At 39.9% G+C, this 69,767-nt stretch overlaps 7 protein-coding genes and 1 pseudogene across 15 annotated transcripts in view; 4 read left to right on the top strand and 4 right to left on the bottom strand.

Moving 5' to 3' along the window:
• Window positions 1–827, bottom strand: part of tekt2 (tektin 2 (testicular)) — a 5,855-nt gene extending 5,028 nt beyond the window's left edge. Inside the window, exon 1 of the mRNA XM_078267740.1 lies at window positions 1–827. This exon is cut by the window's left edge and continues 326 nt beyond it. The gene's annotated coding sequence lies outside the window, so the exon portion shown is untranslated.
• Window positions 828–923: 96 nt separating this feature from the next.
• Window positions 924–7,620, bottom strand: usf2 (upstream transcription factor 2, c-fos interacting). Of its 3 annotated transcripts, none has more exons than XM_078267741.1 (11): window positions 7,159–7,619; window positions 6,418–6,461; window positions 6,019–6,185; window positions 5,003–5,122; window positions 4,466–4,622; window positions 4,076–4,163; window positions 3,773–3,817; window positions 3,275–3,333; window positions 3,090–3,181; window positions 2,414–2,542; window positions 924–1,463 (listed from the first exon to the last, which is right to left on the bottom strand). In XM_078267741.1, the coding sequence occupies exons 1-11, from the start codon at window positions 7,194–7,196 to the stop codon at window positions 1,374–1,376; spliced, it is 1,029 nt and encodes a 342-aa protein (XP_078123867.1). In that variant the 5' UTR covers window positions 7,197–7,619; the 3' UTR covers window positions 924–1,373. The 3 variants fall into 3 exon arrangements, with proteins under 3 accessions (XP_078123867.1, XP_078123870.1, XP_078123869.1); XM_078267744.1 differs by having other exon boundaries at window positions 6,019–6,131; window positions 7,159–7,617; XM_078267743.1 differs by lacking the exon at window positions 3,773–3,817 and having other exon boundaries at window positions 7,159–7,620.
• A 2,962-nt stretch (window positions 7,621–10,582) lies between these two features.
• LOC144528876 (lamin-A-like) lies at window positions 10,583–19,293 on the top strand. Of its 5 annotated transcripts, none has more exons than XM_078267739.1 (14): window positions 10,583–10,714; window positions 11,258–11,417; window positions 11,913–12,262; window positions 14,299–14,455; window positions 14,870–14,995; window positions 15,149–15,319; window positions 15,581–15,706; window positions 16,144–16,364; window positions 16,539–16,812; window positions 17,035–17,142; window positions 17,240–17,359; window positions 17,555–17,608; window positions 18,520–18,714; window positions 18,894–19,293. In XM_078267739.1, exons 3-14 carry the CDS (start codon window positions 11,925–11,927, stop codon window positions 18,927–18,929), a joined length of 1,926 nt encoding a protein of 641 aa, XP_078123865.1. In that variant the 5' UTR covers window positions 10,583–10,714; window positions 11,258–11,417; window positions 11,913–11,924; the 3' UTR covers window positions 18,930–19,293. The 5 variants fall into 5 exon arrangements, with proteins under 5 accessions (XP_078123865.1, XP_078123861.1, XP_078123863.1 ...); XM_078267735.1 differs by having other exon boundaries at window positions 18,517–18,714; XM_078267737.1 differs by lacking the exon at window positions 11,258–11,417 and having other exon boundaries at window positions 18,517–18,714.
• An 807-nt stretch (window positions 19,294–20,100) lies between these two features.
• naxe (NAD(P)HX epimerase) lies at window positions 20,101–26,958 on the top strand. 2 transcript variants are annotated; one of them, XM_078267746.1, is made up of 7 exons: window positions 20,101–20,187; window positions 21,510–21,700; window positions 21,805–21,913; window positions 23,584–23,694; window positions 24,879–24,989; window positions 25,486–25,633; window positions 26,294–26,958. In XM_078267746.1, exons 2-7 carry the CDS (start codon window positions 21,528–21,530, stop codon window positions 26,491–26,493), a joined length of 852 nt encoding a protein of 283 aa, XP_078123872.1. In that variant the 5' UTR covers window positions 20,101–20,187; window positions 21,510–21,527; the 3' UTR covers window positions 26,494–26,958. The 2 variants fall into 2 exon arrangements, with proteins under 2 accessions (XP_078123872.1, XP_078123871.1); XM_078267745.1 differs by having other exon boundaries at window positions 20,111–20,265.
• A 1,007-nt stretch (window positions 26,959–27,965) lies between these two features.
• On the bottom strand, window positions 27,966–34,652 carry scn1bb (sodium channel, voltage-gated, type I, beta b). The gene is made up of 6 exons (XM_078267747.1): window positions 34,069–34,652; window positions 33,816–33,985; window positions 31,932–32,169; window positions 30,252–30,393; window positions 29,101–29,175; window positions 27,966–28,126 (listed from the first exon to the last, which is right to left on the bottom strand). The coding sequence occupies exons 1-5, from the start codon at window positions 34,115–34,117 to the stop codon at window positions 29,106–29,108; spliced, it is 669 nt and encodes a 222-aa protein (XP_078123873.1). The 5' UTR covers window positions 34,118–34,652; the 3' UTR covers window positions 27,966–28,126; window positions 29,101–29,105.
• A 649-nt stretch (window positions 34,653–35,301) lies between these two features.
• Window positions 35,302–40,394, top strand: LOC144528875 (zinc finger and BTB domain-containing protein 22-like; annotated as a pseudogene). The gene is made up of 4 exons (XR_013502942.1): window positions 35,302–35,715; window positions 36,431–36,649; window positions 36,802–37,500; window positions 38,348–40,394. The product of XR_013502942.1 is annotated as a zinc finger and BTB domain-containing protein 22-like (transcript).
• A 2,101-nt stretch (window positions 40,395–42,495) lies between these two features.
• mbpa (myelin basic protein a) lies at window positions 42,496–50,050 on the bottom strand. Its single transcript, XM_078268064.1, has 6 exons — window positions 49,857–50,050; window positions 47,513–47,605; window positions 47,078–47,104; window positions 45,794–45,814; window positions 44,222–44,305; window positions 42,496–43,665 (listed from the first exon to the last, which is right to left on the bottom strand). Exons 1-6 carry the CDS (start codon window positions 49,974–49,976, stop codon window positions 43,615–43,617), a joined length of 396 nt encoding a protein of 131 aa, XP_078124190.1. The 5' UTR covers window positions 49,977–50,050; the 3' UTR covers window positions 42,496–43,614.
• Window positions 50,051–62,047: 11,997 nt separating this feature from the next.
• Window positions 62,048–64,326, top strand: galr1a (galanin receptor 1a). The gene is made up of 3 exons (XM_078267962.1): window positions 62,048–62,701; window positions 63,079–63,144; window positions 63,973–64,326. Exons 1-3 carry the CDS (start codon window positions 62,048–62,050, stop codon window positions 64,324–64,326), a joined length of 1,074 nt encoding a protein of 357 aa, XP_078124088.1.
• Window positions 64,327–69,767: the final 5,441 nt, after the last annotated feature.

The raw sequence follows: 69,767 nt of genomic DNA, 5'->3' as shown, positions 1-69,767 counted from the left end.
GTATAAACACTTTTGTTTTATTGTAGTATCATTATTACTCATGCCAGTGGTTATATTTCCATGCTGTGGTGACTTTCAGTGTAGACAAAAGCTGGTTAGTTACTATCATCGCTTGCTTCCAAACTACTCGGCACATTCCTGACCATGATTGTTTTATGGTCTTCCGTCAGCAGCAAAGATTCCCAAAGTTTTAAAGAATTAGGGAAGATTGCAGAAATAGCCAACTCAAGTGTCCACTAAAATGCAGCTGGACTACTGGACCAAACAGAGGCTGGTCTCTAACCAATCCTCTCATGCCTGAACCTCTATTTCAGTGCATTACACCAGTGACCTATTAGCAGATACAAACCAACCATATTTTAATGCCCGTTAAAAATGATCCCCCTATTCTCATTTATCTGTACATTGCACCTAATGGGGACACGAGAGATCTAAACTCTATATGTAAAGACTTCATTGAGTCTGGGAACCACTTCGCCAGTGCACTATCCCCATTACCTGAGCTATGTTAACACCTCTCCCAACAGGCTTCTATTAAGGCCTTGCACAAAAAAATAAAACCGTCATGCCTGTGCTATCAAGCTGCTTTTACTTTGACTTTCAGAGAAGTATGAGTTGTTTTGTTTTTTACCGACAGTGGATTATGTTTACAAAATGTGTGAGCTCTGCCTGGTGCTTGGAGTGTCAGTGTAAAGAGGCAGACATTGAAAAAGTTACCTCAAATTGTACACAGATAAACTATATACACACACACACACACACACATCATCCACAGACAGTAAAACTATCCTTAGTAACAGTGATGAGCATGATCAAAATATCCGATTTGCCCATTATGCGTTTTTTGCTGGGGAAAGTAAATTCGAGAATCAGCTTTTCTTTCTGTGTACACATTCCTTAAACACTAATAAATTAAAAGTAAATGGGAGCAATCATTCATGTCACGTTTAGTAGTTTCAAACACAGCAAATGTCAACAACAAAAAAAGGAAGAAGTAGGAGGAGAAGTTTGTGGTACGATTAAAAAAGGTGAAGTCATTAAAAGTAAATTTTCTGTGGCAGGTTCATAATTTAAAGTAAAACGAAAGTTTGGTGCAAGCTTGGTGGTGCTGTGCTGAGGTCGTATTCCTTGAAGCATAGGTGAGAGTTCAGTTAGCTACACAGTTAACGGATTTTAGAGCGCTCAGCCTTAAACAGCTGGAGGTGGAGGAGGCCCTTGCAGTCCTTCAGTGTTTTTCTCGAGCCTTGTGTGCGTTTGTGTGGTCCAGTTTCGGATGGAAATTGTCTCTCATTGTTATTCCTTTCATGATATTGTTCAGGTGGGTGGGAGGATGCGACATTGTGTTTGTGATGGTTCATGTGTCCAGTCCACAATCACTGTGGTGTTGCATCTCCATTGACTTCTACGCCGTGCTGCTGTAGCTGTGCTCGAAGCAGTGCATTATCATTCTTCAGTTCCTCAATCTAGAATAAGAAAAGGAAGATGATTAGACACAATGACAAATAAAATCAAAAACAAGGTAGAAGGCTTTGAAGGTACAACGTCAGGGTGTATGTGACTTGTGACAGTGGACACAAGTGGTAATTACAGGATACTGGCACATTGTATTTTCCTATATTACCCAAGATTCTTTGAGTTATACCGTGTTCATGTCATTTGAGATAGACGGTAGCAATGGGTAAGATTCATGTTTATTACCCCAACTGTAATTATAACTTGGATGTTGTCGCTATAAGCTGAAAACTGGTAACTCCTATATGAGTTAGTTGCTATAATGACATCGTTATTGGCATTATACTTTTAAAAGCGAACTAAAGACCTACCCTTTTAATCTGGATTTTAATTGAGCTTTATTTATTTATCTATTTATGTATTTGGTGTATGTTGGTATACCAAGTTGGAGTTTTTATGCATTCCTTATCCTGCCTCTGGTGTTGCCTCACTGTAATATGATGAGATTTATGATAGCGTTTCCTCAGCCCCTGATTTTATTTTTAGTAAATACTGGTATTACAAAGTTACAAAGCCACTTATTGTTTTGTATGGGTTCTGTAAAGCACTTTGTGTTACATTTCATATGTATGAAAAGTGCTATACAAAAAATATTTTTTATTATGCAGCTGGACTGACAGCAAGTAGAAGAGCATCCAAAAAAGAGGCTTTGAATGAGGTATGGCATATTTTACTCACGTTTTACTTTTGTGATAAAATAATTTAAATATTTTTGTGTGACGTATACTAACACACGGAGCTCAAAAGTACAACGTGACAAATTAAAAAAGGGCAACCTTGTGTTCACAGGCCCTGCATCTTATATGTTTTGCTTCTATCGCACAAAATAACAGGTTAGACATGTACATTCAATTTAGGCTGCGTGAAAGCAAGGAAGGACAGGTTGATATTGGAAGTTAACCTGTTGTCGAAGCAGCTCGTTGTCCATCTCCACTCGCTCCACCTCTTTGTAACTGTCCTGCAGTCGCTGGTTACTCTGGCGCAGCTCTCGGATGTAGTCACAAGCTTTGGACAGGATGCCTCCTTTACTCTGAGAAAAACAGCCCATTGAGATGTTAACAGACCAAATGGGTTCAACATGACTCATCACTTGCTTTATTGCTAATTCTTCCTTTTTACTGTTCAGTTTTTCCCCTCCCATTGTCACTCACATAAATCTTTACCCAACTTTACTCCAGTGACCAAACCATTTCAGAGACCTTAAGCCAAACTCTGGGTTCCACGTGGAGCCACATCAGATTAATAAACTGAATAAGCAGCACATACCTAATACAAATACTACTTAAAGCTATAGTGCGTAGTTTCTGTCGCCCCCATGAGGAATTCTAAGAAATGACAACAACACTGTCGGTGCGTCCACATGATGCATGCCGCATACATTCTGTGAACGCGCACCACCCCCACCCCTCAGGCCAAATGTGGACATTTCAGCAGTTTGACCTCAAAACACCTGGTCTTTAGAGCCAGATTTAATCTAATCAAAAAGACAGGTAGCTAACTGTCACTATTTTACTTTTGAAAATATACAGGCGTTGAGAAAACATTGTTTTGAGGGCTGATTTCTGTACTGCACTCACCGCTCCAGTTCTGCTGTCTATGCTACAGTCAGGGATGATTTTTGAAAGTGTTACGATCCAGTTGTTAATCTTGTCTCTTCTTCTTCTTTCCACTGCAAAGAAAGAAAATCAACTTTTTTTTGACTTCAACAATCATCTCTAACAAAGACAAAAATAAGACACGCATAACGCAAGTGACCACATACCTTCATTGTGCTGTGCTCTTCGCCGCTCATCTCTGGGCGCCCGTGGACCGTCCACCTTCCTGTAAAGACAGCAAAAACAAACAATTACATTATATATAAATTGTCCAATTTTCAATATTAACCAATATGTAACACCTGAACTATAATCCAGCTAACAAAACAAAAATCTTTAAATGTCAAATGAATCCGAACAAATTCTTTGGCTTTCGTTATAATTTTTGGCTGGTTGACAAGGAGGGCCCAAACGCACCATTAATTGGTCTTAAGGGTCAAAGGTTTTGTGGGATTCAGCCACTGAATTAGGATGTATAATTTGCTAATAGCCTTATTTGTGCTAATGACACTCAGTCCCAGGATACTGCTAGCCTAAAGCTGCCTGTTAGCTAAACCTGTCAACATATTATTCACAATACAAGGATGCTAATGATTGATTAGTGAGCCACCAAACGTCTGTCTCTACAACACATGATGGGGGCAGTATGTGAAAGTTCATCTCACCAGTCTGAACTGCCATGCTGCAACATCTCGCTTTCACCAAGGTCTCTGGGGATGGCAGGTAAGTAGGACAGAGTGTGGTTTTCAGATGTTGGATGTTTTAATTGATGGATATTGATTTTTGTATCTTCATTTGTACACACAATGACAAAACTAATCATTCCAGAAAAAGAAGGAAGAAGTGAAGAACATCCGATCCACCGTGAAGTTACAGGAAAAAAGGGGATAAGATGTCGGCCAAACACGTGGGGAGAGTTATGGTGATTTGGTAACTTCAGGGATGCAATAGTGTCTTGTTATACTCACGCAGTGTAGGTGTGTGTGCGCGGTGCGATGGTACGAGGAGCTGCCGTCTGTAGCACCTCAGGGGGGCTCATCATCACGTAAAACTGGCCTGGATTTCAAGAGACAAATGACGAAAAATAAAAGTTCTCCTCAAGCGATGACTGAAAAACATTTTTTTTTATTTTTTTTACCGATCAGGAATGTGATCAGAGTCAAAGGACGGCAGGAAAATGGAAATAATGTAAGTCTAATGATGCACATGCAACATGAGTTTTGTAAATCATCATCAGAATCCCATCCTTGATTATCTCTAAAAATGTTATCGATTCGTCTAACAAAATCTGTTGACGCATACGTATTTCGTTCTATCCTGTCCCACACATTTCGAAAGACAAGGTGCTGTTTTCTCACCTCCTGCCTGTGCTATCGTTGGGTCGGCGGTGGCCTGCACGGACACGGCTGTTCCATCGCTGACGGTGGCGGTAGGGAAATAAGCGAAACGTGTCTCTCCTCCCACAGTCTCCCCACCAGGACTGCCCCCGTTACTGAAAGGGTTCTGGATAACAGCCTGGCAAAAGGTGGAGTCGGTAAAACAGTAAATAACTAATATATAATTTATGGTAAGGCTGTGCATGTCTTTGCAAGTGTTCACATCCCACCACCCCAGTAATTATGATAAGGGTAGTGTAGGTAAAACAAATAATTTCATAGTTCTAGTTACAAAGATGGAATAAGAACCAAAGCTGTGGTTCTTGTTATAAAGGGACTCACCAAAAAGTGCTCTACTCTATGTGTTGAAGTTACTACATGTTAACACATTTTTTGCGAAGTTTAACACTGAGCTTTTCTTTGTTGCTTTGTCATTTTAGCAATGGATGTGCACACCATATGAATGCTACAAAAATCACATCTTTACACTTGCTTCAGTCTCACGGTACATTTCCTCACCTGTGCCACAGCCTGAGAAGCTCCGGCAAACGCTGCAGCGGAGACGACGCTGACAGCTCCAGTCCCATCAGCTGTTGCTTCCAATTGATCGTCTGTCACCTGAACTACGCGGTACGTCACCTGAGGACACAGCACAGAGTAAAAGTTTACAAAAAAAAAAAAAGAAGTGATCACAATGGGGGTTCTTTGGAAGTTCTGTAAGTTTTACTCCACAACCTCAAATAAGTTGCTAGGAAATTGCCTGGTGTGAACATTGTCAAGACTAATTTATTTTTTTTTTTCCCCAACCTCCGTGTTTTTCTAACATATTTACCAAGGGACTTGCAATCAACCCTAACAGCACACTGAACTTCAACCCTTAAAGTGCTCATATTATGCTTTTTCCCTTTCCTTTATTTTGTCACATATCTTTTTTGTGTGTAATAGGTGTACAAAGGGAAAAAGCCCAAAGTCCACCCCAAAGGGACTTACCATCTCCAACAGAAACCCCTGTTCACAAACTGCTCCAAACAGCTCTATTGTAGTCCAGCCTTTACTTCTGTGACGAACGTGCGTCACTTTGTAACACGTTATAATGCTCGCCTAGCTGCTAGCGTGGCACGCCCTCATACTCTGCTTCTGACTGGGTAGTAGTCCTTATCAAGCTACTGTGCATGTGCGACTCTCAACAAAGATGGAACAGAAGTGAGATGTCTCACTCTGTAGCTAAAACAGAGAGCTCAAACACAGGGTGAAAAGAGGAGCTGCAGCAATGTGCATTACAACAAATATATGGTGTTTTTTGAAAATTAAACCATGTAAACCTATCCTGGTACAACCTCTAAATACAATTATGAACCTGAAAATGAGCATAATATGAGCACTTTAAAGTAACCGTTAGCTTAACCCCTCTGCCAAACAGCAATTGTCCAATCATAGCGAAGCATCTGTAACTTGGCATGGCAGGGATGTGGAGCTTCAACCTGTTGAAGCGGTGCGAATGCTGCTTGTGCAGAAGAGAGGTTTTCCATGCTCACCTGTCCTCCACTGTTCTCTGTGCGGAACTGGTACTGCACATTGTCCGCGAACGCAGCCTGCGGGACGCCGGTGATGGTCACTGCAGTCTGCTCCTCCGCCCCCACCGTCTCTCCTGCAACACACAGGCCAACATGTTTCAAATCTGTGACTGTGCACCAAGGCAGACCTATTAAAAAAAACAAATGTGAGTGGATGCATTTCTGCAGAGTATGACTGCACTGAAGACATGTACACGTTTTGCTCAAAGTAGGATTTTTTTTACAAGAATACTGGTTCAAGATCAAGTCTTAGACTTGTATATGTCTCAAAGAATCCAAAATCTAAATGTGCATCACATATTTTATTTTTAGAAAATAAGCAGATGATTTGTTTAGAATTAGAAGAAACGAGGCTCCCACCTTCCTGTAACTGCACCACCTCTTCAGTTTCCTGTTTGTCGTGACTACAACCAAAAAGAGAAAAACAGTGAGTTAATTATTTATCATAAATGGATATGTGGCTCAAGCTGTCATAACCAGTTGTGGATGAAGCGCGCCCCCAGGTGGCCACACGAGGACATGATGTTTAGACATAAATAAAGTGATACAGAACTGGCGTTCAGGCGTGACACGAATCATGTTTTCTGCAACTTCCAGAAGGAAAATTACAATTATTTGATAGTTAAAACTGAAGTCTAAGTGCTTTGATTAACTGCACAAGACAAGACACACTTTCCAAATAGCTAGAATACTCTTAACACCGCCCTCCTGCTGTTCGATTTAAGCATTTTAATTCTTCAAGAGTTGCATCAGGGAGGGTAACGTTAACAGCACCGTGCAATTAAGTGTTACCCTGAAAATTAGACACAAGTTGCTGCAGTGCATTCGTCTTTCTTGTCTGATAAATAAAAACAAACAGTCATTGTGGTGTTACAGATTTGCAAAATGACGCACAGTTTCTGCTGAAAATTACTTTATAAATGCAGAAACGCAGCATCCTCGCAAGCTGCACACTGATACAACCCAAACGAAACAATGCACCCATATTAAAAGTATCTGGGCCATACAGGTTATTAACAGAGCATTGCGTTGTAAGGAGAAAAAGCTTTTAGGCCGTGGAGGGAGCCATGGCTGAGCAGGAAGCGGGCAGCAGCCTCTCACCTCGCCGAGCTGTCCAGACTCTGCTCCAGCATATCCATGAAGTTTTTGCGGGTGTAAAACGCTGCTATTCAACGACACTGATTTACGGAGATGGAAGCGCTGATCACGGGGACAAACACACGGGTCATGTGAGAAAGACAGTCCAGGACACGTGAGGCACCGACCGGGCAAGGAGCTAAAATGGAGGCCGCTGCTGAGCAGGAGGGAGTCGTCTGCGTCTGTGCGGAAAACAAAAAACAAAAAAAACACTCCGGGGTGTTTATGCAGCTTCACGGAGGCGGTGGTGCTCCGGTTGTGTGGTTAAGATCGTTAAAGCCTTTTAGATTATCTGATGGATGCACGGCTGGAAGATTATTTCCTTTTTAAATCGTTCGTTGGAAATCTTTTTGTCCTTGGGTTTCCGTTTTGTTGCTCCGCGGCGCACAGCTGCTGTTTATCCGCGCAAAGCTGCGGCGACATGCGGCCAATAAGATACGGAGTGGACTAGTTTGTTCGTTTTAATATGTGATACAATTTGTGTTTTTTTCACTGCAAGTGTTGGCCTGGCTTTGTAATAATTCAGATATAGTAACCCAGCATTCACGCGACTCCTCGAATGCAAATAGTTTTGGTGGTTAAATGGATTGTCGTGTTTATTTCTGCACTAAAACGTGCATACCCAGCGATGATATGCCTTTTGTTCTGGACACAATTATAGATATTTTCCAGGGAATCCTAATAATCTGTACAGTATTATCTAACAGCTGACAATCAGCTCCTCAAAGGCACTACTTTTTTTCAGCCTCTCTTTGCCCAGGTGACCACAGAGATCCAATACGGGTTTTCCCACAAACCACATGACAAAAACTGTCCGTGTATGCCACAAACCAACGCGCAGCGCACATAACGCTTCTCATAATTCACTGTTTTATGTCGTGTTGGGCAGCTGGTACTTATTTTTGTGTTTGTGTTTCAAATTGAGAAGACAGGTTGAGTTGGAGAACAGTTAGAGGGGATCATGTTGTCTTTGTGCAGTCAGTGTCAAACCTTTCCATCATATTCAGCTGAGGCGATCTGTATCTGTCAGCAGACATGATGTCCTCAGCAGAAAAAATATACAGCGAATAATATAACCACGACTGAGATAAATATATATATATATATATATCTCACTTACTTGCATTTATATTTTTGACTGCAATGTTTATTTTTTTTATCTTGTTATCTTTAGTTACCTGTATGTGTGCATGTTTTAAAGAGCAAAATCACAATTATTCTTTCTTATTTGAGTAAAACTTTTTCATTAATTGATTTGATTACAATGTTGCAATGTTACACAGTTCTGTTTATACATTTATGTACTCTAGTAGATCTTTACTTATTGTATATACTTTGGGTTTTTAATTTCACAATTGCGTTGGCAATGTAAACATATAAGCCAATGAAGCTCATTTGAATTGAATTGAGTGAGATTTTCCATGACATGCAGCCACACTGCTGATCTGCAAGGTTAACATCTGCACTCAAATAGCTTGAGTTAATCACTATAAACAAATAGAGAGCAGTAAGCCCGTCGACACTCACTTTAAATTTAAAATAAAACATGTTAACCACATAAATTAGAAACAACACAATAGAGTGTGTTTGGCACCACAAATAACACCAAACAGACATTATTACACATTAAACATGACAGTGGGACGCCTGGGTAGCTCACCTGGTAGTGCATGCGCCCATATATCAACATGGCATCATGACTGCGTAAACATACACGCCTGAAGGTTTACTCCTCGATGCAGCGGTCGCGGCTTCGCCTCCGACCTGCGGCCCTTTGCTGCACGTGAATACTTAAGTAAACAAGTATTGAATTGAAAATGTGTACTTCATTTTGATCACAGAGGTCTTTCTGTTGATCAGTGTAAAAAACAATCCACATTAAAACGCATCAGTGGTGTAAAACAGGAAAACAGTGAATACTTTTTAAAGGCACTGTAAATCTGAGCAGCCACAAGATGAAAATAAATTACTTGAACACAATTCTGTTTCTTTCTGACCTTGTGAAATACTTTGATCATTTCAATTCTGCAAAAATCCTCCAAATGAAACAACATATGAAGGGAAATCTGTCTCATGTCCACACTGAGGCCTTAACCTTCAACACAGCAGCAGGGTCTAAAGTATTCAATAACACATTTTAACTCATTTGTTCAAAGAAATTGCCTCTTAATAATATTTAATGTTAATTACACAGCCAAACATAACATTTTCAAAAGAAAACCAGTAATTGGGGTCTGCCGGATCATCTGATAGAAATGTGTAATAAATACAATGCATTCATTTAAAAGAAATGGCTATTTGACCTCTTAACATCCAGTGTTTATATTTTATTTCCCATAGCTTCAAGGTTGGAAAATAAATATTATTGCACCGTCTGACATTATCACATACAGAAGGCTATATGCTGTATCAGCTTGTTCTAACTTTTCATTGAAGCCGCAGTATATGATGTTTACAGTAAAATAAAATACAAAGTTATAAAATATTCAAACCCAAGACTCTTTTATGGCTGCACCCATAGAAATACAATGAATCCTTATTATTTATTTGGCTGCGCCATGCCATCAAATGGAATTATGTATAGATGTCTTGTGCATCTACATATTTCCCCAAAATGTGTCGTTTGTTTGTAATGATTGGCTCACCATCAGGCCGCTTAGGTTTAAATTGGTTACAAAATCTTTCAAACTGTAAGTTTGCAGAAGAAAACCAGTAATACAGTACTGGGGTCTGCTAGCATGTTTAGGTTTGTTATCTCAAGTCAGTATCTCCTATCCTTCTTCTTGTATCTGTGCTTAAGATCAGCCCTAAAATGTTATGGAGTGCCATGGGGAAACAGTCTTCAGCCGCACCCAGTCATTAAATGGTTTGTTGATTTTCCGGTGAGAGGATTAGCGTCCAAGATCTATGCCAAATTGATGCAAGCCTCCATAGGAGAACTCCCAATAGCAAGGAAATGGGAGCGAGAACTAAGCCCTGAGGGGAACGCAATTAATTGGGAGACAGTTTGGGACAACATTTTCCACTGTTCCAAGAACCCAAATCACCAGCAGATCCACTTCAACATATGCCATAAGACATATTGGACACCTCAGAAGAGATACGTCTCTAAAGTCATTCCTACTCCCTATTGCACATTCTGTCTACCTGAACAAACTGGAACTTTCCTACACATGGTCTGGGAGTGTGAACAGGTGCATGAGTTCTGGAATAAAACAACATCAATAATATCTGATGTGATAGGATGTTGAATTCCTACTGACCCGATTGTTTTGTTACTTAATGACGACTCTAAATTACACTTGCTTGAAAATTTGGCTGAACCGCAACCAAGAAAATGATAGCCCCTCCCACTCGCTTTGTATAAAACAGTGGTTGGCATATTTTCTAGACATAGTTATGCTTGAGCTCTCTACAGCAAGGATTAACAAAGCCAAATCATCGACTATAGACCTATGGAAAGGAGCAGCAGCACAAATATCAGTCCTAATGACCTCTGCATCACAAGAAGCAGAGGAGAGTGAGTAGGCAAGGTGTTATTTTTGTTTTTTTGTTTTTTTTTGCTTATTTGTTTGTTTTGTTTTCCTCAAGACCGCAGAGGGTGGGGGGTCGGTGAGGGTTTTTGTTCTTGTTCAATTGTATTTGTATGTTCTGTATGTTCAAAAATATAAAAATAATAAAAAATTGATCTAAAAAAAAAAAAAATCAGTATCTCCTGAAAACCCCCGTTCTGTATTTAAGGGTTAAAACTATCTTTTGAACCTCTTATATAACTTGTTCATTTGAAATTATTGGAGAAGTTGGAGCACTGTGGCTTGAGTCAAACACTGTAAATTACAACTCAACTCTCAGGCAATAGAGCTGCATGAAATTATCCCTTGTATGTATGTATGGGTGACTCATTCATTCAGTTTGCACACCCAGTACAGTGGGAGAGAGAGAGAGAGAGAGAGAGAGAGAGAGAGAGAGAGAGAGAGAGAGGGGAACAAGCACCTACCAAGTGCCAAACTTGAGGCCAACCTCTCTCCTCCCATCTCATTCTTTCCTACATGGGCACCCACAGATGGATTTGCAGACAGCACAGTAACTGAGTAACTGAACAGACTGAAGAGGGTTGGAGAACTAAGAGAGAAACTCTGATCACAAGATAATACAAAACTAACGGAGAAGTCTAGAATATCGTCGGAGCAGAGTTTTATCTTCTTCTGACCAACTTTAAAAAGGTAAATCTTCCTGACAAAGTTGACATCTTTTGTGCAGAGACTTAACTTTGATCTTTGGGTGGAGTCGACAACCCCTCCCATGTCTTTTGATTAATTATACTCTGTCTTTTGTATGTTTTATGTCACTGCACTCAAAAGAGTTGGAAGCTTCTGGAAACTGCACACTTTACAGTGAATTATGTTTTCTTTTGAATTCTAAACTTGTAGCTATGACTATGTTTTACTCAGATGGAAGTTCACAGATCCACACTTTTCCTTAAATAAGTAAAAATCCACTTTTATGGATGTATTAGGCATGCTTTTCATTGTTTTCTGGATTTATTTTAATAATAGCAGATTGTTGAATGTAGATTTGTAGACTGAACTGCATGGCCAACTTCCTCCATCCTCCTAGTAAAGTTGTGTTTTAATAGTACTAAGTACACTATAATGGCAGTATGCATGAACAAATATAATTTCAGAATAATTGAGTTGATAATCGTGTGTTTTTGAAAGGATAAAAGTGCAATGGCGACACCCAAAAACACTCCCCGAGGTGCCAACACACCACTATCCCCGAACCGTATCACGCGGCTCCAGGAGAAGGATGACCTGTGCAACCTCAACGACCGACTGGCCGTCTACATTGACAAGGTGCGCTCTCTGGAGACTGAGAACGCCGGCCTGCGTCTGCGCATCACTGAGTCAGAGACCGAGGTCAGCCGGGAGCTGACGGGCCTGAAGGCCGCTTATGAGACCGAGCTGGCCGATGCCCGTCAGACTCTGGACTCTGTGGCCAAAGAGCGAGCACGTCTGCAGCTGGAGCTGGCCAAGCTGCGAGAGGACTACAAGGAGCTGAAAGCAAGGTGGGTTGCAACACATCACTCCGGTCCAAAATCTAAATCTGACAGCTATTTCTACAGTGTGTTTTCTATGTATGCATGTGTGTGCTAGTGGAGAAAAAAAATAGTAACAGAAGTTACATTGATAAGCGTTGGGGTGTGGGGGAAGTTTTTATGTGTGTCTCAGCCCATAAGCTTCCTTTAAAGGTGCCCTGCCACACGTATTTCATTACTTTGTGGTAATGTCTGAAGTTCTACCGTGGACTCTGTAACATTTTTTTGTGGAAAAAATGCCTTGGTTACCTTGTTTCAAGCCATTCTAGCGTGGTATAGAAAGCAGGAAGACTCAGCTCGATTTGTGCCAGTTCTGAATCAACGAGCTAAGCTGCTTGACTCTGATTGGCTAACAGCTAGCCAATGAGCGCAACTGGGCGAGCTCATGAATAGTAATGGGCTCAGGCAACACCACATCAGACTGACCAGCTTTTGTAATTGGCCTGATTTCTCCGCTTATTTCTTTTCAGTGGCTAGAGCTGACAGATGAGGTAGCAGTTCATTTTCACATTCACGACATAACACATATGGACCTAACGTATTTTAAAAAATGCAAGTAAAAACGGGTTTGTGTGGCAGGGCACTTTTAAAGCACCCATATGCATCTATGAGATGTAGTTTCTCCACAATTAAAGCAAGACTATGTAACTTTTAAAAGACGAAATAACACAATATTCCTCTTACAAATGAAAAGCTGAGTTCATAAGCAAAACAAAAAATGCACTTTCACTCAATTCAATAGTCAAAAGTCAAAGAGGAATACAATACAATACACTCAGGAGTTTTGCTGTTGCATCCTCACGTGGTCTGGTATGACCAGTATGGTGGCTAATGTTAGCAAACTTTAGAATCAGAAAATCAGAATTACCTAACCTTCTTGGATTGTATTTACAATATAACTGTAGACAACAGGTAACGAGAGCAAACAGAGCAAAAATGATGTTGCTTTTCCAAGATTATAAAGGTTTTTAGTCAAAACTAAACCAAATCAACCTGGAATACCCTTTAAAGTGCTCATATCATGCTTATATCAGAATAGGTTTACGTGGTTTAATTTTCAATTAACACCATATTTTTGTTGTACTGCACATTGCTGCAGCTCCTCTTTTCACTCTGTGTTGAGCTCTCTGTTTTAGCTAAAGCTAAAAAAAGAAAAAAGCCAAAAAGCATAATATGAGCACTTTAATAAAACAAAAAGACTCAACTGAACCAGATATTCAGTTTATCTGATGAGAGGAAACAGCTGCCTCAAGGCTTCTGGAATCCCCATGTTCAGCTAAATCTTTCTCAAATTGTCCATTAAAGCATGAATGAGAGAGTTTGTGATTACAGTGGTAATATCTAAAAACATTTCTGCATGTGATCTACAGCGTCAGAACACAGTTACACATGAGCTTTTAATAGCTGATGCTTCATTGCTGACACTCTGAGCAGCGTTGCCCTGCTGCCGGGGCCACTCCCTGGCTCCAGCATACCCTCCTCATTGCTCACTGCAGTTTGATGTTGGACTTCTACTCCGACTCCTTCCCATGCTGCCACATCCAGAGCTTGATGACTAACTCTTTCCCCAGTTTCTCCTCCTTCACCAAAGTAATCATTATGCACACAATACGTGGCAGCTCCACTCTTGCCTCCTTTTTTTTCCATAAATATTGAGACGACAGTCGATGTGTGTTTGGCAAAGCCAAGCCGTTGCCATGGCAGCGTCTCAGCTAAACACTAACGGCTGTGGTCTGTGGCTACCACATACATGGGATTGGATGTAGATCATTGTGGCCTATGAGTCATATGCACCAAGGTCTTTCCCGTTTCTATCCGGGCTACATCCTTATTCAAAAATAGCTCATATTTTCTTCATTAGACTGTGTAAAGGAAACTGTAGTAATTCAGTTTCCACTTGGTTCTTAACTTACAAAGCAAAATGAATGTCTCCCCTATTCTATGTATTAAATGCTGAAAACACATCCAGCAAGATGAAACATCTGAGGCTCTTTGTGTCTTTGCAGGAACACCAAAAAGGAGTCAGATTTGGCTGGAGCGTTGCAGAGGCTCAAAGACCTGGAGGCTCTGCTGAACTCCAAGGATGCGTCCTTGACCACGGCTCTGGGAGAGAAGCGTAACCTCGAGGTGGAAAACAGGGACCTGAAGGCGCAACTTGCCAAGGTATACCTAAACCCACGCTCAATTTATAGCTCAGTGGAAACACATCTGGGGTCAATCTTTCTGCAGTTATCCTACAAGCTCACCCCCTCTTGGTGAGGGCCAGCTTATCAAAGACACAGTTACAATCCTATTGTTTGCCTTTACCACTTGCTATTTACTTCTAAGTTTTTCCATTGGAGTTTTGAAAGGGACTCATAAGCCCAGAATTTAAAATAAAATATAATATTCAGTATTGGTGTGTGTCAGCCTTTCTGTCATGGCTGCTTAAACAGACATTTTGATTAAAGAACAGTCTCCTGACTCTCCTGCCCTCTAACTTTATTTACTGCATATTTATGCACTCTGCTGCCTGTTTATGTGAATGTTTGTGCTCTGTTTTTGTACTAATAATCCGTTCCTGTTGTCCTTTCTTAGCTGGAAACCAGTTTGGCCGATGCCAAGAAGCAACTGCAGGATGAGATGCTAAGGAGGGTGGACGGAGAGAATCGCATCCAGACCCTCAAAGAGGAGCTGGAGTTTTCGAGGAACCTCCACTCTGAGGTTAGACTGAGAAAAGTTCTTATCATGAATTCATCATTTTAAAAAGAAACTTTCACTTTCTCCACTTCTTTCTTTCATACATTAGTTTAACCCCCCCCCCATGTATATGTATTTGGGAGTGAAAATGATTCTGTTTTTGTAATCCTCCAACAGGAACTACGGGAGATAAAGCGGCGTCATGAGTCCCGCATGGTTGAGTTGGACAATGGCCACCAGCAGGACTTTGAAAGCAAGTTGGCAGAGGCGCTGGTGGACATGCGTAGCCAGCACGAACTGCAGGTCAAAATGTACAAAGATGAGATTGAGAAGACCTACAATTCCAAGGTAGACCATCAATTTATTGTTATAAGCTAAAAAAAAACAAAAAAAACGAGGGTTTCAGTGGAAGATAAACATGACAGCACAGAATAAATATCCAAAACATCATAACATAGGAATTCATTAAGTGTTTTGGTAGGACAGTTTTGATTTGCAGCAGCCATGCAGTTTCACAAATAGGTACTAATGAAGCAAATTGAGAGTCAGACTGCAGCGTAATTATTGAATGATTTGGTGGTTTTCTACCTTGTTGTTTCTCTCTGTCAGCTGGAAAATGCTCGTCAGTCAGCAGACAGGAGCAGCCACCTGGTTGGAGCAGCACATGAGGAGCTCCAGCAGACACGAACCCGCCTGGAGTCCATGTCCTCTCAGCTCAGCCAGCTGCAGAAACAGGTGAAGTGAAATGAGCACACAGATCACATTCAGGGTTCTTATCGTGACTTAAGCCTTATGCACGATGCTTGTGTGCATAACGCATTGCATCATGAAGAACATGTGCAGATTTATAGCAAAAGGGGCATTATTTGAAGTTTTCCCTTATTTTAAAGCACAACATAAACCAAAAGATCTGTTTATACATTTACAGAGATTAAGATGTAAACAATGTATACTCTATATGAAGTTCAATAGTTCATTTAAAAGTTTAGTTGTGCTCTTGTTGCACAAAATGTAATGTTACGTTTTCACATGTCAATCAGATTTTCCTGTTTTTTATTTTTTTATTTTCTAAGAACAAATATACACACATCACCATCTTTTGGCTGAGCTTAAAAACACAGACACAGTATAAAACACATCATGTAAATGTGTGATTCTTCTGTCTGATCTAGCTGGCGGCCCGCGAGGCGAAGGTAAGGGACCTGGAGGACGCCCTGTCTCGGGAGCGGGACAACACCCGTCGCCTGCTGGGGGAGAAAGACAGAGAAATGGCTGAGATGAGGCAGCAAATGCAACAGCAGCTGGATGAGTACCAGGAACTTCTGGATGTCAAGCTGGCTCTGGACATGGAGATATGCGCTTACAGGAAGCTGCTGGAAGGGGAGGAGCAGAGGTATGTTGGCCCCTCACAATGACTGTATTCAATAAAATAAGAGGCTTGCAGTAATTGAATTATGATTTTCTCTTTGCTACAGAGTTGTCAGTCATACCTCTTCCACTGCCTCTCACACTTTTCTCCTCCCTGGTTAATAAACATCATGTTTTTGTTTTATTTTTGTCCCTGCAGGCTGCGTCTCTCCCCCAGCCCTCCGCCCACCAAAATGACAGGAAGTCGTTCCTCTACTTCAGGAGCTCTCTCTCGATCAGTTCACTACAACGCGCAGAGCTCTCCTGCCAAGAGGCGCCGACACAACGACACTGACAGCGAGGCTTCCAGCATCGCAGGTGGAGCTGTGGCCCGCACTCGCATCACCCAGCAGGCCTCAGCCAGCGGACGGGTCACTGTGGACGAGGTGGACCTGGAAGGGAAATATGTCAGACTCAGCAACAAATCAGATGAGGTGAGAAGATAAACAAAATGATGGGATAATTAAATAGAATATAACCTGAGAAGCCCTGTGTGTGGAAACCAATTACTCTTTCTGCTAAAGTTGCACACGTTGTGGTTGGTCAATACGAGCATGTTGTCCACAACTTTCTGACATTTTTATTAGAGGCCAGATTTGAGTTGGAGGATCTGACACTATAAAAAAATAACTGCCATCTTTTTATCCAACCATCAGGATCAGAACTTGGGGAACTGGCAGTTAAAGCGGCAGGTGGGATCTGGGGCTCCTATCATCTTCAAGTTCCCGCTAAAATTCACCTTGAAGGCCGGCCAGAGGGTCACGGTAAGAAACCCCTTTACTTAGCGGAGTCACAAATCAGCACAGCGATGAACACAGTTACAAATACCTCACCCTGCTGTACCTTTACCACGGTTGACAGATCTGGGCCTCTGGTGCTGGTGGAACCCACAACCCTCCCTCTGACCTGGTGTGGAAGACTCAGCCCTCTTGGGGCACTGGAGACCTGTTCCAGACCACCCTGATCAGTGCCAATGGAGAGGTATTTTAAATTTACCAGTCAAACTTATAGTACTTCATTTAAGCCTAAAATACTATGATTACATTAAGTTTTGTTATGTCCACGGTACTGGTGTCAAGTTCTATGCACTGAGCTTTAAAGTGTCAGAAATAAGCAAACAATGTATATATTAATAAATGAATATATAAACAAATACTATCATACTTTGTCCTCCAGGAAATGGCAATGAGGAAGGTCACCCGCACACAGTTTGAAGAAGATGATGACATGGTGAGAGAAAGTATATTGATAACATAGCATGTAATAACACAGAAGTCTGCAGGACCAAAAAGCATTTAGCAACATTCACCAGCTGCCTAATTGTCATAATAAATAGAGCTGGTGTACGTTGAATTAGACCCACAACACCTTGAACACTAAACATTGCTTTTCAGAATCCCAGAAATATTAAATCTGCTATTTTAACACTTCAAAAAAATCAATCTGAGTGCGGTACAGATTGTCCTGATAAATCAAATTAATGTTGATATTGGAAGTTGGCCATGTGCACTGACATGATGCAGAAACAGATAAACTTTGCTCATTATAGTTGCTTTATAATGGTCTGAAAGAGTGGAAAAACAACCAGATATTTTAGCATAATAAAATGAATGGTACATTTTATTATTGATTAATCTGCAGATTATTTTCTGTATCAACTAATCCATTACTTTGTCTATAAAATGTAAGAACATAGTGAAAAATGGCCATCACAATGTCCACAAAGAAAATTACCAAAAGAGACATATTCCCATTGCTTATTTTGTAATACCAATGGTCCAAAACCCAAAGGTATCATATAAATAAAAAAAAAACTATCAGCAAATCTACACTTTAAGAAGCTACAGCCAGGGAATATTTAGCATTTTTTGATTGAAAAATGACTAAAATAAATAATCAATTATTAAAATAGTTGTTGATATAATTTTCTGTTGATCAACTAATTGTTTCATCAAGTTTAACGTTTAATTCTGCATCCCCTTTCAAAAATCTTTTGGAGCTCTCTCCCATGGGCCTTCAGAGTTATCCCCACAGGATTACAACAACCAAACAATCATGCATGAGATGTATTAGCCGATTTCCAGTGTGTTCATATTAAATGCTCTGATGTTTACACTGAATCTATCTCTTTGCCTCAGCAGGTGGCTCACAGCACCTGTGGAGACAGTGAGTACAACCTGCGGAGCCGGACGGTGGTCTGTGGCTCCTGCGGACTTCCTTCAGACAAATCCAGCAACTGCTCCATGTCCTCAGCCTCCCGCTCCTTCCGCAGCGGAGGCATCTCTGAGGGTCTACTGCCGCACTCCTACGTCTTCAGCGCCAGCACTCCTCGCAAGGTGGGCACTGCAACACATACAACTGTTATATGACTTCCTTTTAAACCTTTTAAATAATGCAGCTCCTCTTGGAGGCTGAAGCAAGAGTGTTTTTCTGTATTTAAAGATCAAAGTGCCTAATTGATGTTTTGAATTGATGTATGTATGCTGATTGTAACTTTGTCAATCATTTCTCTTAGACTGGAGCCAGAATGGAGAACTGTCCAATTATGTGAGCCCCTGGATCCACGCTGAAACACTTCAACTCTATTAGTTTTCAGTTATTATTCCTTTAGTTACCAGTAGTTATTAATTTCAGTTCATGTACTTTGGAATAATCTTTAAGATAATGTATGCAATAAAACGTTATACCACTTTTTTTTATGTACATAGGCATGCTTATGAAATACTTTCTTGAATTTAAATGGTGAATTTAAAGCAGTCACTTGTATTTGTATTAAGGGCTGGAAATATCCTAAATACATTTATTTTGAATAGAATTTGCTTCTAAGTAATCCGACTCCAACCTTGCTACAGGTCTACAGAATATGGTGTATCCTATTTTTGTTGTTGCTTATATCAATAAACATTTTTTCAGAATGTGTCTTGTTCAACAATAATGATGTGAAAGCTGTCTAAGTTCAGTATAGTTCATATTATATTATAGTAACGGGCAGGCTTTGTAATTATGTGGTTAAATCTATTTAACTGACCGACTGTGATTCATTTTGCATGGATGGTCCTTTGCCTTTTAAAAATCGAAGACCACAAAAAGTGAATTATTGATTTCTTTTAATCATACTGGAGGCTATATTTAAAACAGTCAACATTTAAAACATCAACACAAGAAAAATGTTTACTTCAGATTATTGTATACATACACCAACTTCATTCAAAATAAGAGAAATAAGAGTTGAATATTTCCCATTATTCAGGTGTCTATCACAATAGATAATACAAGTATAGTGATAAGGTATTATTGTTATGTGCAATAATAAAGCACATTTACTTCAGTACTGTACTCAAGTACTTCAAGGCAGCTTTCTACTGTTACTCCATTTTCTATATTAATCTTCCAGCTATAGTTAATTTACAGATTAAGATTTAAAATACATCATTAATATGATGCTTACATGCTCAACAATAATGAGACTCCAATAATATGATATAATATACCCCTCTAAAAGGGGCCATTCTGTGAGTACCTTTTTGTTGATAAATTTAAAAAACAACAAACAATTCTTCTGTATTTTTACTCAAGGAAGAAGTACTCAGGACTTTTAACTCTACATTGACTATCTTTATAGTGAAGTATTTCTACCCAAGTGAAGCAATACTAGGTTAGATGGTACAGCACACTTTTTTCCAGAGGTAGGACTTTTATTTTGAAATTAGAGCAGTGTTTACATTTTTTAAACCCGGAAGTGGGTGACACTATTGAGCTGCAAGTGTTGTCGCACGACTCCTACCTCTTTCTCACTATATTATTGATCTGTAAGTTGTGTCACTGCATTGTTTGAAAATGAAAACGTGCATGTGAAGTTGTTTTAAAGAAAGGCTTGCTAACGTTTGGTGAGTGTCATTGATAATTTGTTACGAAGTCAAGAAAAGTCAGGCTAAAGCAGAATGTTAGCTAGCAACAACTTGGCCTGTAATTAGACTACATTCATAAGTACAACTTGATCTTTCTAACTAACGTTAGCTAGTTGCTTTTTGCTAAAGTTGCTAATTAGTAAAGCTTATACAGGTGTGTGCAACTGACAAAATCAAGATAATCACATAAAATAATATCAACATGACGTGCGTTGACATCAACTAATATGTGCACAATCAAGTTTAGGTTATGAAATAGAGCTGCATGTTATAAAGTAAAATTTGTTTTCTCAGTGTTGTATCTTCGTGGCAGTGTATTTTCTTTTTTTTATGTTGAAATTAGACAACATAATTGTTAATGTTCATGTCTTGTTAATTGTTGTCTTGATATTAGTACTGAAAGGATTTGTAGAGACAATGATTAGTTGATTGACAAACATTTCAGTATATTTTTTGAAAGTTTTTTGACATGTAAAAATGACAAATATATGGTGTTCCAGCTTCTCAAAAGTGAATAATTTTGCTTTTCTCTGTTAAATATCATTGTAAATGTAATAGTTTTGGATGTTGGACTGTCAACCAACTGGAACCAGCAAATGTTTGGTGTTTAGCTTAGTAAAGCAACTAATCGAATGATCGACTGATCTTTTCAGCATTAGTTTAGACAAACCAATTTGACAATGGGCTCTGTGAAAATATAATGGATGTTTTCAAGTATTATTCATTATTATTATCTGACACTTTATAAGTCATAAAATAAATAAATAAATAATCAACAGATCAATAGAGAATGAGAGTAAAGTGCCCTACCTGGTATGATCATTTCAGTGCAGTTTTATTCTGTTTAACTCTGCCCTAGTTACCAAGTTCAGTCCTGTGTATTAAAATGCAATTTACTTCGGCAACAAGACTCTTTTCTCATCTCTTACTGTAAATCATATTGAGCAGGAGCTGCAAAACAGGGATGATTGATGCAAATACCCTTTAGGGACTGTGATCCTGCAGGAGGATGGAGGGAACAAAGAACAAATGCAAGCAAGCAATATAGCAGCTGTAGGAGGCACCGGCGTCAGCAGGCTGAGCAGCAGAGCTTTCCTTAGTGGGGAAAATACAACACTTGAGTTGTGCAATTAGCCTGCAGGCTTTGCTTCATGTCATAGTTTATTGTTTTGTTTAGTTTTCCTTCAGTTCAGGCTAGATCCCTGTGGTCTCTTCTGTTCCAGGAGTTTGGATCCATCTGGATGTTGAGTGTGCGGACTCTGTTTGGGATCGGCTTCCTGGTCACCTCAAGGTCCACGGCAGTCCTTGCTCAGACAGGGACATGTCCGCTGTCCGCTGCAGCTAACGACCACAAAAAGGACTGTTTCAGTAGCAGACCAGCATCCACCATGGCCCAGACAATCAAATATCTTGGGTAAAGTTTTATATTTTGTACACAGAGCAGTAAAACCATATACTGTGCGTGCGTGTGTGCGTGCGCGCATGGAGTGTCCAAACTGACCTATAGATGCTCCACAGGCAGGAGGAGGCACAGCACATTGATGAGGAGCTCTTCAGTGAGTACGGCTTCAGTGTGGACCAGCTGATGGAGCTTGCTGGACTCAGCTGTGCCACAGCCATTGCCAGGGTGAGATGTCAATCAAGGCTTTATTTTCAAATAAAAATGATTCATCTTAATCTTATTCTAGAGCTGCAACTTTTAGTCAGTTAGTCGATTGATAACAATTATTGACAACTATTTTGATACTTGAATAATCCTTTCAGACATTTTTTCTAAAAGATGTGATGCTTTTCTTTGTCATACATGAAAGTAAACTGACTATCTTTGGGTTTTGGACTGTTGGTCAGACAAAAGACATTTGAAGACATTAACTTGGACGGTGGGAAATTATAATGGCCATTTTTCACCTTTTTCTGACATTTAATGCACAAATAGAGAGAGAGACAGAGCAGTGTTTCCTCTATGTTGATATTATAGTGGCGGCCCGCCACGGTAAAATTCCCAGCGCCACGGTATCAGAAATAGGGAAGACGCACAACAGGGTTTCCGCTATGTACACCGCGCACCACCGCTCCTTCAGCTGTTTATGAAAAGTCATAAAGTTGTAGCGCCGTCTGCTCTACTGAACTCAAGCGAACTTTCATCCGCTCTCTCTCCCCCTAGGGTGAGCAGAGCAACTGGAACAGTGACAGGACGTCCTCACTCGCAAAGTTATGGCAACCAAATAAACAACAGGGCGAGTACTGCTTCACTCAATAAGTGATAAACAGCGACCAGAAATCCGCACTCACACCCGTGAAATATGACCTCTACAGTTTATTGGAAAATAGCATTGTGGACACTGAAGTTGATGAATTTACTGTTTATCAGACCCCAGATGAGACAAGAAGCTAATGTTAGTCACGCTGCTGTGACGGCCCCTCTGCCTCTGACTCGCCTCTGCAGGAGTCTGTGTTTATTCCTCCGACACACTGTAGTGACGTTACTGATTTAAAACCGTTTTCCAGGTTAGTGGGGGTGCATACCGCTCAAAACCAACATGAAAAATGTAGCTAGTAATGTTCACTCAACGTTTTGATTTGTTGTTAAACTGTGTGTAAAATGAGCGGTGACGTTAAATCACCCTACGTTACCGTCTGAAAAAACATTCTAGAGGAAACACTGCAGAGAAAATAATCACCATATTAATCGATATTGAAAATAGTCTTTGTTGCAGCCCACTAAGCAATGTGCTGGTGTGTGGCCAGTTTAAGGCAGGAATCTGGATAATGTGTCTACATGTGTTGTATTTGTCTGATTATTAAAAAAAACAGCAATTTTCATGTGATGTGATCTGTTATCAGGCAACAGACAAAAAGCAACAGCAGATAAATGCACACAAAAAGTAAAAATGTAGTTCTATTTTTAAATGTGAATATAATTATTACAGTGAAGTAGAATAGATACAGACAATGAAAACAACAACCATAGCAACCCCTTTAACATTATAATTGATTATTGTCAACACTGTATAATTCCTCCAAAAACAATTGCAGCATGATCTTTCCTACTGACTGGTGTTTTTTTCAATGCACATGCACACACTTTAAAGACCTTTTTGATATCAGGTATACTTGGTTTCTCCATCAAAAGTCAAGATGTGTTACCGAGAAACCAGGTTTTGCATTTACAGTAGATGGAAATGTCTGAATGCGATTACTGCCTGTAGAGGGGAATAATCTGATGACTCCGTCTTCTGACTACATCTTAAGTAGCTGCTGTAGAGAAAATCTTGTTCTGTCTGTTTTTTCCTGCAGGCGTATCCACTGACTTCCCTGGTCAAGGCCAGACCTTCTCTGCTGGTGATTTGTGGACCAGGTAACAACGGAGGCGATGGCCTGGTCTGTGCCCGACATCTTAAACTCTTTGTGAGTGTCCTTTACTTGTGTGGCAGTAAGATACTGTACTCTGCAGCAGTGGTGGAAAACTTCACATGAGTATTTCCTATTTAATGTTTTTTATACTCCTATTCCACTATATTTAACAGCTATAGCTAGTTATTTTACTTTGCAGATGTTTTTTCATCATGATCTTCTAAAACATGCATTCAATGAAAAGAAAGTGCCGTCTTGTTAAGTAATTTTAGTCTGAAATCAAGTCCTTGAAATGTAGTAGGGATATTTCAACCTATTTTCACCGATAATCTAGCCTGGGAGAACCCTGACGAACTTCCGGCAAATTTGAGATTTGCTCTGCAAGTCGGTCTGGCCAAGAGCCCATTCAAGCCCATTTCCAATTTTTCCAAATCGAGGCACCAATCACAACCGTTGAGGCAGGCTTTACACGATGACGACAGCGCAGCGACGGCAAGCAGCTTTTTGTTTATATTCAACATGACGGCCACCGAAGTGCAGCAACCCGTTGATGCCGCTGTCGCTGCTACGTCACCCGGATCGTTGGTCTGATTGATTGAAGGACTATCCAATTGCGCACAGAGGCATTTGAGCGGCGTCCGTTGGTCCCTTTGTCAATGGGCTGTGAATGAACCTTCCCCAGACCCTTCTCAGCTACAGCTCAGAGTTTTAACTTAAAACAGATTGATATATTGCACTGCAAAATAACGTTTGGCGGACTCAATTATTTCCAGAAATGTCTAGGATCTACATGATTAAGGTTTTTAATTAAATTGCCCTACGCGTTATTAGTAGTACTTTTACTTTTGTACTTTTACTCAACTAAGATTTTGAATGCAGGACTTTTACTGGTAATGGAGTATTTTTTTACAGTGAGATATTACTTATTTTACTGAAATAAAGGATCCTAGAGGATACTTCTTCCAACCTTGCTGCACAGCACACTATATTACTGCTCCATTAGTGTATTTGGCTGGATTCTGACTTCAGGCGGGTAAGTAGTGCTAACAGAAGACCATTTCAGGACAGTCTTTGCTAAATAAATCCTCAGTGGCAGCTTTGAACCAATCTGAAGGCATTCTTTACCCTTTTACTTTCATCAAACTGGTCTGTGCAGAGTGGAGATTAACTTTAACTGGCTGTTTTCAAATTTCAAACTATGAAGAATGTTTCCTGCCACTTTGTGTGTCCTCTTACAGGGTTACGAACCTACCATCTTGTACCCGAAGAGGCCAAACAAACCTCTGTTCCAGGGCCTGACCACACAGTGCAAGAAAATGGAGATACCCTTCCTGACTGAGATGCCTGAGGTTTGGTGTTAATCATTAATGCAGCAGTGTTATTCACAGTGGTGAAGACAATTATTCTGCATATTGTGTTCATGAGTGTGCATTTTATTTCAAGATATGAATGTATTGTATTACACATCGTTGGGTCTTGCTAAGTGAGGCTGCAGTTTAGAGTAGATGAAGCCTAAATGGTCTCTGTGGGGGAATTAGACTCAGAGTTTTGAACAGCCATCCCAGTCAATAATATACTCAGTAACGTAATGATGCAGAGTCATTTACTGATAATTTCAAGTTGCAGATCTGCAACTTCTAACAACTGCACCGTGAGTCGGAGAGAAACGTATTTTCAATTGCTCTGTATGTCTGGCACATGTTGCAGAATTGACAATAAAGTTGACTTGATTTTCACTTGTTGAGAGTTTTTACACATTAACTTTGTAAAACATTGATGTTAGTTGGTCTTTTGAGGCAGTACGTAAAAGAAAAACACTTCATCTGGAAATAAATGCTTTTTCAGGCTAAAGTGATTGACGAGGCTTACAACCTGGTGATTGATGCCATCTTTGGCTTCAGCTTTAAGGGGGCTGTGCGAGAGCCTTTTGGTTCCATCCTAGACGTGCTGAAGAAGACGACAGCCCCCATAGCCAGCATCGACATCCCCTCAGGTCAGTCCTCGCATGCTTGGCACTTCTCAAGGAGAAGAATCAGGATTTTCACTAAAGAAAAATGTACTTCCTACGGAATTTGGATCTTCTGGAAAAGTGCTGCCTAACAGATTGCTAATCAATACTTTGTTCCACTGCTTTGCTTGCTAAAGATACAAGATAATTACTATGGCCAGTTTCATGAAGTCAAGCCTCATAATGATTGGTTGGCTGAGAAAAAGTTTGTTCTGCTCATGTTGTGTAAATAGACTATTTCCAACTAATTACATTTGAATTTGGCAGTTGCGAAAATGCATAAAACTTAGAATCCTTGAAGTAAGTCCTTTTTGTATGTATCACTTATTTGGTGAGCAGAATCGTTCAGTAATTGCAGTTATCAGATTTTACGTGATCTATGTGTGACCAGAATATTTTGAGAATCAATCACTGAATTTGCATGAAATTGGCTGTTTATGAACCCCAAAAGGAAGAATCCTATTGTTTTCAGTGACCCTTGGACTTTTCCTGGAGTGCCATCATTAGACCAAACCTTCTGTAACCAAAACGTCTTGAAAACTAATGACCTGACTGTCACCACTATTACTGTGCATATTCACTAACGAGAAGAAAAGGAAGCCTGGACTAGATTGTGACAACACGTCTGTTTTTGTTTTTTTAAAGGTTGGGATGTGGAGCAGGGCAGTGCAGATGGCCTGCAGCCAGACATGCTCATCTCTCTCACTGCTCCCAAGAAGTCTGCCTCCTTGTTCCGAGGACGATACCACTTCCTGGGAGGCCGGTTTGTGCCACCGGGCCTAGAGAGGAAGTACCAGCTCAACCTGCCTCAGTACCCCGGCCTGGACTGTGTGTTACAACTGTAGGGGATGTACTGAAGGTTTGATGATAGGAAGGGTGTTGTCTGTAAAAGAATAGTTCAGCATTTTTGGGAAATAAGAGGATGAGAATATCAATACCACTCTCTTGTGTGTGCCATAATTACGAAGCTGGAGTCTGGAGTTAATAGCTTAGATTAGCTTAGCATAAAGACTGGAAATGGAGAAACGGCTCGTCTGGCTCTGTCCAAAGTTGTAAGATATACCTACTAGCACTTCTAAAGCTCACAAATTAAAACCTTTGGAAATAAATCAAATAAGTACAGTATGTTTACATAAATGTGGAACTATTTCTTTTAAATCTTGTAATTTGATTGGTTATCATTAAATCCAATAACATGATATAATAGAGCTTTATTCGCTCTCTGGAAGAGAGTTTTTTTCACGTAAAAGCACAAAGCTTTAATGTGGTGGTTGCTTCAGCTACATAAAAATTAAAAAACAATGGAAGAAGTTGTCTACATTGTTATTATTTCTGTAACAACAGCCATCCATTTCAACTCTGTGAAATATTTATTTGGCAAATCAGAAGATTTCTCCATCATCACGTATACTTTTTCAGTTTTTATTAGTACATCTTAAGACTTGAACACTTGAATGTACAACTAGCAACTGGAAAGAGTCTATCCAGGTCCATTACATTCTATTTTTTATAACACACACACACACACACACACACACACACACACACAAAGTTACATTTGCCTCTGCAGTTTCTTAAAGTCACAGTGAGACATGGCAAAGCGGACACAAGTGTGGTTACACTTTTCAAAACTTCACGCAGACACTGTTTGCTGCAATATAATATAATATAATATAATATAATAGCGAGATCGCTAGCCGTGCAGTTAATGTTTACTTCCGAGACAGACAGGTGTTCTCTATTGCGTGACTGACTGACAGGCACCAGACAAACGCATTCATATGCCCTGGTTACAGACTGACAGGCTGAGGTTGTACAGGCAAGGCAATATTATTTCTATTGCACCTTTAGGCAACAAGGCAATTTAAAGTGCTTTACATAACGTAATGAAAATAAAAATGGCTAAAAAAGAATAAGATACAAATACAAGAATAAAAGTGTGTAAGAAATTAATATTGTTTTGATTAATAGGTTCTATGGACCGGTTTGGGAGGAGAGAGGTTTGAAGAGGTTAGTAATACAGGAGAGAAGCTATCTGAGTTTGTGGCAAAACCTTTCACAATTCATTTTGTGACTTGCATAAAAGACTTTTTCCACTCATATTTCATCATTTAAGTTTTCTCGTCTTGTCTCGTGAACCCAATCTCTTGTCTTGTCTCGTGAGCTGAGTGTCTCGTCACACCCCTAGTGACTACATATACTTAAAGAAATCCTGTACGTTAAAAATATGACAATGTGGCTCTTTAATGCATAATAGTTTATCAAATAAGTGCAGAAGCAGAAAATGCTTTTTTGGCGCAGAATAGAACTCTACTATTTACAGTGCTGGTACCATGCTCTCTTTGGATGTAATATCCATGTGTGATCTTTGTCAGGGAAAAGGTCAAATAGAGGCTTGAGATGAAGAGGAGTTTTACCTCCAAGTTGTCTACATGCAGGTCAGAGGGTGGAAGGATGTTTTTAGTCCAAGGAAGAAGCCTGCAGATAAAGACAACATGTACTAATGGATTCAATGATACTGATTCAAAACCACCGTTTATAGAAAATTCAAACACTAAATCCTCTACAACATACACTTCATTGTTTAGTTACACTTAACTAAAACTAATGCAGTCTAACACAACAAATATTTAATAAATCCAACCTTCATGAAGATTATAATGTTCAGTTTGTGTTTAAACTGATTTAGACAGATGATTCAACTTTATGATAATTTTTTGTGGTGCTGTTGGCTTGCATTGTGTTATACTGAGAGATGTTTCTAATAGACAAATTTAGAAATACAATTTCAACTAAAAGCTATCATTAAAACCATCATGAAGGTACAATATATTGCAGGGCAGTTGTATTAGATATTTGTTTTAGCAAGGTATCTTAAGGCTGGGCGTTCCTTTTTTGATACTAGCTCATATATAAGAGTCTAGGTACTGACACTTTATTTTCGATATCATTCAGAAATATACCACAAAACACTTTCTTTAACAAAAGAAGCCAAACTTCTCAAATGTTAATTGTCTTAACCCAAGCAGCTGCAACTTTGCCTGAATATATTATCATTATTTTAACTTCTAACCAGTAAGTCTCCGAAAATATATTATCCTTTACAAGAGACACCGGGCCAAAATGGGAGGATAGTAGTTAATGGAATACTTCCAAAAATTCTAATTGTTTGAAAAATTACACAGTAACTCTCTGCAAATATGCTTATTTGAAAACTGTTAAACTGATCAAATAAGTAGACTCAGATGAATCTGAGCAAGTATTCAATGCCAGCTTTTAAGCCTTGACAGTTTTAATACCCAGTTATATTACATGGACACAGCTTAGTTGGGACCAAACAAAAGTATTAAGGTTTAATACCCAGCCCTAGATAGAATTGGTCAACAAGGGTCTCCGTGTACCTGGGAATGATGCTGCTGACATGCACTTTCACCTCGGGATCACAAACCTACCTGTGCTATTCTCCAACCTGCACCCCTGCACAGTTCTCTTTACTTTCTGAGGCTATTGCTAAATATTCAGCATTTCTAGGAGGAAAAGAGAAAAAACTAATGTCAAACAATGTCAAAACTTTTAACTTTAACACAGTGAAATGGGTGAAAAATACAAAAACAAAACATCACAGCTATGGTTGTATGACAGGTTTTTGACTTACAGATAGGGAGGTTTTGGTTTTTACTAGGGAGGAGGATGACAGGATGGGACGGACAAGACGAAAACATGACAAGTAGACGGAGGGAGCGTGGGACAAAGAGACACAAGTGAAAACACACAAACACGATGGAAACATTGATAATCTTAAACATAAGTAGGTAAGAAGAATGGCTAAGTGGAGGAGAGGAATATGAACCAAAGAGAGGATGTAACAAAGTAAAAGTTGAAATTATAGGTGCGACTTGCAGTGTGACAGCAATAGAGCATGAATAAAAACATTGCAATATTTTTAGGGAAATATACACAGTTTTTAAAGCATAATTTATTAATTTGAACATATTGGTGAGTTTTTTAGAATGAAGGCCCAGTCACACCAGAAAGTAATGCAGCTATGTACGATATTTGCTTCTTGAAGCTTGGTGACATAGCGACTACTTGCAGCAATTGCCGACCTAACTGCTACAAGCTAGCCAGCCGGAAAACACGCCACTGCTAGTCACTCACAATAGCTCATCAAGCTTCTTTTTTATTTTCTGTTATAATTTTTATTTTTATTTGATTTGCTGTTTAAGAGTTATTGAAGAGGTAAAAAAAAGGCACTCCACGCAAACTAACTTGCTAACTGTCAGTTAAGCTAGCTGTCAGTTAACTTACTCGCTAAAAGGACAAGAAATTCAAAATCTTTTCAAGACATATTTGTTCCATCATTTCCTAACTGTCCGCAAACCATTCCTCTTTTGTGGAGACAGAGGAAGGTTAAAGAAAAGTGAAGCTATTATGCTAATACGCTACAATAGCTTCCTTGAGTTTGTTCTGTGAAAGAAGAAGAAGCAAGCACTGTAATCATTTAATAAAACAGAAAACCAAATCACCAAAACTGGAGTTACAAGGTTTTTACATGTGTGAGCATATGTGCATATAGGTCATGTATGTAATAAAAAATACTTACGCTGCTTCTCTTAATGCTTCTTCCCCAGCTGCTGATATTTTCCTGTAGCAGTATATCATCTCTATGAGGAGCCAGACCTGAAGGCCAATGATGGACACATACATCATGACCTCGGACACGATGGAAGCCGTTCCTCTGGTCGCTGCACACATGAAAGCCAAGAAATCAGACAATAACCAAAGAGGCAACCTGACAATGCAAAAATTCTGGAATTCAGGATAAATTCAATCTACAAATGAAAGGATTTCTTTCAGCAAGAGTGAGACTGAAGAGAGTACGCAGCTGACATCTGACATCTTATACATTTTAAGAACGTTGTCTGGTCAAAAATGTAATCAACTGCATTATATTCTTCCTGATTTCTCGTTGTTCAGGAGTTCCCTCTGGGATTTTGTACAGGCTACCTGTGTATCATAGTCATCTGACACGGTTTGGTTTTAATCCTGAATGCGTAACATGCATTTCTATCTCAACCTCCATATCTACTATTTCAAAATGACTAATGCTAAGTGAGGCTGTATCCTCACTATTATTGTCTGTCAAAGTGGACAATAAAACCCTCTGCCGATTTGTTGTTCTCCAACACTCCTCCCCAGAAGTGCAGGAACCTTGATAATGGAGGAAACATACATATAAGTTCTGTCTTGCTGCTTCTTAAGCATTATTTTAGTCATGCACATAACCTTAACCTTTGCTTCACTTCCCTTACATTGACTTTTTATGTTTAAATCACATAATTTGCATCAAATTAAAAGAAACCATTACATTGTTTCAACATAAATGTAGATCTTATCAGCTTGTTATATGCATAGTTAAAGAAGAATGTAGACTCTATTTTAGAGCATATGCTGACGGTTTGTTTTTCATAGGTAAACTGTACATAATATAACCAAGAAGCTGAATGAGCAAGGTGTCCATCGCTGTCAATAGTGAGGGATGTTTCCTGCTCAAGATGCAGAGATGGGAGGGACATCCACAGTTTATGTATTCTTTTAAACCCTCCATCTTAATGCAGAATGCCCTTATTTAAATGTCATTAAGATGGTTTTGGTATTTTGTTCCGTGTTCTGTCTTATTGTGGTAGTCTTGTTTTTCTGTTTTGCTCAGTTTCCTGTTTTGATAGTCTGGTTTTTTGTCTTGTCTTTCTTCCTGTCTTTGTTTGTTTCCCGCCTTTTTTGATTGTTCTGCCCAGCCCTAATGTGTTTCACCTGTTTCCCAGCCCTAGTGTCACCTGTTACTTGTTTCCTCATTTACTTTGTGTATTTAGTCTCTGTGTTTTCCCTTGTGTCTTGTGGGAACATTCTGTCTGTTCTGTGTTGTGAGTCATGTTGTATTGTCTCTGGTTGGTGTTTTTGCCTCCTGGTCTTCTTGTCTGGGTTATTTTGTGTTTACCTGCCTGCCAACCTCTGGAAACTCTCAGTTCTAAGTTTTTGTTTAATAAACTCCTTTTTACCTGCATTTGGGTCCAAGCTCAGTCAATCCCTCAGCAAACCCTGACACAAACTGAAATTTGACCACCTCACGAGGCAGATTTCAAACCTTTTAAATATAATTTTGCTCTGCCACGATGCACTTTTAAATGTAATATATTTTAATATTAAATTTGGCCATCCATTAAATGCAATCAGTGCTAATGTCACACAAAATAGTTGTAGAGCACTGCAGTTCATTTCATCGTACCTTTAGCCACCACAGTAAGTTGGACCACTTTGCTGATAACGGTGCTGTTTTCATGGTTAGCGTAGAAGAGGATGCGGTTGAAAAAGCAGCGGTAGGTGCCCGAGTCATTGAAGGTGACGTTGTGAAGGTATATGGATCCATCCTGGATGTCTTGGCTCCTCTTAGTTCCATTCCAATCCAAACGGTCCATAAAGTCGTCGTGTTCAATGAGGGGGCCTTCCTCGTTGTAGGTGTAGATCTGGTGAACATAGACATCAAGGTTAATCAAAATTCAGATGTGACAGAAAACTCATATATTTGCACATCCATCACAAAAATCCAGATGATTCTCAAACGTGTTGCTATTTTGTTGGAAAGGGTCTATCATTTGGATATACTGAACCATAAATGCAGCTACATTATCACAGCATGCACTACAGTGGAAAACAGGAGCCAACACAAGGTCAACACAGCCATGTGTCATCTCTGGAGCTTTAATGATCTCTGGTGTAAAAGAGAGAGAGGAGGACAGCTTGGGTATAGCTTTTATACGTGTGTGTGTGTGTGTGTGTGTGTGTGTGTGTGTGTGTGTGTGTGTGTGTATAAATAGCTTGTGTCTTAAGGAATGTGGGCTAGGACAAGTGTGACATTAAGGATGCTTGTGTGGCACACCCAAGTAGGTGTCCACAAGACATTTCATGTATATATGGATATGATTTAATATTCGCGCTCTCGCTATATATACATACATATACAGACACATACTGTCACTTTAAGGAGTGACACAGCACAATCAGTTACCGTCCGGTTGGGGACGGACCTCGCTTGCTCTCAGATGCAATTTGGGAGAAGACAAGCTGCTGTGTCAAACTCACCTTTTATTTCACCTGTCTTTCAGGTCAGTAATGAGTAAACTGCCCATCTTTACTTGTTGGGGTCTCAACCTTTTTCTTAACGCCTGTTTGATAATTGATTGTAGTGTTGTTTGTAATATAACAAAGTGTAAATAGAAAGGTTGCCATTGATCGAGGCAGCTAGCTGAGGTAGGCTACTGTAAACAGTCAGCTACAGTCTCGCGAACAAGCTGCGGCGGCAGACTGGAATACCGTCTGGGTCATTGTCATCCCATTGATTCATGTAGCATAGCATTTCAAGCTCCGACACTGCTTGTTAGAAACGGTTATGTTGACAGGTTTAATGAGTATGATTAAATAAATACACACAGGTTTTAGAAACGATTATTTTGTCAACTTTAACAAGTAGACATAAGTTTTGGTGTAACAGCTATCTGGTTATGTTAAATGAGTAAATAAGCGATGAGAGTGAATGATTTTCTTCTAATGTAGGCCTATATTGAATGTAAATAAGGTATGAAACTATACAATATATTTGATAAATTGTTGTTTTGTGTATGTAGCTTTTTAAGTGATGTAAATGTCTGATCCTGTATTTCTGTGTCTGTGGGGAATTCTGTTAATACGAACAGTATTCGCTAGGCAGCTATATGTAGCAACAACTTTAATAACAATGTAGCCATGTGAAGTGCACTATGCAGCCATAGTGGCCTTGTATAACTGATGTAAGTTAAAATGTGAATATATAGTATATGATATGGGATATTGTCTTATTTTGGAAAATGGAAATATGGCAACGTTTTGTGATTTATTCTGAATGAACAAAAAGGGATGCAATTTGGGAGAAGACGAGAAAAGCTGCTGTGTCAAACTCTCCTCTTTATTTCACCTTCGTCTTTCAGGAATTTAAATTTGTTACCCGGTCTCCTTGCCTGGGACCCGTAACACTTGCACAAGCTCCCACTCCCTGTGCTCTCCACAATGTGCTGTGTCAGTTATATTATGTGCTGGCATCAGACTAAGACATTATTTAGCAATGATTTGCACTCACATGAACGAAGTCGGCTTCTCCTTTCGGCCTGAAGTACCATTCGACAGTGGCAGTGGCCTCCACCTCACTCCTCCTCTTGCAGGAGATGCAGCCCAGTTTGAAGCCCTTGCCCGCCACTGCCTCTGTGTCAGAGTCCACCTCTGCACACGCCCCACGACACTCGGACATTGCTACAAACCGAGACAAGCGCTACAATAGGTTAACATGATGTGGCAAGAAATTATGAAGGCTACAGAAAATCAGGTCAACTCACCAAATATGCAGCACAGAAGAAAAAGGATCCGTAGGCTTAATACTTCCATGTCACCGGATGTTACAATAAACAGTTCATCAAAAAGTACTAACAACACTCCTCGTATCCGAGCTCCAACTGACTGTTGTTGACACTTTAAATGACACTTATTAAACTAACCTCCAACTTTGTAATACATTGAACGGATATTTGCAAAGGTTTTCTTTTATATATTTTGAAAAGACAGACTAATGTTATTTATTCATGTTTTTTGACATGGTATTGGTTGCAGAATTGCTACAGATTAGTCCTATTGCTGCTTTTTGACAGAGCCCCGTAATTCATCTCGATTCAGCTGATGTAATCTAGTGGCGGGGGTTTTCTGCTTTTAATTATCAAGCAGCATATGAAACAATCCAGATATCTGTGACTCACAGTGTTCCTAAAATCAACACCCTGAGATTTGATTATCTTTTTTCCCTGAGGTCTAATGAGATGCACAGAGCAATCATAAGGCCTGGAGCCACATGCTCTGCTCTATTATGTTTGCAAATTACAGGGTGCACAAATATTATAATAAATGTGTTTATATTATGTGCAACATGCAAGCTACTGAACGAATAGGCCTACACTTAGAAAATGCTACATTTTACAGGCTACACGCTACCAATATTAAATGCAGACCAATCTAATTATCTAATAATTATCCTTGATCGGATCACTGAAATCAAAGCCTACTGTCCTGAAATAGAGGCCTCCTCTCCGCGAGTCGTCTCCTCGGAAAAAAAATACTGTCCTCTCCTGCGATGACAGCTGAATGTGGAAAGACTTCTAATTTCACCTATCTAATGACTCCGCACTCGTAGAGAAGATGCTCCGCTCCTGCAGATAAAACTGCGTCAGTGCATAGTAGAGCTAGCCCACTAAAATAAAATAAAATACGTCCTGTGCCAGTTAACGGTGTTTTTTCCTCCGCCACAGCGGGACCTCTGTCGCTCGGATCAGAGGATGCTGAAGATGCACTGCGGTAAAAACGGGGCGCGTGTATGACTGAGCAGATGCAATGTGTGACGGCTATTTAAGCTTCTGCCCCGCTGCTTTTAAACTGATACTGGCTTAGCTTTGTCTGGAAACCACTGCAGGGGCCTCACCTAGAGTTTATAGGACAATTAATGAGCGAAAAGGGCTTTCGTTGTGGTAGCTGATATTAGGGTGAACTGGCCCTTTAAGCGCGCTCCACTGCGGCGGGGGCGGGGTAATGATGGCATCTTTCTGTCAACAGAAGATGGTCACATAACGCTGAATTGATCAGTCTTTAACTTTCAATAACTATCCATATAGTTGTGGGTCCATCTTTTAAAAATAAAATCAGATAATCTTGCAGCTAAAGCCGCGGGTTAATGTGGCCAGTGTGATGGTATTTCATAACTATTCAACTTTGACTCCAAACACCCACTCACGTTGTGTGTGAGGATTGCTGATGCTGTTTTGTTGTCAACCAGCTAGCATCAGCTACGCCTACGGGCAAGCTGCTGTTAGCATTTACGAGCTTGCTTCTTTTTCTCTTGTTTCACAAACAAGCGATGGTATTTTGTATCTGGAATTCACGAATAATAATGTTGTGCTGCAAATAGCCAGCGACGTACTCGACATACCGACATATCAAAGGTAAAGTAACTAAGCTAACGTTAAATGCTACCACGCTAAAGCAGACCTTCACCAGACTTCACCCTTTATGTGACGGGCCATGTTAACTAAGTCAATGCTTTCAGACGCTAACATTAGCTAGCTAAATGTGGTGGTGATCATCAGGTGGAAGCTTTATTTATTCATATTATTGACTGTTGCAGTACGTTGCTTTATTGTTTATTTCCTTGATTATGTTTATTGTATGCACCAAACACCAAGGGAAATTCATTGTAAGTGAAAATGTATTTGGCAATAAATCTAAGGTAATTCTGATTCTGATAACATATGTATGTGTCAGCCAGTAGCAGCCAAACATGCTTTGTGAAGTGCAAAGTGTTTCTGTCTACAGGCCTTCCTTATCTCAATTTGTTTATGATGTTCTAACAATCGTCAATGTTTTGTTTCCTACTGATTGCAGAATGTGATGCTAGAGATTATTGCTGCTGCATTAGCTAGCTAAATGTGGTAGTGATCATCAGGTGGAAGCTCCCTCACTTCACATTCTTATCACTAATCAATACAGTTAGGGATACACAACTGGTTATCATTTAACAAATATCTTTATTGACACCTACTTTAATCTGTTAGAGCTGACACAGTTAATCGATTATATAAAGCTGCTGTATAACTGAGTGGACTGACAGCAAAATATCAAATAGGTGACCACTTTGTCATGTTTTAATCTTCTCTATAGTTTTGTATGACCATGGATCCGACCTGCAGTGCTTCGGCTGCTCAAGCTGGTTTAACTGTCCAGGTGTGTTTCCCCGGTGCCCGTGCGGCCGTTTTGGATAATCTGAACCGCCAGCGGGAAGAGGGCAGGCTGTGTGACCTCTCCATCCAGGTGCAAGGACAAGTGTTCAGGGCCCACCGCTGTGTGCTCGCTGCATCCTCACCTTACTTTCATGACCAGGTAAGTCAGGGTACATCAGTGTGCAATATATTGTCTGTACAGATTCATTTATTTATAATAAGTTATTGTTGTTTTCACTCACCCCATATTTCTGTCCCGATGCCCAAAACTAATAAGTCCAAAAGTATGTATTTGTTCCTCTCTCTTGACAGGTGTTATTGAAGAATGTTACAACTGTTTCCTTACCCTCAGTTATGGACCCAGTGGCTATGTCACTGTGGCCAGTTTCCTCCAGATGTGGCATATCGTGGACAAATGCACTGAGATCCTGAAGAGGCCTCGGCCCCCAGCAGAAGTCAGCCCTGGAGAGACTGCTGCAGCTCACCCTGGCACTGCATCTCGCCAGCAGTCCCCAAGCAGCACAGACTGCTTATATCTAGAAAGGGAGGAAAGAAGGAAGGAGAGAAAGCCTGATGCCTTGCCTCCCTTGGCTACATGGAGACGTCCACAGCAGTTTCCTAGATGGGGGCGGCCACGGCCTTCATCAGCCCAGAACTTAGCTGACTCTCAACTGGACACCCTCCCCTGCTATACAGAGGGTGATTACACCAACTGTGAGGAGGCATGGGTATCAAGCCATGCCAAAACGAGCCACTTTGCTCATGATGGACCTGGCCACAATAGCCGGTACCATGGAGGGGTCCCTTGTGGTGAAGCATTAAAGCAGAAAGTTAGGTTTCAACAGCGAGGAGCACCGCAGAGCGTTGTTAGACGGCTTGATAAGAACAGAGAGAGCGGGGACATTGATGAGACACAAGAGAAGAGGAAGAAGAGAGAGATTGAGGCAGATGAGGGAGTTGGAGAAGCGGCGGTGGAGAAGAAGGGAGGCTTTGCACAAATGGGACACTGCGGTAAGATACAAAAGTCTTATTTTACTTTAAACACAAATAGTATGTCTCTGTCAAACAAAATGGTGTGAATACTTTCTTTTCTTTTTTTAATCCAAAGTTGAATTGCTGGTCAGGTCCAGGTTTTTGCTGCTGGAAGCAGAGGGCTATTTGAATACAGGGAAGACAGAGGGACGTTTACTGTCTTCATGTATTTCCCATAGGGCTGCATGATATTAGGAAAATATCTAAATGCAATTATTTTGACTGATATTGTGATTGCGATGTGATTCACCATATTGGAGGGAATGATCATCTTTGTATCATTATTCTAATTTTCATTGAAAAATATTAAAATTTAAAAAATGAAAATGATTATAGTGTGATTTTTGTGAGGATCTGTACCAAACAAAGATTTTTTTTTCTTTAGTATGTAGGATACAATTTGTAGGCTGGGATGTCCTTGCAGCACCACGATACTTAATTGAGAATGGTTTGACACACATTTTGCCTTTAACAAATGCGCTGAGTTTCAGTTCCAATATCAAAACTTTACTCTATTCAAAACCTTCTTTAAGAAATGAAAACTAACACTAACATTCTCAAATGTTAGTGTTTTTCCCTCATTCACAAACAAAAGGTTTGCCTAAATAAATGAGTTTAAAGTTGATTAAAATCAGAAATCAGATAAGTAAACTAAAAGATTTTCAAATCCGAGCACCATTCAGTCCCTTCAAGGTCAGTCCCACCAAAAAAAGTATTGAGATTAGATACACAGCCTTATAGTGTGGCTGTTCGTCCACGCTGGGTCACACATTACTTCTCTTTGTTCTGTTCATAGATTTGATTTTGTTTTACATTTCTCCAGCAGACTTCAACCCAATTTCAAATGAGAATGTAGGACAAGTCACGGGCAAGGCGGGTGTGGAGGAGACAAAGGAAAAAGTGCAAAGAAATTTGGTAGGAAGAGATCCTTCCTCAGACCTGCCCAGTGTTCATGCTTGCCAAACAGGTGAAGCAGTTCCGGGCCCTTCCTGTCCAGTCTCGGCCCGACTGCAGTGGCAGACGAGTCCCTGGTCTCAACAAGAGCAGAGGCTGCAGGAAGTAGAGGGTGGCAGCTGCAGTAAAGATGAGGATGAAGACGATAAGGAGGAGGATGTGGACTTTGAATGTTTCACAGAAGGGATGTTTAGCAGAGACACATATGATGAGATTGAAGATGGCACAGGACAGGTTTCCCAGAGGCCTTTAGGGCCTGTGTCTCCTGACTTCACCACGGCAGGCTCGGAGGTGAACTGGCCCTCCACCAGCGTGGGACAGGGTAGCTCATTGACCCCCACCTCAAGTCGCCATTTGTCTCCATCCTCTGCTGCATTTCCGCCACCCTCTTCACCCCCGACGCCATCTTCGTCCTCCTCAGTGTCCCTCGCTGGCGCCCCCTACACGGGCAAAGTCCACTTCTGCCACTGCGGAAAAGCCTACACCCTGAAGAGTATGCGTGACCGGCACGTGAAGATGCAGCACCTCAATCTACGGCCCTTCGGCTGTCCCGTTTGCACAAAGTCCTTCAAGATGAAGCACCACCTAACCAAGCACCTCAAGACTCATGGAGGGCTGCGGCCCTATGAGTGTGGCCTGTGTGGGAAAAAAGTCATTTGGAGAGACAGCTTCCTCAGGCATCAGGCCCGATGTGAGAGACTTGCCTCCAGCGCCTCAGCTAACGGCAACAACACGAGCACAGCTGCAGCGGATATGGATGACCGCTACAGTTATGGATTTGAAGACGGGGTTGCTTTTCTTGCAGCCGGAGGACAAGTGAAAGTCGAAGAGGTGGACTTTCACGGGGAGATGGAGGACGGGATGCATGGCCTGTTGGGCAGTGTGTCTGGGATTGTGGATGAGCTAAGAACTCAGTCACAAAACTTGGCTGCCGGTAGTCATGTTTTTAAAGAGGAGGCGAGTGAGAGCTTTTGCGGAAATTGAACATCATTGTTAAAGTGTATAAATAAATAAATGCATACAAGACGGACAATGCATTACATGATGACTTCAGAAGTCTGGGGACACAAATCATTGAAGGCTTCTTTGAGCTGCCGCTTTTGTTTTCATCCTTTTTATGTGCATTATTTTCATGTCATGGATATAAAAAAAGAAGAAAAAAAAGGAACAATCATGCTTCATTCAAGTGATCCTTTTTAGTGCCAGGTAGCCTCAGTTCTTGTTTAGTGATGCTGTAAACTGTACATCTGTGTTGTGAATGTACTTCTTGAGCCAGATTAAAGTTCAATGCATTTTGCACATAAATTATTTGCCATTGATTTTAGAAAATAAATACAAGGGTATGAAAAAAAGTTTTCTGTGCCATATTGATGTCTCTTCCTAATATGTACAGGAAAGACACCTTGGTATATGTGGTAATCAAACCAGCTGTTGCAATTTATTCTAGAACACTGAGGCTCATTTTAAAACATTGTGGGTCATTCTAGAACACTGTGGCTTATTTCACAACAGTTCCTTTGCAGCACAACGGTGGAGCACCAGATGTCTCTCTTGCTCAGCAGTGCAGCATCCCTTTCCTGTGATCAGTTTGTGGAAAAGATTTTCACTGTGTTTGAAGAAAGCATCTTCCATTAATTGTTACAAAAAGACCCAGAGACTCTGAAAGATGACAACCCAATGAACGGGACTGTCATTTAATGGATTCAGGTGCATTCGGTGGGACAGCACAATGGAGATTTCCATTTCATTGACAAACATGAGGTTGTGGCGATCAAAGAACAACTGTTCAAAGAGGAACAAAAGTATAACATACTGTATGGCACTGTATATACAGCCAGGTAAATTACGGCACAGTATAGAGAAGTTTGTTGGTATTTGTTCTTACTATTCTCTAAGTAAAGTGATGTGGGTTCATTGAATGCTGGGTTGAGCATTTGAGCTTGTATATTATATCAGAATATTATTTTTGAGATTTTAATACATTTGTAGGGTTATTTTCTCATTCCAGACATCTGCGTGGCCAAAATCAGTATAAAGACAAACCATAGTGAAAGGTTTAGGGTATATTTAGCCTTTTGTGTGAACGCTAAAATACGTCAAACAGGAAAATTGCCTTTTGTGTGATGCAGATTTTAGGCCACTGAGCCAATTATCGCAGAAACATTGCATGCAGGAGAGATGGAGCTCTTTGCTAATTGTGGTCTTAGGGGCAGTTGTCCTTGACGAGTTCTATCTCAGCATTATTTATAATGATGTAAAAAAAAAAAAATGTTTTTCCCAGCTCTGAGTATTATTCTTGTTCAGTGTTCAGTTAACTGTAGCACAAAATGTACAGCTACACATACGTAATTGAGATCTTGTTTTCGTAAGTCTGTAGAACACTTTAATATTAGGATTACTGTCTGAGAGAGATGATTGGTTTCCAGAGTGTGTGGAAGTCTTCAGTTATGGATCATGGGTTGAGTTCGGGGCTAATAGAATACATACTTTATTCTTTCCCTCGTCAGTTATTTTGCTGCTCAGCAAACCTTTAATATGGCTAAGACATGATGTTGCAGTCGCCGCTATTGCCATGGTTACAAACATCATTGGGTCAAATGCAAGGGTGTAACTTTAGGTTTGAACCTTGGGGGTAGAGGGTCACGGTGGGGGGTTGAGAAAATGTGTATATCAAACGCTTGATTTCATGCATTCTGGTGAATTTTTCTGTAAGAATTTGTGCCTTTTCTGCATCAAGTTATGGTACAAATGTCTTTATTTATGTAAAGGAAATTATTATTAGATATTTGGGGGTGGGTTGCACTGGCCAGTTTTATTTATTGGGGGGTTGTAAACCCCCCCTCCTGTAAATTACACCTATGGTCAAATGTGAGGTTGTAATACCTGCACAAATAGATGAGTAAGAAAGACAAGAGGCACTTTGATTGTTTCCTGTAATATTAAAGGAACTGTTTCACATTTTGGGGAATATGCTTGTTCGGTATCTTGTCAAGAGAAGCTTGAAGTCTGTACGACATAATGGAGCTGCATGGAGCGGTCAGTTGGTTAGCCTAGCTTAGCATAGTCTCGCTTTGCCAGACCTTCCTCCACAGCGCTGCGGAGGAGGGTCTGGCTAGTCTACACAGCATTCCGGAATGGGAGGAAAACATGCTCTGGTTTATTGGCATTAACTTTAAATCAATCAAAATCATCATGGGCGGTGCTAAGCGCTGCACGGAGCCCTGGTGCCGCTGGAAAATAGTCTCGGGAAGGAACTTGTTTTGGTGGAAAATGTGTACGTTAAAGAGTTGTTTTAGTCAACAGAAAACTCAGATTGGACAGATAGTCTAGCTAGCTGTCTGGATTTACCCTGCAGAGATCTGAGGAGCAGTTAACCATAGTCCTCATACTTCAACCGGAGTTCAGAATTCCAACACAAATCCGGTTGGAAAAAAAGGATAACCGGCGGAATTTCCAGTGGCAACGGGACTATCCCGGAAGTGGAATGTCGTGGATATAGACTAAGCTTAGCATAAAGACTTGAAGCAGGGGGAAACAGCTAGCCTGCCTCTACTTTGACACACAACCTCCCTGCAAAATGACTTTATTGTCTTTACACTTTGGTTTTTGTACAGCTTAAAAAAACCAAGATTCAATCTGATAATAAGTGAATTTTGAGATGATGGTAGGCAGATTTTTCCAGTGTTGCTAGTCTTTATGCTAAGCACAGCTAACTCTCTCCTGGCACCAGCTACATATGTGAGAGTGATATTTTTTCTTCAACTCTCAGCAAGAAAGTGAATAAGCACATTATCCAAAATGTAATAAACTATTTATTTAAAGCTAATTGAAAAAGTGTCTCATACTGTTTGGCTACAAAAATCCCTAAGACGAGAAACAAATTATATAATAAAGACAACAAATTGCCAGAACAATTCTCAGATTTTAAAATATTTAATAACTGAGAGAAGACATAACATGTTTATTTCAAGTTAGGCTAAACATTAAAAACATACTTTTACATTAAGAGGGGAAAAAACACTCCTGTAGCACCATCACGTCAGCAAAACAAGCAAACACCTTTATATTTCTTTTGACTTTTCCGTTAAAGTGAACAAACCAACAGAGCATGTACAAATGGGAGTGGCAATGTAATTTGTTGTGTTATGAACAAAATGAAATCAACAAATAATGCGTCGGAACATTTAAAATCAACATACTGTCCTTTAGTACTCCTCCAACCCTATTTGGTGCTTCCGCCTTTAACCTTTGAGCCACTTACTATTTGACCATCAGATAAAACAAACTGGTGTCTGTCGTCTTCTAAATTAAACACAAATAACATTAAAAGTTAAAACTTAATTTAAGATGGAAACAGATAACTCACAATAAATTAAATCAAATGCAAAAGCTACTATATAGAAAAGAGAGCAGACCATTTGGTTTTAGGACTTTCTTTAGTTGTGTAACAGTGCATTTGAAAAGGGCATTTTATTTTCCGATAAACTTGAATGTAATCATACTGTACATGTTTATTAATTACATTGAACCATAATGAAACACAAACAGTATCACTAAAGCAATATTAAGAGTCCATCATACACTGTAGGTTTCCAGGTGTGTTTTCACATGCTTTGCAACATACGTTTCACTCGAGCACAAACACAAACATGACCACTCTTTGTCTAGATTTCACGTTTGGTGTGTGAGTGGTGTTTCTAAAAAGCAGCAACATACATAAAGCGTCACTCGTGTACAAAATGCAGATGACAGGAGACAAATAGAAAAACAAGCATCTGCCATATGCTGAACAAATGAACAAACCTCAGACAGCACATACTAGCACCATCAGACAAGATACTCAAATGGGAGAGTTTTTACAGTAAGATAACTAAAAGCATGACCAAACCTCTTATAAACAGCTAGACAAGATATCTGTAGAAGTAGGATTTAAAGAAGAAGAAAAAAGGCACAGTGACCAGCTACATCCCTGGAGAGTGGTTTCATACTCTGTCAATGTCACTGTCTAAACATACAGGAGGATGGTGTTAGTGGGTTAACATTTCTTGAGGTTGTGAGTCCGCCGCTTGCAGATCTGTTTCCCCTCCTTCGTCCTGTCCCATCGGCGTTGGATCTGTGGTGTGGTCCTCGGCGGAGAGCTTAGAAGATGGTGCTCCAGCGTTTAGGGGGTGGACGGGACTTGGTTTCTCCCTGGAGAGAAGAAGAAGGAAGATGATGAGGTGGCTGAGAAGAATAACATAAACATAATAATGTATTTTCTGTCCCCAGAGATGGCTTCTCAGAGCCATTTGGGGTAATGTATTTTTTGTTGTGCTGAAAGATCTGATTGTCGAATACTTCACATTAATTGGGATTCAAGGAGATCATCCACACTGAAAATAAACCCTCAGAAGAGTCGAGGTAGATGGCAGTTGCAGTAAAAAATAATCAACGAATGTGTTTGTGAGAAATGTAATATCTAAGTTTACATGTTGTGTCACTGTAAAAATGAAAATGTTGCTCTTAAGCTCGTTAGTTTATTATGATGACAGGCTGCTGTGAAAGCGTGTTAATGAAAGAAGATGAATGAAACTGAAATGGTGAATCATTATACTGTATTGATTTATTACTCACTGATCTCTGCTGAGAGCATCACTGTTGCATTTGGGCAAACACAGACAGGAAACAGTGTTTATGAAGCCCAGTTTTAGAGATTGAAAGAGGAAATGTTGAGTAAAACAATGAGGCAAACGTGCAGTAAGCTCACCAGGCTGAAGATCCTGGACAGTGTGCTTTGGTCTCTGCGTCTTCTGACTGGCGACTTTGTGCTCTCAGCACGCGGCGACGAGGCCTAGAAAAAAACGTTTTATAAGCACAGATGGAGACCTGAAAAACCGGGGCCTGTAAGCACGTTTGCTGCTCTGTCACTGTTTAACCTTTAACCAGACGTTTAGATGCCCCACTACTTCACCAAAATGCCAAAAACAATTGTTTAAAAATGTTATAGAGGGCACAATGATTGCTGTTGGACAAAAAACACATTTCCACAAATAATAAGTCTTTCAAAAATGAAGAAAAGACTGCATACTTCCTTATTAGTGGCTAAACATTTGCACTTTTTGCACATCGGCTATATCTCTTTGTTTACCATCCTATCCTTTAATTGCATTGGGGTCAACTTTTTGGTATTTGGATCTAAGTTTTCATTGGGTTTTTAAATGCGCTTTGCTACATGCTGAAGTGGTCTGATGTGAGGTTTTTCTAATCATATAACTTTTAGAAATTATACACAAGTTTAAAGGTCTAAGGTCATACATTTGTTTCAATCATTTCACTTGTAAGCTGAGGGAAAAACAACAAAACTGCAGGTATGTGGTTTCTCTGCATCAGCAGCAGTGTGATGTGAAAGAGACAGTTGTGTCTGTGCTTCGATCTGTTATGTGAGAGAGTAACATGTCCGAGACGTGGGTAAAACATGAAAATGGGACACGACCAGACTCAGATAGGAGCAACCTTCAAGGAAAAGAAAATGGATAACAAAAGAAAGATAAGGTCGGTGTCAACATGACTGACACAAAGGACACAAGTCAGTAATCACACACATATGAATCGGCTGTCCAGGGTCGCCTGACAGATGAGAAGACACAAAGAAGGTGGGAAGCCAAAACAGATGGATCGTTGCGTCATCTCTGGCATAGAGGGGATGGAGGTGTTACAGAGAACTAGAGGTATGGAAGAGGAGGAGGAGGAGGAGGAGGGTGATGCAGGCCAAGAGGTCCTAAGAGAAAATGTTTACCGGTTGTGGTTCATAAACAGTTGAGCAGTTTCAAAGTCATCCAGAAGCAGCGAGTCGCTCTGGATTGAAGCAAAAAAGAATTTATTTAAATGTGATGAATTTACCAATAAGCCAATATGTGTTGGTGTGTCAGAAATTAATAATAAATCAATCTTTTCAACTGGTCAAACAGTGAATGAAAGTGATTTTCTGTGACACACATTAAGGGCGAGCTTTGCATTTCAGCCACTGTATGTAGATGCTGGTGAATCAGCTCTGCTCAGGTATTAAAGACATTTCTCTTCAAGAAGGAAAGCAGTGAAACACACAAAGGAGAAAGAGACAGGGCGAGTGTGGAGGTTAGGTAACAGGTGCGCTGCAGACAAAAGACACATTGGACAGATTTAAATGGGATCATTGCACGCACACGCACACGCACGCACACACACACACACACACACACACACACACACACACACACACACACACACACACACACACAGAACGGTGCAGTCAGCAGTGGGGCTTTTGTTTGAATCGAGAGGGGAAGTTTGTGTGACGTACCAAGCCCAAGACGTCTCTCCACTGGACATGAAAAAGAAACAGACAGTGACATGATGGGATGATGAGATACAGTGAGAGTGTGGTTGCACCTGCATCCACCTCAACACATTTGAGAATCATCCAGTTAAAGATATTAAATGGCAGCTGGTGATCACTAATATAGGTAAATATGTCATCCAGTGGCCTCACGTTTGTGGCCACTTAAAATGAAGTATAAGTGGTTGCACCTAAGAGTAACTTACACCATAAAACCTTCCCCTTTTGATGGGCAGAAAAAGGTTAAAGGTCCAGACGTACAGGTTGGGATCCACTCATGTAATGCATTTACTTACTAAAAGTTCAGCCTACAGACATTCATGGTCCCCGGAGGATGAAGCCTACTGACACTGGTGATCTCCTGACTTTTTATATAGTGTCACCATCAGGGCGAAGTGTTCAATTATTCAATGAAATGTAACCACATACAAGATGAATTAACATTACAATTAAAGTTCATGTTCCCAACGAGATGAATCCGAATGACTTTGATTTCCTTGGAATTTTCCTTTAGTACCATCATCTGATCAAAATTTCAATTTGTCCAATACTTTGGTTGAAGACAAACAAATACCTGCTAAACTAATGACATTCCAATCGGTCTTGGCTATACTTGCTGCTAGTGTTAAACTAGTGTTTAGTGCTAACTAGCAAATGTAAGCATTCTTACACACAAAACTAAGACGCTAAACATGCATTATACCTGCTAAACACCAGCATGTTAGCATTGTCATTGTGTACTTGTTAGCATGCTAACGTTGACCACTATGTGTGGCTGCAGAGTCTTAGAATTGGACTATAGCATCTTTTAAAACATTTTGATGGCATACATTTTTGTTTGTTAAAAAAGCTGACGATGCCGGTGAGTAATAGTGCAGTTTGTCTTAAGTTTCTGTGGGTCAGATGATCGACTGGGGGACGGGGAGCGGGGCTAGCGACATGTGTTGCTGTCTGACACAGCATCCTATGTGATACTACCACTGGGTGGTGCCAAAGTTTTAAAATCCCACACATAAAGCTTTAAAAGTATCCAAACAAAATAAAAAGCTTAAAACAAAATGTCTTCAAAAAAGATGCAGCTGTTGAATTTGACATTTTGAAATATAATGGAGAACATTTACTATAGATAAGGAAGTCTAACAAGTGATAGTAAGAAGTTAATTATCAGTGCATCTCTGCATCTTCACTCTGCAGCTATACGCCTCTGGAATGATCAACAAAACAGATATTGTAAAAAATGAGACTCACCCTGGATTTAGGACGAGGAGAGGAAACCTGAGAGACACCAAGCAACAACAACAAAATGATTGATAGCACAGGGAAATAGAACAAGAAACTCTGTTTTGAAATAAGCAAATGATTGAGCTGCTGATTGAAACTTTACCCAATTCCTGTTTTTTTATAAGTATGTATAAAAAGAGTCAGGCAGCTTTGTAATCACACTGAGGGAGCTGAGGAAAACAGTTTAGCTTTGAAATACTGCCGCACTGTTGATGCCAAAAGTTAGAGCCGAAGTAAATTGAAAGAAGACATTTCAACACTCACACGGTAGGCTTTAAATTGGAGAAAAATTGGTTTGTTCTGTGTTCTGGATAATGCAACTCACAGCAGTCTTACAGTTTCAAATGTAAATAAAGCATAGGTATGTAATGTATGATATGATGTATACAATATGAAACTTACAATGCTCCTGAAGAAATGCACCACAGCATTTTCTTTGGTCCGACGGCGAGCGGAGGACTGGGGTGAGGTGGCCAGGTGACCCCGGAACGAGCCCTGTGAGGATCAACAGAGGTCCAGTAACTGCATGTGTTTACATGGCATATGGTAGCCTATAGGCCTACCAGAACATTGAGTAATGCTACTGTGAAACGTTTAGGCACAATGTAACTCAACAGCATGGTAAAGTATTTCTATTCACTATATTATTGATGATTAATTGATTGATGGTTATTGATGATTGATTAATCTCCCATTGCCAGACCTATCTCCACAGCACCTGAGTATGGTCTGGCTTCACGGCCTAAATATTCTGGGATAGAAAAATGGCTTGTTTGTTTTTCTTCAAACCTTTCACAGCCGTTCTGGGCGGCACAAAGGCTCGATAGAGAGAGAGATAGCGCAAGGGGAGGGACATCCGGAGCGTAAGAGACACGGCGGATGTCAGGTTTATTATCCCAGCAATGTACAGTACATCCGACTAATGATGAAGTAGCTTTGCAGCATGAGCTTGAAAAGACATCAGTTCTATTCTGAAAATTGTTCCCAGCTGTGCCATACCTCCTAAGATTATTATAATTACAGTAGTTTTAAGGTCCTCCTGGGCATCAAGTCTCATAATGAAAGGACTATAACCATGTGCGACGATGGGTAATCTGATCTAATCAATTAGAGGCAAGTAAAATACTAAAAGGAAACTGCATGTATGGTTTACAGTGCGAGAGTGAAGGATGGTGTAGTCGACTACAGTGTGATACCATGTTTCAGAGATTTATCAGGTGTAGCTGGCTGACACACTGTCACTAGCACAACCTCCAGAACAATCTCACATATCTGACAAAAATACACACGTCTCTTTATCCTAATGAATGTGTATTTTCAATGTAAATAAAGTAACATAAGCCTGAAAAGATCCTTTTGATATGTACAGAACCCTATCATCATAGCTTTCTTTTGGCACTGTGTTATATTACAAGTGCAGGACAGAAAGCCTGTAACATAAGAGGCACATGATCTAAGCACAAACAGTAAAAATGCATACAAATCCACAAAAATCCACAAAATCTGCTGATGTCAGATGAAAAGGTGAGTTTATGAGAGCAGCTCTGACTCCTGAGGACTCCACTTAGAAAGAGTTTTTTCTGTCTGCAGCTCAGGGCCGGGCTCACACTACAAACTGAATGTACCTACACCGTGGTGGTGGTGGTGCATCTACTGTAGAGTTAGCGTAGGCCATGGGTATAAACATTATTTCTTCAACTTAATGTACCGTTTAAATTTAAAACCCAATTTGGAGGAGTCAAAATAACACCACAGGCCAAAGGCTCGAGACTGACCTGATCTATTGGAAGAAGTTAAAAGGTACAAACACAACTCAGATAAAAGAGTTTTTGAAAACAATTACACCAACTTCAACATTTTGGACCCAGTCAACCGTCCAAATAATTCCATTTTTATAATGTTTTTAGATCAACATGTATGAGAGATAAAGATAACTCTAAAGCAAAAGCTTGGTTGGCAAAAAGAAATAAATCTATCCAGAAAAAAAAAGGTTCTGAGAATACATTTTTGTAGTGTAGCATCTCATTTCTCACAAAGTCCAAGGCACTCCAAAGGCCAAGTGGAATTTCGCCTCAATATTCAAACGCAGGGCCTAAATGAGAGAATCGACGATCCAAATATGAATTAAGGAGTTTCTAGTCGGGGCAATGAGCCATCAGTGCTCTGCATCCTTTAAGGAGCTACCGTCAAAAAGCCCAAACTGAGAAATTTCTCTCTTTAAAACTATTTATTATTATTATTATTATTATTATTATTATTATTATTATTATTATTATTATTATTATTATTATTATTATTATTTATTATATAAAAAAGTTTCTGGAAAGCTATGGAGACAAGTTGAAGAAGTTCAGCTCTGCTGTTCACTGAAAACCTTGAATCTCCAGATTTTGTTTGTGTATTACTTCATGGATTAAAAAACATTCTGTCACATCTTAAACCTATAGCTCACAGGACAGCGACAAAACAGTCCTGATGATCAGGTAATTATATGGAGGAACTGAAATCCTTGGTCCTGGCTTAGGCCCCACTGACTAAGACAATCGCTACCAAATGTTTCCAAATTCAACAAAGCACTAAAAACAAATACAATATAGCACAGTGTTGTAGTACAATGAGAAAAGATAATCTAATTTTTGAGTTTTCTAACATTAAGATAACGTTTTAAGAGGCATGGAGCAGTGAAGTTCAGCTGGAGAAAACCCCCCTGAACTATCCCTTTAGATGCAGATGCTCGGATGCTCACCTTGCTCCTTTTCTTTTTGTCTCCCCCAAAGAACTTGGTGATCTGATCCATGAGGCCAGGGTTCTTCTTTTTCCTCCCGAGCCCGAAGGTGCTCTGCCCTGAGGTGCTTGCCGTAGCCATGCTAGTACAGTAGTTGCTGAGGTTGGATGGGGTTGACCTCGTTCTATCTACTCAGTAGTCCTCTTCCAAGCCAGTCCACAGTACCAACACTGGGCTCTGCTGCTCCTTCGGGATGGTTTGCTGCTCTTCTGACGCACGGGGGCCGTCTTTGAAGGTGTCGTCCCCTCAATGAGGAGGGTCTGGTTGGGGGGGGGGTGCTGCAACGACAGTGAGGTCCATGTCTCTGGCTCGACTCCAGGCATTCTTTGGAGCTTCAGTGGCTGTGTCAGTCACTGCCGCCCTCTGCATGGGCCCGGCCATTGTTCCTCTCCCCATCTGCTTCACCCCGGCCGCAGCGACAACAAGGGTTATCTCTGAGTCTGCACTCACACCCTGATGCAAAGCAGCCCGCAGCACTGTGAGGCCATTGTTGAATCGGCCTTGTATATCCTCTCAATGGATTGTGTTTAAATTGGATGTACAGTCACCCAGATTAACAAATGGAGAGGCTCAGAAGACGAAGAAAAAGCGTGTTGTGTGACAACCTGTGAACACGAGCCAAGTATCTGCATCTGCACTGTAATAAAATAAACTTGTGGTGACTTTGCATGTTCGTATTTTCTCCATTTTTGTGTTTTCACATAGTTTATGACAAATGGAGCTTCAAAGGTTGGATTTCTGATTTTAAAAAAAATTAAGATTTAAACAAACTTTATGTTGTACTGTACTGTAATGGTTGTAAAAGCTCAACATCATGGCTAAATCTAAAACTGGGAAAGTGCAAAATTAAGATTGTTTTGTCAATTGACATTTTGAGGATCAAACGAATAAACTGTCATGCTTAACATTTAAGCTAACATGAGCAAAAGTCAGAGTAGAGCACTGCGGGGTTGACGTTATTTGTAGGCCAACCTGGAAGTTAGCATCGCCATGGTTCCATCGACAAACATCCAAATGGGATTTGAATTTTGTTTTGGGATAATTGCTGAAAAAAAGCTGTTTAGCAAACAAATGTTTATAATATTTACACGTTTTGTTCAGCAAGATAATCTTCACAAATGAACACCACTTTTAAGAGTTTTGAAGCGTAAATGCAATCAGCAGAAGTAGAAAGCTAACGTTAGACTAACGAACTACACCACGGTCGCATGACTTCAACGTCACCAACACTAAGGTAACTGATTTTGCGTGTGCAGCGGGATGACGTTTGATAACATTTGTAGTCTCATTCAGACACTTGATAGCAACTGTCTTTTTTAAAGCTTTAGAATTCATGAGTGGGGTATTTACTAGTCTCGCTTTGCCAGAAGCCTCCTCCAAAGCTTGCTGAAGGAGAGTCTGGCTACTCCACATAGCAATTGGGGATGGGAGGAAAACGTGCTCTGGTTTATTGGCATTTCTTTAAACCAATCAGAATCGTCATGAGTGGTGCTAAACTCCGCACAGAGCCGTGAGAGAAAACTCAGATTGGACAGATAGTCTAGCTAGCTGTCTGGATTTACCCTGCAGAGATCTGAGGAGCAGTTAACCATAGTCCTCATAAATCCAGAGTTTAAAATTCCAACACAAAGAAAGCATAGGAAACATAAAATACATGCATCCGGCGGAATTTCCTACAGCACCAGAGCAATCCCAGAAGTGGAACGGGTAGGATATAGACTAGGTATTTACTGACATATTTTATACCATAGAACACAATGTGAAAATCTGTTAAACCTGTGTCAGAATGTGCTTTAGGCAGCTTTTCATTTTTATCCCAATTTAGCATGTTTTGGTTAATTGCCCAGTTTGAGTTCAAGCTGTGTGTGTATTTTGCATTTGGTTTTATTGGTAGATGTGGTGCATGTTTTAACAGTTATTATTTGCATGGTTTGGTGGATTTGCTGTGTAACCAAAACCCATTGATTTAGAGACAAAAATGTTAGCTCATTACTCAGTACTGTTTCCAAGGTAAGGAATGCCCAGCTCAATGTTTATTTCTTTGTGAGAGTACTTTCTGTCATTGTCAGTCTTATATGCATGATTTCAAATATCATTGAGTGTTTGGCTGTGTGTAACTTTAGATTTAATTTGCCAGCGTACCACATTTCAACACTACAAGGAGTCCTGGATGTGTTGTTTCATCCACAGTGGCTGCAACAGTCAGCAAACAAAGCACAATCTGTTGCAGGGTAAGTTGTGTTAGAAAACACCCATGCAGCATCAGAATATTAAAATTTTAGAACAGATGACTTGTTGTTATAGCTGTTTTTTATTTCAAGTCAGAAAGTAGCTTTTTAGAATTAAAAAAACAAAACCGTGTGGCAACAGATGAATCACATCGCAGAACATATGACAAACAAAAGCCTTTCAAGATCCTTTCAGAGGTGGAAGTACAGCTGCATCATTTCAGAAATTAGTTTATGTCCCACTATCCTACTGCTTTTATAATGCAGCACAATTATCCAGATGAGCATTATAACAAGAGAAATTTAAACTAAAATAAACTGATTCAAGTTTTGACGCTGCGTTAGTGTTGCAGCAAAACAGTCAGGGGTATATTGGACTCCAAATACAATCAGGAAATATGTTATCCCCAAAATACTAATTTTAAATAAATGCCTTTGGCATCATTTCTATATAAAACATTATATAAGAATACTGGGGAATCCAGCAGACCAATCTTCTATTTTCAGTTTCTTGCTAAAACAAGATTAGAGAGTAAAGGAGACAGAGGAGAGATGATTTCTGGGTGGATTTCCCAGTCGACAGACTCCATGTTTCTTCATATGCAGCACAAATCAGCCGTATGATGTGAGACACATAATACTTAACCTGCTTTCCATTTATGGACCCACAGAGATTGAGGAATATTTAAGCTATGAATCAAATAAATATGGCATGCTTTGCAAAATGGCCAGGATGAGTTATTGAATTTCAAACAACTATGATCTTTTTTAATGTTATTTTTTCAAAAGCCATTTATTAGCAGCATGGTTGTTGGGTAAGCAAAGTCAGCTGCTTTTGCTGCCAGGCTGAAATATCTCAACAACTATTAGATTGCCATGACAATTGGATCAGACATTCATTGTCCCCAGAAGATGAATCCTGCTGACCTTGGTGATCCCCAGTATTTTCCTTTGACTCCAGCAGGTTAAAGTTTTCACTTATCCAGTGAAATATCTCAACATCTACTAGATCCATTGGCACAAAATATTGTACAGACGTTCAGGTTTTTCAGATGATAAATCCTAATGACTTTGAGATTTTGTGTTTATATTTTTAGTGAAATATCTATAACACTATTGGATGAATTGACATGAAATTCAGTGCAGGCATTAATGTTGCCCTCTGGATAAATTATTATAACTTTGATCATCCCATGACTTAATTTAGCGTTGACATCATCAGGTCAACATGTCAATTTGTCCATTATTTGTTTTATGACCAAATACCTGTACACATTTTGCTATTCCCATCATCCTCAGCTGTACTTTGTGTTAAGTGCTAAGTAGCAAATGTTAGCATGGTAACATGCTAAAATCACATGGGGAACATGGTAAACATTATGCTTGCTTAACATCAGCATGTTAGTATTGTTGTGTTAGTATGTTAGCATGCTGATGTTAGCGTTAGCCTACTGCCTCAAAAGTCTAATGCACAGCCACTTTAGAGCCCCTTAATCTGGTTTTGTTTTAACTTGTTTTTTCATGTTATCTACAATGGCCGACAGGGGCAAACGCACCGCAACTCAAAAAACACAAGCAAATTAAGAATAAATCTTCATTAATTTGACAACACATGCACAGCATTTAGCAAACACGCTGCAAATACACACAACACAACCAAATACACAAACTCGCTGCAAATGCAGAAACGATGCAAAATGAAAAGCACACAAATCCCGAAAACAGGAAAGAATATAACCAAAAAAATGTAACATCAAATCCGCGTCTTGTTATTTTGACCATTTTTGTCAGCCTGAAAACACAACACAAATGTTTATTTCAAATAAGGTTTGAATGAAAAATGTTTATTTTAAAGACTATGAACCTATATAAGGTTATACATTTGGAGCACATCTAAAGAAATCAATATTCTGAGGATTCATGGCATGCTTTGCAGAATTACTGGATTACTGACTGGTTACAGATTGACTGAATTGAATGAAAAACAACTACGCCCTTTTGATGAATCATGAGCCTCAAATAGAGAGCATCCAGCAAAAATTAGACACAATTTACAGAAAATCAAAATCCTCGTCAATGGAGAAAGTCAAGGTCTTTATTTGAACTCATCTGCTGAGGAATCCTGAATACAAAAGTGGGTGAAAATGTTATCTGAACATGAGCGGCCATATCATTGAAGTCTATGGAGGCTACATAGCTGCATAGTTTCCTGTGTAAACACAGTAAAATGGGGATAGATTCAGAGGGAGACATGTTTGTCCACTCTGCCTCGTACACAGTGCTCCGTCTGTTTGTCCTGCAGGGCCGAGCCTCAGCACAGCACCCACGGGCCTGACAGAGGTAGGGTACGGGAATGCAGAGAGTGGGCTGATCACACTGCTTCTGCCCTCGTGTCCAGAAGAGTCTTGGATTTGTTCCTGGGGCTGGAAGTTTGAGGCTGAGCGCAGGGGAAACAATAGCAGCCATTGCAAGAGAGCTGTGGGACACAAACATGGGAGATATCCTTGAACCCCGGCAGGAATGTCAATCTAGACCAAAGACACCCACTCAGAGAGGCAGCTGAATATCTATCTGCTTCTGGAGAGACTGATAAAGAAAGCCTTCCTCTGTCCTATCACATGTGCAGCAACTGAACGTTTTGGCTTTAAAAGTAATTACTTCTGAACTTCTGAAACCTCTGTAAAAATAAGTTTGATGCTGTTATCTACTGTACAGCGAGCGTTACAGGTCACTTGAGTTAAAAGTAGTCAGATGAGTCTAGATTTTGTTTCCCAAAGACACAATCCAATGTGTTCAGTTGTATTGTCTGAAGCCATCTTGAGTCCTATATCAAGTTAAGCTAAGTCATTATTTCGAAGAAAAAAAAACAACCTTTTTTATAATTACTTCCATACATCCATCTGTCTGTCTTGTAGGCTACTCAGAGGAGCAGCTGCTATCAAAAGCAGTGAAACCATTTGTGAGTGTTAAATGCGTCAAATGTGTTCTTCAGCAGTCTGACCCTGAAAGCTGCTGTTATACAACAGAGGATTTGGTTTTTTTCATTCGCTGACGTTTTTATGAAAGCTGTAAAGCCTTGACGTCTGCAGATATCAGACTGTATTTACATAAGTTGATTGTTGAAGTATCAAAGAGCTTTGTTTTGCTTATTTTTTCTCAAATCCAGCAGGGATGATAACCGCTCAAGGTAAAATTAAGAATACGTGATTCTATCTGTAATCAGGGGCCAATAATTGGCTTTGAGAGTGAAAAGCCTTTGTGTTGTTGTGTGTCTTTGTTACCCTGGATGACCTCTTCATGGCTTCATGCATGCTGCGTAGATGACAACATAGCTATGATCCTTAGCAGCTGATGTAACCATTCAGTGGACGCTCAAGCCAAGAAAAGTCTCACACACACTTTCTCCTTTTGATGAAACATGTAATTGTGTCTAACTTTACATTTTGTATTCAATAAATAACTAACCATGGCCTTAAAAGCCAACAAAACTTGGCATACTGCTGATTTTCTGACTCATTTTGCATTGCATTGTCTCCTTTAAATTCCCATTGTTTGAACTAATAGGATCAGCCGTAAGATGTGAATGGTTTATTTTCCCACAGTGTGTCCTCACAGTGTTCCTTTTGGCCGGTAAACAACTCAATGCAAATGTCTTGGTGGTCGAAAGCCAACGATTTCATCAACATTTGGCAGGATCTTTCGCCAGGGCTCAAGCATAATGCTATCATTTGTTTAGCATCTCAACAATATCATGCTCTCTTGTTTCAAACTGAGGCCCAGAGGATATTTTTGAGCCACTGCTTCTGTAAATAAAGGATTGATGCAAACAGGAGACTTTTTCTGATTTTACAGTAAATGTCAGAAAAGAAGAGACGCTACACACTGATGATCTTTAATCATTTTGCTTCTTTTCGGTAGCTTTTTTTCCCATTTCTATCTTTGCATTCACCTTAAGAGTTTCACTACACCATTAGATATGTGAAAAAAAAGCATGACACCCTACAAATGGATGTGATTTCAGCCATTTTCGGGTAATATGGGTATCATAGTCTGTCATCTTTGGCAGGCATCAGAGAATGATCATGCCTTTCTGTATGATATGTCATTTTGACATACAGTAGATGGCCTTAATATACTTTTAGCTTTTCACTTTATTTGTCTATAACACATTAAAACTAAATAATTATCTGATTATATGACCATAATTCTTTAAATAATTGTATAGCAATAAGAGTGTCATGTGCAGGAAACTATTCATATAAAAATGTGTGTAATCGACTAATGAAATATGTAATCTTGTTTACTTTACAGTCATGTCCTTCTCTTTCTTTCTCTTTACTCATTATTCTGCCTCACATCTGTTGGTTACGTTAAGGTGGACACAGACTTTTCCATTGAAAGGCGCTATATAAATAAAGTTCATTCATTCATTCATTTAGAACAAGTGACTTCAGATGCCATGTTTCAATAGCATGTTCCCAGTACAAACCGATATTTCACTTCAATACTTAATGAACCGCCATGTTGCCTCAGTGTTGCATGTTGCAGTATGTTACATGTACAGAATATGGAAGTGGCTGTGTGCGACTGAGTAAACAACTTTAATCTGCATTTGCTTCAGTGGAAGAGCTCAGAGGCCAGGGTGGGCTTCAGCTCCCTGTGTGAGTGTGTGAGTGTGTGGTGACACTGAGCACACATGTTCAACACATTTATCTGCAGCAAATAAAGGTTTTAAAAGAAATGTCCTCTGGCTCCAGACACCATCTGATAACAGACCTGTTTGTCTTTGCACTTGAGACAGATGAATCACATTGTAAAGACATGAGGGGCAAACCTCCCTCTACTGCTGGTGTGAGGAACTGCGATGTGCATGAACGTGCACCAGGTGGACAAAATATAAACACTTGATTATTTATTAAGCTTCAACAGCCTGCAATGAACACTTATTTTGTTCCACTGAGAGTAATCAACACCTTTCTGAACACACACACACACACACACACACACACACACACACACACACACACACACACACACACACACACACACACACACACACGTGAGAATACATTTCAGAAATAAATTCAATGCATTCATTGCAGAATTTGTGAAAAATACCCAGTAAATTAAAAGAAATAAATGTTTTTGCAGAATAACATTTTCAGTTTTCAGACACTGAAGATTGATGCCACCTTGATCAGAAAGACTAACACACTTAAAGTGACATTATAATCCTCATTTTTATCTCCCAGACTCACAAACAACCACTATAATCTAAAGACGTACTGTTTTTACATCTGACCAAAACAAAACAGAAGAGAACAGAACACTGGACTAAATCACCCAAATGGCAATCTGCAGCTCCCTGCTATATAGCAAGCAAGGTGAGTCCATTTCAAACGATTGGGGTAAATGGATGAGCTGTGGCTGTGGTCTCCTCTCATGCCTCAGTGTCATGGTAACAACAGGTCTGAGCTAAAGGTCTAACTACCTGAGAGGAAGAGCAGCAGGGTCCAAAGCAGCTTATCTTCTTAAGTCTCTAACAAGGTCGGTAAAGAACATCACATAGAGGTGGGAGGAAGATGATGCAGTGACACTGCTTTTGTGGTATGATATCATGAGATTACTGTGTACAGTGTATTAAGACTTCATTAGTTTGCTTCTTTGTGACTTCTTTTCTTCACTTCTTCATTTGTCAATCGCAACAACACACCCTCTGTCCTTAGACTCTCGATTAGCATAAAGAAAAACTCAGACACAGAGGAAGTAGCGATACAATTACAATTGGGACAAACCGAATGACAATGTTAACAAAATAAAGTAGCGTGGCTAAAAAATGGGACTCATGGGCGATAAATACTGTTGGATGTTTAAAATGTAGCAGGTGTTTTCCTTCATTTGATTTGGGAATGTTTATTAGTTTCTTTTCTTTGGAAAACAGTAATCAAAAGTTTTGGGAAATGGTTAGCTGCCAGAATCTCCCCAGCTGTGTTTATTAGGAGATTAGTCTCGAGCACAGCCATGGATGGACTACTGAATGGGCCTACCGGGAACCGGCCCAAAGTGTCAGGGCTCCCCCTGGCCTTCACCTGCAAAATGTCACTCGAAAAGACACATGCAGTACCGACCACAAAGAGATGCCAAGTGAACACAAAGAAACAGAAAGATCACAAAGAGAAGTAAAGCAACTGCAAAGTGACACAAAATGACTATAAAGAGACACAAAACCACAGAAAGATGTGTAACAACTACAAACAGATGCAAAATAACAAAATGGCAAAAGCATCACAAGTCTGTGTCTTGCTCTAATGTAGAAAAGATGGTGGGGCCCTTTGCACGTCTGTACCCAGGGGCCCATAGTCTCTTAATCCATCCATAACCATGGAGTATACCTAAAGAATAATTTGGACTGGCATTAGCAGGCTTTATTAGCGCTTCAATGATGGTGGTCCTCCATTGGAAGAGTCAGACAAGGCCTGATTTGAAAAATGCATTTAATTTCTAATCGCAAGGACTGTGTACAGATGTGTTCTGTTTGTTCTGTTATCGGTTCTTCACTGATTTACTGTAAGATTTTGCGACCTCTGACATATATAGCAATTATAAGTTGCTTTGGATAAAAAGCATCAGCTAAATGACATGTAATGTAAAAACAGATTTATGATACAGGGGACTCTATACAATGCACCAGAAATAAATGTTATTCCCTGACATAAGACCAAGGAGTCCGGGAAGAACTTTTTCTTTTCAGTTATTAGTTTTTTTTTCCTCTTTAAGAGCACCTTCACTACACAAATCTGCAGAGAGGAGGGATGTCATTCTCCAACGGACAGATGAGCTGACACTGGTTTAGGGTTATGAGCTGATGATGGATGAGCTGATGAGTGCTGAATTATTTCAGCACCATGGACAGTGCCAAGAATAAAAACAGGACGATTTACTCCATCTATGTTATTAACAGCTGAGTCACAATTCTGCAGGAATAATTTATATATTTCTTGGGAAATTGGATGCTGTCTTAAAGTTTCAGTGGGCCTTTCTTCTACCCAGCAGAAAGATGGATAACATCTCGGTCAATAGAGTAAAGAGTCACCATGGAAACGTCAGGCTGCTTCAGGACATGAACCAATTACAAAGCAGCTGCCCTGCTCCCCAAAGTATAATAAGCCTGTGATATAATGACTGCTATTAGTTTTCTGAAAGACTAAGATCCAAACCATCACCACCATCTTCATCAGTATCATTACCATCCTCATCTTCATAAGAGTATATTGTCTGTGTTGAATTTACCTGATTAACACCAGCAAATTAAGCAGGCGCATAATCGATAACAGCTTCAAATGTGTACAATCGTCTGAGGACAAGTGGACCCCAAGATAAAATCAGCCTCTGCTCTCAGGTTACATAGCATGTGCATCATCTCTGTCGTCATTTCCAGATGGTTATCCCTGGGGCAGATCTCTCAGCATTGGTCCGCCTGAGACTCAAATGCTTGCATAATGATCATACAGCTGTTCCCAGACCTGATCAGAGCAGATCAATAACACAGGCTGAAGGCTGGGGATGATCGATGGAAATGAGAAAAATGAGAAAGTATTTCCTGGCTGAGTCTGTGCACGTTCACTTATATGTTTAGTATTTGACTCTTGAGAAGAAGCCGTTTTAGAAGGATTAAATCAAAATGTTCCTTACAAGAAGATTCTTAATGCTAGGATCGGGTTCGGTCGGGTTCGCTAGGGTTCAGCTGGGTTTAATGTCCAGCTATTCTCAACCCCCCCCCCCCCACCCAACGTTAATGCTAATGCTTGGTGGATAACATAGGGTTACAACATTGTTCAACACACTCAAAAAGTTATTAGCAGTATGATTGTTTTGACCACGGATAAAAGCAGCAGGGTTCGGCCGGGTTCGGCCAGGTTCGGCCGGGGTCGGGATTGGGTTTTGGATCGGGTTTGGTAGGGGTCAGCTGGGTTCGGTACCGGGTTCGATCAGGTTCGGCCGGGTTCGGGATAGGGTTCGGCCAGGTTCGGGGTAGGGTTCAGCCAGGTTCGGTATCGGGTTCGTTCGGATTCGGTCGGGTTCGGGATCGGGTTCGGCCGGGGTCTTGGTGGATAACATAGGGTTACAACATTGTTCAACACACTCAAAAAGTTATTAGTAGTATGATTGTTTCGACCACGGATAAACTGGCCGACCACGGGTTCGGCCAGGTTCGGCCGGGGTCGGGTTCGGTCGGGTTCGGTAGGGTTCAGCCGGGTATAGTGTACCGTAATAGTGCTTTTTCTGCCACAAGGCATCATTTTGTGATTAATTACATGCCACTTTGCAACACAGTAATACAGCAGAGATCTCATTTATTGATACATATCAATATTGATCCAGCTTAACGTTACTACAATGTGCTGGTTGAGAAGTAGCTAACGTTAATGCTAGGATCGGGTTCGGTCGGGTTCGGTAGGGTTCAGCCAGGTATAGTGTACCGTAATAGTGCTTTTTCTGCCACAAGGCATCATTTTGTGATTAATTACATGCCACTTTGCAACACAGTAATACAGCAGAGATCTAATTTATTGATACATATCAATATCGATCCAGCTTAACATTACTACAATGTGCTGGTTGAGAAGTAGCTCACGTTAAATATTTCTGGAAAATGAACCGGCAAATCCACTAATTTCATTTTGTACTTCCATAAGTTTGGGGGACTTCTGAGATACAGATTTTAGCTATGCTAGTGGCATGGCTCTAGGGATAGTAATGTTGGTCTGTTGGTCAAGCGTTCTGAAATATCTCAACAACTTTTGGATGGATCATGAAATTTGTATTAGCATTCAACGTCTTGTTACAGAACAACAACAGAGGCCACGATATCCTGACTTTTAAGTCCTAGAATTGGTAAAGCTCCAACAATGCTGGATCCTACACATCCCTTCCCTTAATGAAATTGGTTGTGCAAAACCAATACTGCAATGTTCTGATAATCCAGATCAAACTGGAGTAGTATATTTGAAATAAATATTTATACATACATAAGCATTTAGACATGTATTAATATGTATGTGTATTGAGTAAATCTTTTATAACAGTTGATGAATTACTGATGGAGACAGTGAGACCTGATAAAGTTGTGCTCTAAGACCAGCAGAATAAATATTTATGCTACACAGTATCTGTCTCAGAAGATGTCCAAATCCATTCATTATATTAGACTGAAGTGCACTCTTTAATGAAACAAAACAAAAACGAAAGGCTTCTTTAATGTTGGCAGACACATTCATTGTACAGTTCATCTTAATTAATTATACAATGCCACACTTTTGATATCTTGTGTTTTCTTAGTGCAAAATAATTATGAACAGTGTGAATTTGTTGTTTGTTGAAATAAGTCTGTACCTTTTAAACAAGGAAGAGGAATAGATAGGCACAGCTGCGGGGATGGGAATGGGAATGGACTATCTCACTGGCACATGTATGTGGCTATCTTATATGCATGTAATAATTGTGAAATATATAATGAGTTTGTATTTCTACAAATATTGCAAAACAATGACCTATTATAAATACATATTTACCTTATATAAATCTCTGATACATCATGTTTGGTAACACATTTGTCAACATGTGTTTATTAACTTGTTTTCATAAAGTAAGACTGAGTGCTTGGTGAACTATGTTGCTAATGGTTTAAACAGTGCATAGGAGGATTTCTGTTTATTCCCATTTCACTGGCTGCAGGTCACTGGAAACAGTGGAAAGGTATTGGTTGGCTGTGTTGCGCACAACATGGTGACGTTGCTTAGGAGCAGCCTGCAAACGCATGAGCTCCATCCAACCTTTATTCAAGAGAAAATCCAACCCGAGCTTCACGTGGAGGATATGCATGTTTTATATCAACATGTAACTTTTCTTGAATAGTGGAAAAAGATGGAGCTACAGTTGGAAAACCAAAGCCAGCCTTTCAACAGCAACACCGTGAGGCTGCCAGGTAAACCTGTACTGGGGATGGGTGTAGATAACTTTATTTCTCTTCTGATATTTGGACTTATTTTCATCCTCGGAGTGCTCGGGAACACCATGGTGATCACGGTGCTGGCACGCAGTAAACCGGGACAACCGAGGAGCACAACCAACATCTTCATCCTCAACCTGAGCGTGGCGGACCTGTCCTACCTCCTCTTCTGCGTCCCCTTCCAGTCCACCATCTACATGCTGCCCACATGGGTGCTGGGAGCATTCATCTGCAAGTTCATCCACTATTTCTTCACCGTGTCCATGCTGGTCAGTATTTTCACTCTGTCGGCGATGTCCGTGGACCGTTACGTGGCCATCGTCCACGCCAGGAAATCCTCATCGATCCGGGTGGGGAGGCACGCCATGTTCGGAGTGGTGATGATATGGATCCTATCTCTGGCCATGGCAGCTCCCGTTGCGCACTACCAGGGCATCGTGGTGAGGGAGGACAACAACACCTTCTGCTGGGAGGTTTGGCCGGATCACCAGAGGAAAGTCTACGTGATGTGCACTTTTGTTTTTGGATACCTACTGCCTCTCACTTTGATATCTGTCTGTTATGCAAAGGTGGGTGAGCAATGAATCAGAGTGAACGAATGCGCATAATGACAGATTTTTGACAGTTCACACCAAATTTAGATACCTGCGAAGTTAAACATGATGTGAAATTGTTGCTTTAATTCCCATAAAGTCATTTCTAGTGTAAAAAAATTGACTTTTCAGCCACAGTTGTTTGAAATTGACAAATGATCACTGAAACATTATCTGTCTAAGCAGCTGACATACATCTGGATGCATGTGTAATGATATGCAAAAGTGTATTAACTCTGGTAGCTGGTGCTGCATTGATTAATTATGTTATAGAACATATTTAAGATCTTTTTAAAATAGAAAAAACAACATATTTACAGCCTTTATCTTTTATCACACTTTTATTATTGCAGGTTTTAAACCATCTGCACAAAAAGCTGAAGAATGTGTCCAAAAAATCAGAGCTCTCCAAAAAGAAGGTTGGTGGGAGCTTATTTCTGTCTCTATATGTTCAACATGTTATACAATAATGGGCCAATGGTGTAATGGGGAAATGCTTCCCTGATTTCTCCTTGTATGACTGATGGTTCAATGATGGATCAGGTCTGTGATGTAGTGGTGCTTGAAAAGCAAGTGTGCACAATTCTCATTGAAAAGAATGACTGCACACTGTAGACTTGCATATAGAGCTGAAACGATTAATTGATTAGCTTGATGCAACTATTTCGATAATCAATCATCGTTTCATTTTTCAAGCAAAAATGCCATACATCTACTGGTTCTGGCTTCTCAAATGTGAGGATTTGCTACTTTTATTTTTCTCATATATACGATAGTAAATGAAATATTGGAAATATCTTTAGGTTTTGGACAGCTGGTCGGACAAAACGTGACATTTGAAGACGTTATTTGATTCTGAGAAACTGGGATGGGCAGTTGTTACTTCTTTCTGACATTTAATAGACTAAATGATAATTGAGAAAATAATTGGCAGATTAATAATGAAAGAAAATGTTACTTGCAGCACTACTTGCACACATTATGCACTAGATCGCTGAAAATATAAGTGAAGAGGCCTTGTCGGGAGTGACCTTGTGTGAAAAGTCTAGTTGGTAATGGAATTCACTCAGTAGAAATGTGTGTTTTGTCATCTTATATTTGAGTATCTGGACTTTCCATAAAATACCTGTCTATTATTATTTTACTTTACCTTATGTTTCTCATCGTTATCTCGTGTTACTCCTCCTGCACAGACGGTCTAGTTACCATGTACATTTGATAACAATTACCAAGCATTATCTCCGCAGACTGCCCAGACAGTCCTGGTGGTGGTCGTGGTCTTCTGCCTGTCTTGGTTGCCCCACCACATCGTTCACCTGTGGGTGGAGTTTGGCTCTTTCCCCCTGAACCAGGCCTCCTTCCTGTTCAGGATGGTGGCTCACTGCTTGGCCTACAGCAACTCCTCCGTCAACCCCATCATCTACGCTTTCCTGTCGGAGAACTTCAGGAACTCCTACAAGCAGGTTTTCTGGTGCCGGCTGCCCAGCAAGTGTCCCGTGAAAGACACCAGGGAGCTCCGCAGCAGGATGGAGACGGCACCGTCCACTAACATCAGTGTGACTTACAAAGGTCATGACTCTCAGATCAGCAAAATGCTCTGATGTCGCTGCTGGTGTTGAGAGCATCTTCTGTTTATTGTATAAAGATCCTGGATTTTTAAATCCAATACATATTGATATTTGAGATGGAAAAAACCCACATTACTGATATATATATATTTCTTTTTAACATACTGTAAACAGCTGTGCTTGAATTGGGCTGAATCACTGGCACGGAGCTCTATCAAACTCAATAACATTACTCATTAGTGTCACCACATTTTAAACACATACACATACACATTTTATAAATAAGGTACTCCTGATGTAGTTATTGTAAGTGTCTGGGAAGTCGATCTCATCGGATATTCCTTAATGGTTTTCAGTAGTCTTTTGTCCTATTTCTCTCTAATATATCTTCCACAGTCAAACATGCAGATTCATACTTAAAACCTACTGTACATGTTGGATTTTCCCTATTTCTGCTAATGGGAACCTCTGATTTAGTGTCTGTACTCTTAAACTTAACATCCCTGTAACATGTTTTCACATTTTTGGCTTTTTATTATAAGCAAACAAATGCATTAAAGTCAGCCCACATAAACAAGTGTACAATATTTTTTGTTGTGAGTGAATGAATTATACAAATAGCTTAATAAATAATAATAATAATAATAATAATAATACAAACAAATCAATTAGTTACTCATATTCAAAACAAAATCCGTGACATGCTACAGTTTGTTTGGATTTAATCAGTTTTACCAGAGCTGGTTTACCTGGCTCTCTGATCTGTACAGATTACAGTTTCCTGTTTATCCCCAAGGCTGAATTTGATTAAGATGACTTTTGCAAACAGGTAATGCTGCATGTTCCTCTCCACCCCCTGCAGCCATTATCCATACAGTATGTTACAGCAGCCCAGCCTTTCATACTGACAGAGAGAGTCTACAGAGAGAAAATGGATTTGCATTTGAAAAACAGGGTTTTATGCAAAGCATGAGAGGATTTCATGTATGGAAATGACATGCAGTACAGTACTTTACTGTAAAGAAACAGTGCACACTTAGAGGTGTTTCTTAAATGCAGGTACACTACTACATTGGTAGTCAGGTTGCTTAAAAATATGAGTTTTCATTTTAATATCCTGGGTTGCATAAGACACCTTGCTGTCACTCAAAGCCAAAACACTCAAAATAACTTGTAAAAACTGTTCTTCTTACTGCAGAGAAGCTGTCAGGTCTTTGGCAGCAGAAATTTGGATGTGCGTTGTTTTCTTGTTTTTGTGTTTTCTTTTCAATACGTCTAAATAAAGATATTAAACGTCTGACAAAACTTGAGTTTTAACATTATACAGAACATAAAACATTATTGATGTTTATTATGATTTTTGTGTTTGGTTTCTCAGATGCTTATTATGCAGCCAATAACCTCATTTCAATATAAAATGAAATTCACCTTCTGCTCGCTCAGCTTCGATGCATACCTCTAGTACTCTGTAAGTGCAATCAGCACTATTGAAACATTATTGAGTACTTAATGGTGAGCATTAGGGAGAAATTAGTAAATGACACCTATTATTATTAATCAGGCTTTACATTTAATAATTGAATTTAATGTGATTGAAAAGGCAGATGTCGCAAATTCAAAATGTCCAGTGTTTTGCTGTCTAATCAGCTGTCTGTCTGTACACCTGTCTGTCTGTTCACCCCCTGTCTGTACACCTGTCTGTCTGTTGACCTCTCTGTCTGTACACCTGTCTGTCTGTTCATCTGTCTTTCTGTACACCTGTCTGTCTGTTCACCCCCTGTCTGTACACCTGTCTGTCTGTTCACTTCTCTGTCTGTACACCTGTGTGTCTGTTCATCTGAGCTGCTGGTGTGGCAGACCCCCGTGAAGGTGGCACTCTGCACTCATCTAATGCTCCGGAACAGATAGACCTACACTGACTGTCAGTTGTTGTTCAGTTTCAGTTTCAGGGGATATTCGGGTGTGGTCGCACATGGACGGGGCTGGCAATGAGCACAACAAGGCAATCAAATTAAGGATCACGTCTATGGATTATAGTTTGCATTATTTAGCCTGCCGCTTGCCGCTTGTGACAAGTAAAAGTCGTGCATCGAAGATGTTGCTTAAATAAAAGTATGTAAGTATCATCAGAAAAATGTACTTGTAAATTTTAGAAACTGGATACGATCAAAACAGTTCTGTAAATAAACTAAGTGTTTGATCGACTAATCATTTCAGCTGGACTTGTAGGCCATTACATTGTTGGGTATTTTAATTTATAATAAAACATTGTATTTTAAAAATACATTTGTTTTGTGTGCAAAAATCTAAAATTATAAAGTAACTAGTAACTAAAGCTAAAATGTAGTACTTAATGTAGTGGAGTAAAAAGTACAATATTTCTCTCTGACATGTAGTGGAGTAGAAGTAGAAAGTGGCTTGAAAAAATAGACTCAGGTAAAGTAAAAGTACCTACAATTTGTACTTAAGTACAGTACTTGAGTAAATGTACTTAGTTACATTTCACCACTGCATGTAATGCAATATATAAGCACATTTCATTTTGACTGAGGCCTACTTTTATCTTAGTACATCTTTACACAAGTAGACTCCTTTTACTTGAGTACAAAGTATTTATAGTAACACATTTACTTGAGTATGATATCCCTTTTCCATCCCTACTGCTGCTGAGGTCTTTAAACCAAAGGTAAAGAACTGACTCTATATGTTTATCAGGATAATGGGAAGACACAAAGACATTGGATATTTGACTTTGCTCAAAAGTGGCAATAACCTCAGTTGACCAGCAGATGGCAGGCTTGTACAAGTATTTAGTCCTGAGTTTCTTTTCTTTCTTATCTTTTCACATGTTTTTGGGGAATGTTTGTATGTTTCATGTATGTCTTTAAATCAGGTACCATATACAATATTGTGTGTATGTTTAAATAAACTCTTTGGAATTTAGTTTCTGGAGCTCTAAGCTTTTAATAAAATATAAATTGCAACATGTTCTTCCAGAAATAATATCCCAGTTGCTTTGGCTTCTTGTGTGATTTTGCGGTCTGTGTCGCCTAACTCAACCTGGATTTATCCCCCTTCTGGTGGGAAATTAATTTGTAGATATTCTATGCTAATCAATACCACAGCCTGATAACCTCTCCCATTCCTCATTTCCCTCTGTGGCAGCTGAGGTCTCTATCCCTCCCCTGAGACTCTCAACCCGCCTATTCAAAGTGTCATAAATAATACGGGCTAATTAGATATGAATTGATTGTGTGTAGGTGGCGGCTGTTTTCATCCATCAATCTAAAAGCTGTTTAACAATAGATTACCACCCAATAATTCCCCATGGAGCCACAGTGAGTGTGCTATTCAGCCTTGTTTGGTACGTTGGAGGGGTGTCATAAATCTGCTGAATAATAAATATTACTGCAGTCCATTCTTTCAGTGCTGGAGGTGGTGTTATTAATACAGAAGAGATTATGAATCATCATTGGATTTCACTGGAGGGTTCTCGGAGTAAATTGTCATTGTTTGTTTGTGTGGCGTATTTTATATTTTTGTGTGTCTTTTTGCTCCACTCCTCCAGCTATGATTTGTTTTAGATATTTGGATTTACGTCATTAAAGTTTAGGTATGATATAAATGTCAGCATCGATATATGAGATTGTATTTCATTTAGCCTTTTCTTCATAATTTGTTCTACTGAAATTACAGCGGCACATGCACATTGATACAAGGAAGGTGAGTCCGAATAAAAGTAAATAAAGTAAGCATGAGCAATTGGTTTTTACTAGTTTAATTGGTAATGTATCTGGGAATATGCATCAATCAACAGACAAAAGGACTCTGTTGACTCTACTGCATTAGTTCTTAACCCTGAGGATCCTTGTGTCAAAATGTACTGGAAGACATTAGTTATATATCATTATTTCTGTGCATGTATGTTTCTATTCCATTCTATTAAATTAGTCTATTCTTAATTTATGAATGTAATCATATTATAACTAGGGCTGTCAGCGTTATATTAGGGCTGTCAGCGTTAACGCGTTAATCGCGATGCGATTAAGGGTCGACGCGATGCGATTAATTTTTTTTAATCGCATGCCAGCATTTATTAATTTATTTTACACTTCACTCGGCTTTGCGTCGTGCCTAACAGGCTACTATTTTTACCCTTTTCAGCACCATCATCATCATCAAGCTGCCACTTCCTCGTATCACATCCTGCTGCTGCAGGCATGATGGAGAAAGACAGCAGCAATGAAAAATACTGCTTTGCCTACCCACTCAGGCAAAGCAGTATTTTGGAGAGTGCTACTTGCTGACCTGTGGATGAAACCAAATCCCAAAAAATTACTGCAGCTCTTGCGAAATGGGTGGCAACTAACTGCAGACCTGTCAGCATCGTAGAGGACTCGGGTCTTAAAGACGTACTACGGTTGGTATGTTCTGACCCGTCTCGTTGCCGTCGAAGGGGACAGCAGCCCCACATACAGCCTGTATGACACGGAGAAAGCAGCCACAGTGGAACTGCTGCAAGGTGCTGCAAATGCTGTCTCATTAACCGGTGATCACTGGACGTCAGTGAGTAATCAACATTATTTAGGAGTTACTAAACACTATATTGACTCTGGTAAGGATAGGGATTTTTAGTTTTTTAGTTAGGTACTTGGAGGAATTGTGCAAATAATGACAGATTCACACATTTTCTTTTGTTTACAGTAAATAAATAATTACAAATCTTAAAATCAAGTTCATAAACTAACTAACTAACATAACTTTCTTTGCATTCATTTTATTCCCAATCAAGATAGACTGGTAAAAATTGCTTTCGATTGTTAATATGTACTTAAAAACTGTTCTGAAATGCAAAATAATATAATTTTAATCATGTGATAGAATATGCAATTAATCGCGATTAACTATAGAACTTTATAGAAAAAATTAATCGTTTGACAGCCCTAATTATGACACAATTAACCTAGGAGGAGCAGTAGGATATTGTAGCAAAAAACTCATTAAACAGAGGTTGAGAATACAGCAGAGTTATCAGGGGCTAGACAGTTTTATGAGCCTTGGATTAATCTGGCCAGGCAATACAGACTATGAGTTTATTGTACAGTATTTGTAGGCCTTAACTATCATGTTGGAATTTTATACCTCATTAGGGGATTTAGTGTCCGGTAAGTGATTATATTCTCATTTTGTGAGCTGAGACATTTTAGTGCTCATGCATAAAACTCAGAAAAAAACAAACAAAATCAGTCTGGCGAGGTATTTTGGCCGACCTGACATGCTCAGTCGGAGACAGGGCAGTCGGGACTCACCCGGAAATGGCGAGCGGATGAGCCTCTCAAAATCGGACGAAAATCTTTGTCGATCTGAAATGAAGACAGATTCAGCAACTGTATGGCCTATTTCTCGCTTAAAATGTTTTCAGAAACACGTTTTGGTGAACTATTTTACAACAATATGAGATTGTATTCTGAACA

This window comes from Sander vitreus, chromosome 14 (assembly GCF_031162955.1).
Source record: "Sander vitreus isolate 19-12246 chromosome 14, sanVit1, whole genome shotgun sequence".
Lineage (NCBI taxonomy): Eukaryota > Metazoa > Chordata > Actinopteri > Perciformes > Percidae > Sander > Sander vitreus.
Note: the sequence above shows the minus strand (reverse complement) of the source record. Positions and strands in the feature narration are given on the sequence as shown.

Excerpts from the sequence above, each read along its gene's own strand:
- scn1bb (XM_078267747.1), bottom strand. The coding sequence starts at position 34,117 with ATGGAAGTATTAAGCCTACGGATCCTTTTTCTTCTGTGCTGCATATTT. Across the intron at positions 32,170-33,815 it reads GAGAAGCCGACTTCGTTCAT|ATCTACACCTACAACGAGGA; the intron begins GTGAGTGCAAAT and ends TATGTTCACCAG. Across the intron at positions 29,176-30,251 it reads GAAGCATTAAGAGAAGCAGC|AAATGCTGAATATTTAGCAA; the intron begins GTAAGTATTTTT and ends TTTTCCTCCTAG.
- LOC144528876 (XM_078267737.1), top strand. The coding sequence starts at position 11,925 with ATGGCGACACCCAAAAACACTCCCCGAGGTGCCAACACACCACTATCC. Across the intron at positions 14,456-14,869 it reads TGAAGGCGCAACTTGCCAAG|CTGGAAACCAGTTTGGCCGA; the intron begins GTATACCTAAAC and ends GTCCTTTCTTAG. Across the intron at positions 17,143-17,239 it reads AGGCCGGCCAGAGGGTCACG|ATCTGGGCCTCTGGTGCTGG; the intron begins GTAAGAAACCCC and ends CACGGTTGACAG.
- usf2 (XM_078267741.1), bottom strand. The coding sequence starts at position 7,196 with ATGGATATGCTGGAGCAGAGTCTGGACAGCTCGGCGAG. Across the intron at positions 6,462-7,158 it reads AGTCTGGACAGCTCGGCGAG|TCACGACAAACAGGAAACTG; the intron begins GTGAGAGGCTGC and ends TTTTGGTTGTAG. Across the intron at positions 5,123-6,018 it reads CAGAGAACAGTGGAGGACAG|GTGACGTACCGCGTAGTTCA; the intron begins GTGAGCATGGAA and ends CTGTGTCCTCAG.
- mbpa (XM_078268064.1), bottom strand. The coding sequence starts at position 49,976 with ATGGCTACGGCAAGCACCTCAGGGCAGAGCACCTTCGGGCTCGGGAGG. Across the intron at positions 47,606-49,856 it reads ACAAAAAGAAAAGGAGCAAG|GGCTCGTTCCGGGGTCACCT; the intron begins GTGAGCATCCGA and ends TGATCCTCACAG. Across the intron at positions 44,306-45,793 it reads GGAGAGACGTCTTGGGCTTG|GCCTCGTCGCCGCGTGCTGA; the intron begins GTACGTCACACA and ends GTTTTTTTCTAG.
- naxe (XM_078267746.1), top strand. The coding sequence starts at position 21,528 with ATGTTGAGTGTGCGGACTCTGTTTGGGATCGGCTTCCTGGTCACCTCA. Across the intron at positions 21,701-21,804 it reads CAGACAATCAAATATCTTGG|GCAGGAGGAGGCACAGCACA; the intron begins GTAAAGTTTTAT and ends GATGCTCCACAG. Across the intron at positions 25,634-26,293 it reads CAGCATCGACATCCCCTCAG|GTTGGGATGTGGAGCAGGGC; the intron begins GTCAGTCCTCGC and ends GTTTTTTTAAAG.
- galr1a (XM_078267962.1), top strand. The coding sequence starts at position 62,048 with ATGGAGCTACAGTTGGAAAACCAAAGCCAGCCTTTCAACAGCAACACC. Across the intron at positions 62,702-63,078 it reads TATCTGTCTGTTATGCAAAG|GTTTTAAACCATCTGCACAA; the intron begins GTGGGTGAGCAA and ends TTATTATTGCAG. Across the intron at positions 63,145-63,972 it reads CAGAGCTCTCCAAAAAGAAG|ACTGCCCAGACAGTCCTGGT; the intron begins GTTGGTGGGAGC and ends TTATCTCCGCAG.